Source organism: Cibotium barometz, chromosome 41, assembly GCF_041138505.1.
Source record: "Cibotium barometz isolate CiBa-2024 chromosome 41, ASM4113850v1, whole genome shotgun sequence".
Classification (NCBI taxonomy): domain Eukaryota; kingdom Viridiplantae; phylum Streptophyta; class Polypodiopsida; order Cyatheales; family Cibotiaceae; genus Cibotium; species Cibotium barometz.
In genome coordinates this window covers 6,587,011-6,659,099 of record NC_141086.1, presented here as the reverse complement: position 1 = coordinate 6,659,099, position 72,089 = coordinate 6,587,011, and the positions used below count along the sequence as shown (strand labels likewise).

General features: G+C 43.4%; 1 protein-coding gene across 1 annotated transcript; it reads left to right on the top strand.

Moving 5' to 3' along the window:
• Nucleotides 1-43,500: 43,500 nt before the first annotated feature.
• Nucleotides 43,501-71,581, top strand: LOC147614639 (putative serine acetyltransferase 2). The gene is made up of 10 exons (XM_086779908.1): nt 43,501-44,029; nt 44,308-44,891; nt 45,025-45,222; nt 45,310-45,369; nt 69,863-69,958; nt 70,118-70,142; nt 70,385-70,479; nt 70,626-70,792; nt 70,929-71,002; nt 71,198-71,581. The coding sequence occupies exons 1-10, from the start codon at nt 43,744-43,746 to the stop codon at nt 71,260-71,262; spliced, it is 1,650 nt and encodes a 549-aa protein (XP_086636034.1). The 5' UTR covers nt 43,501-43,743; the 3' UTR covers nt 71,263-71,581.
• The last annotated feature ends 508 nt before the right edge of the window (nt 71,582-72,089 follow it).

Below are 72,089 nucleotides of genomic sequence, written 5' to 3'. Positions count from 1 at the left end.
ATTGTAGTCAACTACAAGAAGTACTTGGATACTATGGTTGTTGTATGTCTTGTGCAATGTCACGAACATGTACTTTGTGAAGTAATTCTCTTGTACTTTGGTAGTACTGGTATGTTGTAGTATTGGCATGTGCTTAGCTCTAGTATGCTCAATACTATGTGTATTGTCACACAACTATAGGAAGTACTTGGAATACTATGGTTCTATGTCCTATGATATGTCAATACTATGTCCTTTCTGTACTTTAAGCTCTTTGTTCTTTGGCAGTGGCAATGGCACTAGTATGGTGTAGTACTTGCACGTCCTCAGCTCAAGCATTAGGGGAAGGTTGAGGTCTATAGGGACCCTTTAAGTTGCCATATTATGATTTTAATGAGTTTTTGTTAAAACGTTAAGTTTCTTTGACTTTAAATACCTTCTTGTTCTTCAAACGGCTAGAAGTTTGAATTTCAAAGTTTCTCGCCAAAATTGAATTTGAAATCGAGTGAAGAAAACTATATCATGTGACATATCTATGGAAAGAGCTCGATGAGTAGATTCTAGATCTGTAATCTCCGATAAATTTTGAGCTCATATGTAGAAGTTATGGGCGTCTGAAATTTCAAAAACTTTTTCCCCCACTTTTTGGAAATGAAAAGTATAAAAAGGCATCTTTTAGAGAATCTTTTGACCACCTTTAATCACCCAACATTTTTGTATACATGATTGGCTCTTTTCCTTAAAAAACTTTTAATCAAAAGTATAAAAAGGCATCTTTTAGAGAATCTTTTGACCACCTTTAATCACCCAACATTTTTTGTATACATGGCATCACATGATTGGCTCTTTTCCTTAATAACCTTTTAATCACATGGCATCTTAAAGGGCCCCTATAGACCTCAAACTTCCCCTAATGGTATGTTCAGTACTATGTGTAGTGTATGAGTATTGTGTACACTATGTATAGTATTGTGTGAGTATTGTATGACTACTATGTGAGTCACGGGTAAGTATTGTGTGTTGTGTGGGGGGGGGGGTTTGCAAGCAAGGCAGGGTCTCTGAAGGAAATGGAGTAATGACTATTGTATTAGTATTGTTCACATTACTATGTGAATACTGTACACAGTACTATGTGAGTACAATACACAGTACGGTATGAGTACTGTGTCTGATTACTGTGGGGGGGGTAATGGACTAATGTGGGTTGTGTGGCAAGGTCTACAAGCAAGGTATTAACTGAAAGGAGAGATAGCTGTCAAGAAGCATTGAAGGTGGGGATGTCCATTGATGGCATAGTTGTTGTAAGGCAATCTGCGAAGAAAATACGGGCTCGCAAGTTGATGACTTTGACAAGGATGCCCTACTACAATAGGTCAAGAAGAAAACCGAGACCTACAAACAAGCACAATAAGGTGAACAAGGTTGAAGGCACCCCTTCAAAAAAGGGTGAAGCTACCCCAACCTGGAGGTCTTGACTGTTGAGTGGGGAATCGGAGGAGTTGCAAACTCTAGGTATGAGTCACCTTTGCTTGAGTGTTTGCTTTACTTAAGCTTATATTTTTTGTTTTTAGTGGTGATGTACATTAGGACCAAACACTAACTTATACTCTCCAAATCTATATATCCTTAAGCATATCACATATTCATTTACTTTTCAACAAGTGTTAAAAATTTGAATGAAATAATGCTACACTTTTGACTTAGCTTTCATATAATTTTCTAGAGAAGGTATCAATATTTTTGAAAGGTATCATGGTAATGACTGTATGAGATAGAAGGGTCGATTATGCCAGTCTCTCCAAATATTAGAATTAATAAGATCAAGGATATGTGCTCTCCTTCTTGCTTGCTTTAAGAATGGTGGCCTTTACTTATTTTTTTTTAATATTAGAGGTTGATTGTGCCAGTCTCTCCAAATATTAGAATGAATAAGATCAAGGATATGTGCTTTCCTTCTTGCTTGCTTCTTTGCTTGCTTCTTTGAGAATGGTAAAACCTTCCATTTCTTTCAACCCGTTTACATTAATAGGACCAATTTTTTGTATCACATTTCTAACTCTAGAATCACATTATCTCCTTGTTTTTGAGACTGCTAATCATGGTCATTCACAACACCTAATGCCTTGTCTTTTTACAAGTTAACACATTGTATATTTCCTTCTCTTATTTCTTTTCCTTTGTGATTACTTCCTTTTCTACCTTTCCTCACAAATGACACTTTATTCTCTTTATCATGAAAGGGAGATGAAATTGATTGAATCCTCATTATGTATAATTATAGAGAATACAATGGAAAAGGGTGTAAGCATGCTAAGGTGGTATGCTTCTTGCACATGCATGCAATGCACACAAAAAGTATATTCAAGGACACTTTTTGAAGCACAAATAAAAAAACATGTAAAAGACACATAACGTTCATGTAATAACTTTATTTTCCTTACTTTGTCATCACTCATGAATTATAAAGGATTGAGAACTATTTTTTGAAAAACCTCATTACATGTACCTATCTAAATGACGTGGTTGACTATTGCAGGCAAGAAGGCGCATCTTCTTGTAGCCAACATCGTCCTCACCTCGATAATAGTAGGCCCATAGCATGCAAGAATCTCAAGTTAGCTCCATGACTGCATTTTAATCTAGATGCCTATTCTTGGAAGTCATCATCTGCATACGATACTTCTGCTTTCACCATTGCACATCTCTCTACACTCACTAATGCAACAGCTTTCTTAATCACCTTATTATTTTTGGGACTGATCAGTGCTAGTTGAACCAGCCATACTTGTGATAGCTTATAATGTGTATCACCTATACCTTGTTGTACCTACTGTGTAACACATGTACTTGCAGATGTACCTACTACCTACTAATAACTGTACTACCCGATGTACCATATCAATACGAAATGTTGATGGCACAACCATGTAAATCATATTGATGGATATCTAGCATATATATATATATATATGATTATCTAGCTATGAGGGAAGACAATAAAGGATTTAGAGTGTCTAATTCTAATAGCCTTTTGTAGTAGTTACTTCAGTGTTTGTTTAATGTTGAATGCAGCATTATTTGATATGTGGTTGTTGATGTTTCAGGTATCTCACGTAAACATGAAAAAGCATTGAAATTCCCCCTACTACATGAGTACTTCTACAAAGTATCTAATTCTAATAGCCTTTTGTAGCACTTCTACAAAGTAGTGTTTGTTTAATGTTACATGCATCATTATCTGATATTGGTTGTTGATGTTTCAAGTATGTTGTGTAAACAAGCAAAAGCACTGGAATTCCCCTTACAGAAGTACTTTTGTCGCCTCACAAAGGAGAAGCTTCATAATCAATATGGTCTCAGTCTAATAGATGAGAACCCCATGATTCCTGACACTAGTATATCTGAGAGAGAGAGAGAGAGAGAGAGAGAGAGAGAGAGAGAGAGAGAGAGAGAGAGAGAGAGAGAGAGAGAGAGAGAGAGAGAGAGAGAGAGAGAGAGAGTGGTTTAATGCTTTTAGCTAGTTGCATAAACCGAAAAACTACAAGGTCAAGTGTAAAACAGTTAGGCCTAATTTCTATGAAGACTTGCTAAGATTATACCACAAAGTGTACCAAGAGCTACCAAGATCTCCCTCCTAATAAGGAAGTTAGCATGGCATTTGCTCAAGGCTTTGCATTTAAGAGTTGCAAGTCATATCCAACCACTAATAAAGAAACACATATAATCGCTTCGGCCAAGTTTGCCCTAAGGGTGTTGTCGCCAATATAACCAAAGAAAACATGCTAGAGAAAAAGTTAGAATAGTGGATGCTTGTGAATGGAGGCCCTATTCTTGCTAAGGTAATAACAACAATGTCATTATTTCATGGGCTGAGGTGTAGGGTGACATCATTGACACCTCTCAAGGAGGTCATTTTGCTAGCCATTACAAGAGGGCAATGCTAGCAGGCAATAGCGAACATGTTGAAATGGTAGTGGCCATGATTGTGATAGCCAAGGAAAGACCTGCTGAGAGAGGACAACAGCTTGAGAAGGTTACATCAGCCTTGGAGAAGGTAAAAGTCAGATTATTACATCAGAGTGAAGGAGTAACAACAACTACTTCTTTTTAGGAGAGAATTACTTTTTCCTTACAAGAATTACAAGTAGGGTAAAAAATAAGATGCCTCCATGAATATGTAAGTGTAGGTGGGTTGGTGATTATTCTTCCTATATAAATCTATAATTATAGGAACTAGGGCGAATGTTTTCAAAAAATGCCCTAAAATGTCCAAAATTGGGTGGCCAAAATTTGGGCGAATGTTTTAAGATGTCAGGCATTTTTTTAAAAAAACCCCAAAAAATAGCTAATTGGTGAAGATTAGCCCTTATTGTTTTCTTTGATTACAGGCCTTAGAGGAGGCACATAGTTTTGATGAAGACCCTGCTCACAAGCTTAGAGGCCCTTATTGTTTTCTTTGATTACAGGCCTTAGAGGAGGCACATAGTTTTGATGAAGACCCTGCTCACAAGCTTGAAGCAGACAACAACATGTTCCTTGGCCTTATTGTTTCTTGGTGTCAATCAACCTAAAAACACTAAACCTACCTTCATGTGTGGCATCCTTACAGGTTAGGTCATGGCCACAGTTGGTGTCATTTTTTCTTTTTTGGAGCCAACTGTATTAGTGGTGAACGATTAGTGTTTTGTGTGGACTTGTGTGTAGGAGGAACGTAATGTATTGTATAAAACTACGAGTTTGTAGAGGCTTTTCTCTCACAATTGAAGATGAATAGTATCCTAACCATCTAACACCACCAAGTACCACCACCAACCAACCCACAACTGTTATGCGTGCAGAGAGGTGTGTTGCATGCAAGTTCAACTTTGAATGTAGAGAAATGTGTTGTTGCATACGGGTTCAACTTTGAGAATGGAGAGGTGTGTTGCATATACATTCATCTTTGAGAACAATGAAGTGTTGGTTTTCTTCTTTCACTCTATTAATCACGTTTTTATCGAAACTAGAAGGTTTAACACTATTAATCAATACACTAGTGTAGTTAGAAATCTAAAACTACTTTTAGGACCCCAATAGCATGTCTTGTTAGTAGTATAACTTCTTTAAACAATAAGCAGTTATAAAACCGATTGCTGCTTGCTACTTTGTGATTGTTTTCAACTCACAAGGTAGCCACAAACACTAGTTGGTTAGTGTGACTGCTTTATGACTTGAAAAGCAATCACAAAGAAGCCACAAGCTCCAGTTGGTTTTTTATTACTGATGTCACTATTTTTTAATTATTTCATAAGCCACAAAGTAGTCAAAAGGCAATTACAAGTAGTAGTAACAAAGCTAATTTGTGCTTGGCTTCTTTAACACTGCTTTATCACTACTTTTCAAGTCATAGAATAGTCACAAAACCAACCCAAGCACCATTTGGCTTTGTACCTAGTGGTGTAACTCCTTTTAACTACTTTGTGGCTCCTTCATGAACTGTTTCTGCGCATCTCACGGCGTGAACCAATTACATCTCATAGCATGAACTAGATATTTCAACTTGAGATTGATGCTGGGACTCTATACATTTACTTTCCAAGACTATTCGACATCTATCCCTAAAGCAATAGGGTCTAAGCATGATAGAGGAGTGGGCATACTTTTGGCAAAAAGAGTACCATACTTTTTCACTTTTATCCATCTTTGATATTGTAACCTTTATCTCTATATACACTTAAATGACATGCCTGTCGTGGTTAAAGAAATGGTGGGAAAGGAATTTAGTGCCTACTGGCCGTTTATAGAAAATTTTCAAATTTCTTTGTGGACTCATGCACCTACCTGCCCGCCAAGGATCAGTCATCCAAGGATCAGTGACCTTAGCTCTCAACTGGAGTTTCACTCATAGGTGTTCTCTGTTGCATGTTTGCTTAGCCTCTCCCCAACACCTCCCAAGTACGCACAAAGTTACCTCAGGTATGGTGCACCATCGCCCACATAGTGCAATACCTATTACTAGAGCTTCTCTATGCTTTGTTTATGCCCCTTTGCCGGGCTTGACTCTCTCTTTCTCTCAGTGAAATTTCCCTTTATATAACCCTGCTAAGTTGTACTTTTGCAAGTTCAATGGCGCCCAAGCAGGGGAAGGAAACTAACTTGAGCAAAGTGGCAAAGGACTTTGCATACTAGCTAAAGGAGAAGCTAGAATTGAATCCAAAACTCAGCAAGTGGATGGTCGAAACCTGGGGGGCTAGGTCTGTTGGAATTAGGGTTGCAGGAATGCACACACAACTTCAAGAAGATGAGGAAGCTTGAGCACAACACAGTAGTGTATTATGAGTGCCAAAAATGAAAGATAACAAGCCCTAGAAGATAATGGGCGTATATACAATGCACGGGGGAAAAAACCTCCTAGTGAGGGAAAAAGTGCCCCGGCGGTCCTAAGTGTGTTCACACACATCACTACTATAATATGGTAACAAATCCCCCCTGGAGTGATGCGGTGAACAAGAGCTAGCACTCATGTATAGGGAAGTGTCTAGCTATGTGGACGAATCCACAAAAGGGAGTAAGCCCAAAGCTTTGCGAAAAGCTTCGAACTTCTCACGAGGCAGAGCCTTTGTGAAAAGGTCTGCAAGGTTATCCTGTGTTGGCACATAAGCCAAACTGATCTCTCCTGCAGAGAGTCTCTCCCTGACATAATGGTAGTGCACCTCAATGTGCTTCGTACGAGCATGGAACACTGGGTTCCGCGCAACTGCCAATGCGCTCTGACTGTCAGTGAAGATGGTGGTGGCAGATGGCTGCCCAACACCCAAATCAGCCATAAGGCGTCTGAGCCACACACACTCAACCGTAGCTGTGAAAGCTGCCCTGTACTCAGCTTCACAACTAGAAGTGGCCACAGTAGGCTGCTTCTTGCTCAACCATGATATGCATGAGCTTCCAAGCATGAAGCAAAAACCACTCGTGGACACGCGTGTGTCATAACAACCAGCCCAGTCAGAATCTGAAAAAACATGTAAATCTGGCGGCAATGATCCCCCCTTGGGATAAAACAACCCAAGATGCCGAGTACCACTCAAATAGCGAAAGATACGCTTCACTGCCTGCCAATGCTTAATGCCTGGGCTATGCATAAATCTGCTCACCTGTGAGACTGCAAACTGAATGTCTGGCCTCGTAATGCATACATAAATGAGGCAACCAACAGCTGTCTGATAGAGTGTGACATCAAAGTGATCTCCAGCATCATGAAGACTCAACTTCAAACCTGTCTCCATTGGAGTAGCAATAGGCTTGCAGTCTTCAAGGCCAAATCTCCGCAACAATGTTTCAATATACTTTGTCTGACACAAAGCAATACCTCCATCACACTGCTTAAATTGTATCCCCAAATAATGATGCAAATGCCCCAAATCTGACATCTCAAAAGAGGCATTCAAATCAGCCTTAAAATCAGCAATATGACTCTCATTTGGTCCTGTGAGCAGCATGTCATCGACATAGAGAGCAATGATTAGATGTACACCATCCACACGTTTAACATACAAAGTGCTTTCTGTTGGACTATTCTGAAACCCATGTGCAGTCAAATATGCATGTATTTTTTCATACCAAGCTCGTGGAGCTTGCTTTAAACCATATAAAGCCTTTTTTAACCTGCACACTTTGTTTTCCTGCCCTCTTTGAACAAAACCACGAGGCTGCGATACATACACCTCCTCATGCAAATCTCCATTTAAGAACGCAGTCTTTATGTCCAGCTGATGTACATTCCAACCATTATGAGCTGCTAATGCACAGATGCTACGAACAGTGGTCATACGACATGTGGGAGCAAAAGTCTCATCAAAATCAATGCCCTTCTCTTGAGCATAACCTTTTGCAACAAGCCTAGCCTTATGGCGATCCACTGTGCCATCAGGCTTACGCTTCAATTTGTATACCCACTTAGTGCCAATGGCCTTCTTGCCAGGGGGCAAGTCACATAAAGACCATGTACTATTCTTCATAATAGCATCGTATTCTGCTTGCATAGCAGCCATCCAATTTTCTGAACTTTGTGCCTCATCAAATGAAACAGGCTCACTTTCATCGCACATACTAGAAACAGCCAATGCATAACAATCTGACGCATAAGAGGCACCATGAGAGCCAGAACGAGTGCGACTAGACAAAGGGGCATCCAACTTGCTGTCACGCAAAGTCTGCACCAGCCATCTAGGCATGTTCCTAGAGCCCTCAATCTCTTGTCTCTCATCCTCAAGTGCATCATGCACATCTGCATCAGATATAGGCTGATCTGTGCCATCATTTAAAACTTGCATAGGCTGAAAAACTGCCTCATGAGGTATTGCACTTGACTGTGCACCACTGAAAAGAGGCAACAATGTATCATAGACATCACGTGAGCTGATATCTGTCTCCTTAGTACATGAAACCAAGGGCTGAACTGCATCTTCCACAAATACAACATCACGGCTAACCAAAATGCGCTTTGTCTGTGGATGATACAAACGATAGCCTTTGCTCTCAGCACTATATCCAACAAAAATACATTTGACAGCTTTGTCATCCAATTTTCTGCGATGTTGCACAGGCACTAATGCATATGCCAGGCAACCAAAAACACGTAAATGGCCAACAGATGGCTTGCGGCTATGCCAAGCCTCATATGGAGTGACAACCTGTAATGCTTTGGTGGGACACCTGTTTAGTACATAAGTGGCACACATGACAGCCTCAAGCCAAAAACCATGTGGTAGACTTTGATTCTTAACCATACATCTTGCCATTTCCATGAGAGACCTGTTTTTTCTCTCAGCCACACCATTTTGCTGTGGTGTATACGGCACTGTACATTGGTGTTTTATCCCACGCTCAGCCAGAAATGCATTAAATTCTGAAGACATATACTCCCCCCCTCGATCTGAACGGAGGGTGCCCATCTTACTTTCTGACACATTTTCAGCCATAACCAAAAACTGTTTGAAGCACAAAAACACTTCGGACTTTGCCTTCAAAGGATATACCCATGCATGCCTGGTAAAATCATCAATGAAAGTCACGAAGTAAAGGTAGTTTCCAAATGATGGAGTTTGCATGGGACCACAAACATCACTGTGAACAAGCTGCAATCTGCGTTCAGCTCTCACTGATCCATCTTTGGGAAAGGAAGCACGCTGCATTTTACCCAATATGCAGCCCTCACAAACATGCTTGACAGGTGCCTCAAGCTTAGGCAAAGAAGACACCATTTCAGATTTCTGCAGGCGCAGCAAACTTGCAAAATTCAGATGACCAAAACGTGCATGCCACAGTTTTGCATTTGAAATAGCCTGCGTATCTATAATAGCACATGCTGAATCCTCTACACATTTGCCATCCATATTGAGCTTATACAGCCCTCGACATAGTGAACCAGATGCTACAATGATGTCACCACAAGAGAGATCATGAACAGTACATCTGTCATCCACAAATTTTACAACCAAACCTGTTTTGGCAAATGCGGAGACTGACAGCAGATTCTTTTTGATCCCTGGCACATACAATGCATCAAAAAGTGTAAAGGTGTTGCAATTTGCAACATTCAGCACAATCTGTCCAACTCCTTTAACGGGATAAGAGGAGTTATTGGCACAAGTGACAGTATTCCCTGTGGGAGCAGACTCAAGGAAAGTGAATAAACTGCGCTGCGAGGTGATATGCTTAGTGGCACCACTGTCAAAGTACCATACATCTGAATCTACTGCAGACATACATGTGTCATGCAAAGATGGGTCATAACTGCACTGCGCATTGAATGCCCATTCTGTATCTTGAACAACATTAGCAGATTCATTGTTAGAAGGAGAGGCATCTGCAACAGCCATACCAGCCTCTTTCTTCTTAGCCTCTTTCGCAGCCAGCTTAGGACACGCTTTGATGACATGATCATTTCCCTTACAGTACTTGCAAAATGTCTTCTGTTTGTCACCCTTCTTCTCATCTTTGTCTTCCTTCTTTGGTTGCGCAGCATTTGCAGATTTCTGCTTACTAGAAGAAAAGCCAGCTTTACCTTTCCCGCTTCTCTGACTAGCAACGAAAGCTTGATCTGCGACACGCATAATATTCCTGTTTTGCCTTGACTGGTCTTCTTGCAGCAAAACAGAAACTAACTCCTCAAATGATAAGGCATTGGGATTGCCTTTCATCATCAAGCGAAGAGTGGAAGCAAAACCCTGATAAGAATCTGGTAGACCATTCAAAACAGTCTGCACAAGTGAACTGTCTGACAGGATTTCATCTGCAGAAATGAGCTGCTCTTTGAAATCCTTGATCTTTGTCAAAAAGCTATCCATAGAATCACCTTCGTTCATATGCTCACTCTCCAACTGTTTTCGGAGGTAAGCAACACGAGCCTCATTTCTTGCCTGATACAATGTGGCAAGTACATCCCAAGCATCCTTAGAAGTCCTGCAGGAGCGAATATGTGGGATAATGGTACGTTTGACAGACAGCGCAATCAAGGCATGAGCCTGCGCATCTCTACCATCCCAACGAATCTGCTCTGCTGAAAGTGGTGGTTCTCGAACAGCTGCTACAGTACTTGTGCCTGCACCATCATCAACAGTACCTGTTTCTGATGTGTTTGCAGCATTCCCAGCCACAATAGGACGTGCATCAATACCCTGCACAATGTTCCATAACCCCTTTGCTACCAATACGTGTCGCATCATATATGCCCACAATGGATAGTTGGTGCCATCCAACTTATCCTCAGCAGCCAACATGCGGAATACATCATTGTTGTCAGCCATGGCCAATGACTGTACTACTAGATGTAAATGCTGTCTGTAAGAGGTAAACCTGTATAAAATCGACCTGTGCTATGTAGCACAGCCCAAAACAGACGAATGGGCACCTGTCCTGCAGATTTTAATCTTGACAGAAAATCTGCACAGTAGGACGATTTTGCCTGCGCAGTACTTGGAATGCAAAAACGGAGGGCGAAATGACTTTAGATCAAAATTCTGAAACGAACGAGCCCTACGGGCTCACCCACGGCATATACTAACCTGCAGACGCTCGTGAAACCTCGTCGCAATCGGAGGAGATGAAGCGGCAGGTGCCGGTGATGCTGCCCGGGAGGAGGAAGCCTGCTCTGATACCAATTGTTGGAATTAGGGTTGCAGGAATGCACACACAACTTCAAGAAGATGAGGAAGCTTGAGCACAACACAGTAGTGTATTATGAGTGCCAAAAATGAAAGATAACAAGCCCTAGAAGATAATGGGCGTATATACAATGCACGGGGGAAAAAACCTCCTAGTGAGGGAAAAAGTGCCCCGGCGGTCCTAAGTGTGTTCACACACATCACTACTATAATATGGTAACAAGGTCTAAAAACACAGTAGGAGGGGCTATAGTGTAGAGTCTTTGCGGCCTGAGTGGAGAGAAGAGCTTTTGGAAATTTGCTTTGACATCTACCACACACATTCCATCATGAACAAGGAGGTAAGGGCCGCCTTGGTGCATGCATTTGTAGGGCATAAGCACAAGGTTCGAATCGATTGGTCATCCTTTTCTAACCACCCACAGGGAAAGTCGGGCCCATACGTCAAGGAGTGAGGAGGCAAGCACACTCATGGAGGATGTGAAGCCTCACATGGTGCAAGGATCCAAGTCTTGGAAGGGCATTGAAGTCATCCCTTGCAATTCAGAAGACATGGCCACGGTTGCAACAAGGATAGTTGCATTGGAGGAGGGCATACCAAGAGCTAAGGGTGAGCTAGTTTCTGCTTTTGAGGAGGAGAAAGAGGCCGAGAAGGGTCTTGGCACACTAGAGGGCAGTCAAGCTTACATTCTTGGGAAGATTTCTCAATTGGAAGCAAAGCAACATGATATTTTGAGAGCTCATGAAGTGTTTGGAAAACCCAACCCCACGAAGCGAAGCAACATGATATTTTTGAGAGCTCATGAAGTGTTTTGGAAGCGAAGCAACATGATATTTTTGAGAGCTCATGAAGTGTTTGGAAAACCCAACCCCACGAAGGTCTCCATCATCCTTTCATGGGATGATTCTTTGCGGTGAAGTTTGGCGGCCGAAGATCTGTTGGAAATCGAGGGTTGACTTGCTGAGATCTCTACAAGGTGCCACGAATGCATCACTGCAATGAAACACAAGGAAGAGGCATTGTTAAAGCTCAATTCATGCATGGCCAATCTTCAGCAAGTACAACAACGCATATCTTCATCATCTGGCGCATGGCGTGCTTTAACCCCACTCCTGTCAAGCATCCTAACATAGTGGAGCTCATCACTTTGATCGTGGAGAGGTATGTGCAACAACATCCTTATCCTAGAATTATGTTTGGTTTTTTTTATATCCAAGTTGTTTATTCCTCTAACACCGGTGTGTTGCCTTTGCCTATGTAGATGCGCTTATTGTGGACTGGGTATAAAGAAGAATCTGCTAGATTTTGTGACCACTCCATGCTGTCACACTTGCCACATGTTTTGCACATGTATGTGCTTCAGCAAAAGCAAAGCTTGCCATGGTTGCTCGGGTGGAGACAATGAGGTGTTAGAGGCATGGTTGGCAGCCATGGGCTTTGGTAAACCATGCAGTCGTCCTCCCTTTACCCTCCACTATATGTTAGTTATGTCCTCAGTACTTTATGTTATTTGACTTTGGAACTACTAGTTTGCTTCTGTTTTTGGTTTGGCATTAGTAGTAGCATGTCCTCCCCCCCTAAGCTATGTTCAGAACTATGTTGCCGTATCAGTCTACTTGGATACTATGGTTCTATGTCCTACTCTATGTCAATAGCATGTAGTTTGTGTACTTTGCACTCTTGACCAGTACTTTTGCAATATTGGGATGATTCTTGGATACTATGGTTCTATGTCCTACTCTATGTCAATAGCATGTAGTTTGTGTACTTTGCACTTCTGTGGTATTGGGATGCTTCTTGGATACTATGGTTCTATGTCCTACTCTATGTCAATAGCATGTAGTTTGTGTACTTTGAACTCTTGGTACTTATGTAGTATCGGTCAATCATAGGAAGTACTTGGATACTATGGTTCTATGCCGTAATCTATGTCAATAGCATGCAGTTTGTGTACTTTGCACTCTTAGTGCTTTTACAGTATTGAGTACTATGCGTCTTGAAGTCAAGTACTTGGACATTCTTTGATCTACTATATTCTACTATAGGAAGTACTTGGATACTATGGTTGCATGTCGTGCTATGTCACTAACATGTACTTTGTGAAGTAATTCTCTTGTACTTTGGTAGTACTGGTATGTTGTAGTATTGGCATGTGCTTAGCTCTAGTATGTTCAGTACTGTGTGTACTATCACACAACTACACAAAGTACTTGGAATAATCTGGTTCTATGTCCTATGATATGTCAATACTATATCCTTTCTTTACTTTAAGCTCTTTGTTCTTTGGAAGTACTGGTATGCCAATGGCACTAGTATGGTGTAGTACTTGCATGTCCTTGGCTCAAGTATGTTCAGTACTATGTGTACTATGTGAGTATTGTGTACATTGTGTATAGTACAGTGTGAGTACTATTATACAACTACTGTGTGAGGACTATGTAAGTACTGTGTGTTGTATGGGGGGGTCTGCAAGCAAAAGGCAGGGACTCTGAAGGAAATGGAGTAATGAATATTGTATTAGTACTATTCATAGTACTATGTGAGTACTATATGCAGTACTGTGTGAGTACTATTTGACTACTGTGTGGGGGGGGTCTGCAAGTGAGGCCTATGCGTCTTGAAGTCAAGTACAGGAAGTACTTAGACATTCTTTGATCTATTGTAGTCAACTACAAGAAGTACTTGGATACTATGGTTGTATGTCTTGTGCTATGTCACTAACATGTACTTTGTGAAGTGATTCTCTTGTACTTTGGCAGTACTAGTATGTTGTAGTATTGGCATGTGCTTAGCTCTAGTATGTTCAATACTATGTGTATTATCACACAAATATAGGAAGTACTTGGAATACTATGGTTCTATGTCCTATGATATGTCAATACTATGTCCTTTCTGTACTTTAAGCTCTTTGTTCTTTGGCAGTGGCAATGGCACTAGTATGGTGTAGTACTTGCACGTCCTTAGCTCAAGTATGTTTAGTACTATGTGTAGTGTATGAGTATTGTGTACACTATGTATAGTATTGTGTGAGTATTGTATGACTACTATGAGTCACGGGTAAGTATTGTGTGTTGTGTGGGGGGGGGAGGGGGTTTGCAAGCAAGGTAGGGTCTCTGAAGGAAATGGAGTAATGACTATTGTATTAGTACTATTCACATTACTATGTGAGTACTGTGTATAGTACTATGTGAGTACTATACACAGTACGGTATGAGTACTATCTGATTACTATGTGGGGGGTAATGGACTAATGTGGGTTGTGTGGCAAGGTCTACAAGCAAGGTATTGACTAAAAGGAGAGATAGCTGTCAAGAAGCATTGAAGGTGGGGATGGTGGGGAGGATGTGTCCGTTTTGATGGCATAGCTGTTGTAAGGTAGTCTGCGAAGAAAATACAGGCTTCGCAAGTTGATGACTTTGACGAGCATGCCCTACTACAATAGGTCAAGAAGAAAATCGAGACCTGCAAACAAGCACAATAAGGTGAACAAGGTTGAAGGCACCCCTTCAAAAAAGGGTGAAGCTACCCCGACTTGGAGGTCTTGACTATTGAGTGGGGAATCGAAGGAGTTGCAAACTCTAGGTATGAGTCACCTTTGCTTGAGTGTTTGCTTTACTATGAGTCACCTTTACTTGAGTGTTTGGCCTCTGATTTCCACATGTGTTTTCTTTGATTGTGCTCAAAAGACATGAGTACTCCGAGGTCTAAGCACCAGTTGGTAGCGCTTAAAGAGGCACATGCTGAGAAGGTTGCTTTTGCAAATAATGAGGAGCCTAGTAAAGGTATGGCTGTGTTATTCAGATGGACATGTTTGTGTTTGGTAGTCTAGGTTGCAAGGGTGAAACCAATATGTGCATTGCAGGTCATGTAGGAGAGGAAGGTAAAGTGTTTAACATTGCTAGCAGCCAACCTGTTGTAGATGAGGATCTTGGCGAGGGCGTTGTGGCTCTTGTCTGTGACATTATGAATCTTGGGGGGGGGTGTTGCTGACAAGGACATGGAGGGCCCTGCTATACAAATAATGCTGACAAGTACATGGAGGGCCCTACTGCAAACAAGGACATGGAGGGCCCTGCTGTGGATGTTGTTGACAAGGACATGGAGGGCCCTGCGTGTAGGGGAGCATGCGGTTGATGGTATGTATCTCTTGTGTGCAGTGATCCACAGACTTGGGAATGGGTAATAGGGGATAGGAATTGCGATGTAACTCTATCTTAGTTAATCATAGGAAGTGGGGTCCTTGATACCATACTACGGTTTAGGGAATGTGCACTATCATTTTCCATGTGTGTGTTATGTGGTTTTGGTAGAAGAGAACGGTGATGCCCCGCTACAAGATTTTTTGGCAGCATCGAAGAGGAGAGGGAAAAGAGCCCAATCCAATAAGCCCCCAATGAAAAACCAAAGCTTTAATGCTTTTTGTAACCGTTTACTAACTAACGATGTACTTGGTCTTTTGTTGTAATCCAATTTTCTGAATGAATTTTAATTCTTTTCATGCACTTGGGAGTATTTCTATCCAATTGTCTTTTTGTCTATGAGTAGAGCTGTGTCCCTGCTTGACATCTATCATGGTTGCACTTAACCAAACAATAACATCATTGGCGTTCTGCAACTTTGCTCCATTGATTTTGAGCTACTCTCTGCAGTGAGGGCTCTCTTAATCGCGGCGCCCGCACCATCATGTTCGCCTTTACCATGTCTGGATGCAAAGAAGTTCCAAATCATGCAGATCTTAGTCAATGAAAAGTACCTGCATCATTAGATATGAAATACTACTTTAGGGTTAAGGGTTTTGTAGCTAACAGAGAACACTATGGTATAACATCAGAGCATAAAAGAGTAGTGTTCTACTATATGAGTACTACCATTACAGTACTATATAAGTACTATAGGAAAACTATGTGAGTACTGTGGGAGTACTGGATGATTATTCAGTACCTGTAAGCAAACTGTATGAGAACTATAGGAGTACTCGAGGATAAGTGTAAGACTACTATAAAAGTAGTGAATGTATTATATGACTAAGTACTCTATGGGTACTATGCACCTATGGATATGTATACATGGAGCACCATTACAGTACTATATGAGTACTATAGGAGAACTGTGTGAGTACTAAATGATTATTCAATACTATAAGCAAACTGTATGAGTACTATAGGAGTTCTCTAGGATAAGTGCATGAGTACAAGAGTACTGAATGTATTATATAACGAAGTAATCTATGGGTACTATACACCTATGGATACAATTTATATGGAGCACCATTACAGTACTATATGAGTACTGTAGAGAACTGTGTGAGTATTGAATGATTATTCAGTACTGTAAGCAAATTGTATGAGTACTATAGGAGTTCTCTAGGATAAGTGCATAAGTACTATAAGAGTACTAAATGTATTGTATGACTAAGTACTCTATGGGTACTATGCACCTATGGATACAGTATACATGGAGAACCATTACAGTATTATATGAGTACTGTAGGAATACTGAATGATTATTCAGTACTGTAAGCAAATTGTATGAGTACTATAGGAGTTCTCTAGGATAAGTGCATGAGTACTATAAGATTATTGAATGTATTAAATGACTAAGTAATATATGGGTACTATGCACCTATGGATACAGTATACATGGAGCACCATTACAGTACTAAATGAGTACTGTAGAAGAACTGTGTGAGTACTGTGGGAGTATTGAATGATTATTCAGTAGTACTGTAAGCAAATTGTATAAGTACTATAGGAGTTCTCTAGGATAATTGCATGAGTACTATAAGACTATTGAATGTACTACATGACTAGTTACTCTATGGGTACAATGCACCTATGGATATAGTATACATGGAGCACCATTAGAGTACTATATGAGTAGTGTAGGAGGAGAACTGTGTGAGTACTGTAGGAGTACTAAAGAGTACTACATGACTAGTTACTCTATGGGTACAATGCACCTATGGATATAGTATACATGGAGCACCATTAGAGTACTATATGAGTAGTGTAGGAGGAGAACTGTGTGAGTACTGTAGGAGTAGTGTAGGAGGAGAACTGTGTGAGTACTGTAGGAGTACTAAAGAGTACTGTATGAGTACTATGGAACTATGGATACAATTTAGGATAAGTGTATGAGTACTATAAGAGTACTAAATGTATTGTATGACTAACTATGCACCTATGGATACAATTTATATGGAGCACCATTAAAGTACTATATGATTACTATAGGAGAATTGTGTGGGTACTGTAGGAGTACTGAATGATTATTTAGTATTGTACGAGAACTGTATGAGAACTATAGGACAAGTGTAGCAGTACTGTAAGAGTATTGAATAAGTATTGTAAGAGTAAGTACTGTGTGAGAACTGTAAGAGTATTGAATAAGTACTATATGAGTAAGTATTGTGTGAGTATTATGGATACATAATTGGCACTATGGATATAGTTTATATGCAACAACCTTACAGTACCTTCACCCAATACCTTGAATGCAACAACCTCATCTTATATATTATGGTGAGCAAGAATTTAACAAACCTGGCAAAAAGTAGAAAGGTCGTGCGGCTTTGAATTGGGACGTGGCACCGTCGAACCAAATCCAATGACGCTCGACATTCGATCCCATCTCTGCAATCCATCTATGATGTAGGAGAAAGCAATGCTGCACAAACACAGTATCATGTTTCTTGTCATCAAATATGTAGAACACTGACTGCTTTTTTGTTTCACCTTTTGTGCCAATACCAAATGTGGACAAATATTGTACATTACTCGCTATGCCAATGCATGGAGGATTGAATTTCATTATGGACCTTGAAGGTGTAATTCTTGGCAAAATCTATGACCGAGACCACTACATCATCTGGGATGTCTGCCACCATGCATTCTTTGTACTGGTTATGCTGTCACTGAGCTCTAAAGTTATGTGTAATAAAGATCTTCAGATGATGTTGAAACTATTGTAGTAGTGCGGAGGATGGACTTGTTTCTGTGTACACCATGTTGATTCTCTTCTTATCACCTCCTTTCTTCTTCAATGGAAGAGAAAAATACTCATAAGTCCTCCATTTGAAAAGTGCTTCATTGGAATCTGATTGCCCCACTAGGACAAAGAGGCACTAGGGATGGACCACACTGTTTGCACTTACCCAACAAGCATGGCAACCGATACCATTGACATTCACCTTCCTTTGGACATACTGCCGAAGTCCATAACTCTTTCACACCGATTTAAACATACTGGTCTTTGCAGCACAATATGTTTCTTAATTGGGTCGGCACAATTGCAATCCTCCGTATGCAAAGTTAGATTATCACACCACAATTGATTTACGCTAGCCAACAACAAATCCATGTGTACATGATAGACACAACAACATGTATTTCTCTCCTTAAGCTTCCTCACAAAGAATGGCGTCAACTTTTGAAAAGCACTTGTATTTCTCTTCTTAAGCTTCCTTTGGACATACTGCAGAAGTCCATAACTCTTTCAGTGATTCAAACATACTACTCTTTTTAGCACAATATGTTTCTTGATTGGGTCGATAAACCCTATATGCACAATTGCAATCCTTCATCTACAAAGTTAGATTATCACACCGCATCTGATTTACGCTAGCCAACAACAAATCAATGCGTACATGATAGACACAACAACATGTATTTCTCTCCTTAAGCTTCCTCACAACAAAGAATGGCTTCAACTTTTGAAAAGCACGAATCTCAATTTCACATTCAGGATGCTCCTCCTTGAAATGTCCAAAAAACTCTTTCTGCATAAAATCGACAACCATATGTTAAAGTATAGCTACACAACATAGAACCGTACATAACATGTTCATCAGCCATACATAAGGTAGAGAAAATTTCAGAATGTATAGAAGAATGAAGTAAATGGACAACAATCCTTGGGATTGTACTATGTAAAGGGAACATTTTGCACTACAATATAGTACTATAATACTATACAGTACATTACTATAGTACTGTAGTACTATATTTATAGTACTACAATATAGTACTATAATACTATACATTACATTACTATAGTACTGTAGTACTATATTTATAGTACTGTGCATATAAGGTACACTACAAGGTAGAGAACATAGCATAATATAGTACATGGACATGGACACTTGAGATAGTATTGTGCAGTGGGGGAACATATTAAAGTATAGTATAGTACGGTGCAAAGGTGAGTCTAAAATATAGTATAGTACTATAGTACTATCAAATAAAGTGCAATGTAAGAGAAACATTAAAAAAAACCCAGCACAACATAGTTCTTGGAGTACAAAGTATACATAACTTGGATATAACAAAGCACACTATAGTGCTTGGACTACATTTCTTGGGATAGAATTAAGCATAGGGGAGTATTATAGCCTGCAATACAATACTGTAGTACTATACTATTATAGTCCTATAAAGAAGGTACAATTTAGTACTTTTGTTATTTCATTGTCTAATAACACTAATGCATAGACCTAATACTAGATGCACAATACCAAAACTTGAAAATAAATCATCTCTAGCAAATGTAAATGGTGGGTTTTGTATTTTTGCACTCGGACTCTCCTTCGGCATATATCCTTCTTGTTGGGCGACATGCGAGTGTTGAACTTCCAAAACTGAAGGACACACTCCACAACTTCTAGGCTCAAAAAAACACTTCTAGGTTTTCTCACTCCTTTAGCCCATCGAAATCCCGTCATGGATGTGCACTCTATGCTTCTTCATATTGTGTGGATGAACGCCAAGAGCATCTACAATTTTACTATCACTGTGCCTCTTATTGCCTGTGTTTTCCAAGTTTGCAATCATATGAAGTGTTGCTCTTCTAGCAACCAATTTGTCTTTTCTTTGTCCTCCTTTGATATGTGTCACAAAGATTGCCCACCACAGTTTTCGACGATGACCATAGACACACCCTCATTAATGGAAGATGTAGTCGTCACTTCTCTCAAGTGTGGGTGCTGTAAAAACCTTGAAAGGATGTCACTCCTTGCTTCTAAATCTAGACCACAAGTTCTGTGTTGGAAATATTGAACCAATTGCAAGGCTATGTGTCGTAGATTCTACTCAGAGACTCCGGATCTTACACTTGCATTGCCCACCGGCATCTGAAGGGTCTCATATGTGCTGACACTGGCAACTATTCCTTCATCACTATTGTTGCAGCCCATCAACTAGCTGTTCAATATCTTCATGACTGTTGCTTGCGATCCAATTGATAATCGATGATGAATCCATATCCATAACCAAAATATCTATGTTATTGTTGCAAGTGGTCAGATTGAAAGGGGAAGATGAATCCATTATAGGCATAGCCACAGTGACTAGAAGAGAGAGAGCAAGAGAGGGAGGGAGGGAAAAGAGCGAGGGAGGGAGGGAGGGAGGGAGATGGAGCGAGGAAGAGAGAGAGAGAAAGAGAGAGAGAGAGAGAGAGAGAGAGAGAGAGAGAGAGAGAGAGAGAGAGAGAGAGAGAGAGAGAGAGAGAGAGAGCACTGTGGCTATGGAAGTGTGGCAATGGTGTCCTAGGGTTCAGGCATAGAGAGGGAGAGAGGGAAACCAGAAAGCATTGGCTATGGCACGCGCACTGGGAGACGGCTAATTAAAAGCTATCTTCTAAAATTTTGAATGTGGTCACATAATGAGCGCCTATACCTAATTAAAAACACATACCAAAAAAGATCCATTCGCTTACACCTAATTAAAAACTCATACCAAAAAAAGTTATGGAGTATATAACTCATACCCTCTTGACCCACGTTCAAAAACCCTAGGAGACATGAGAGTAAGCCATGGGAAAACCATAGGGACATTCTTCAAAACATTGAAGGGTTAGTGTAAGAATACACAATAGTGGAATCTAGATCAACATAACACAAATCATTGAATTGTAGAAAGAATTGGAGAGTAAAAAATATTACTGCTTGCAAAAACTTGATTACAATCTGATGGCGTCCACCCACTCGTGTGCTTGAGGTAAGGAGCATTTATGGTGATCTAGATAAACTCTGGATGGAGGATGTCTTGCTTACAAGAGTTCTTGAACATAATGAACTCGATGATAAACTAAGGCTATTAAACTAGTCTATATATAGTACCCAAGGTCGCAGGTCGGCCATGTCACAGCCAACCCACGTGTGCTTGAGGTAAGGAGCATTTATGGTGATCTAGATAAACTCTGGATGGAGGATGTCTTGCTTACAAGAGTTCTTGAACATAATGAACTCGATGATAAACTAAGGCTATTAAACTAGTCTATATATAGTACCCAAGGTCGCAGGTCGGCCATGTCACAGCCAACCCACGACGGTCCAAAATGACCAGCTAACCACATCATCTGACTAGGACCATATCAGACTATCAGGAGCACAAAACCCACGACCATTTAAGACCATTTGGACCCTCAAACGGGCCCCGCAATCAGAGAACAATGTGTCTTCGGTTTGTCCAACACTCACTAATACGGTCACATAGCTCGCACAAGAATGCATCCTACTTGGCAGAGTACCAAGTCTACATAAGCTATCTCCTAACCATTTGGCCATAGTTGGCTACCATCCAGAGAACTTGGGTGCTCACAATGGTTGCTCCTTATAAAGAGGGCCTTACAAAATAGAGCACATCCGTCATCCGTCATCCTCATAAACAACATGAGGGTGGAGCATTGAGAAAATGCTTTCCAATAGTTAGATTGTATGAAGGCTATTGGTTTCTACTTATGCATGGGATTGACGCCTATCATGTGATACTGTGGACATGACCTTCCAATGGGACTTGATGTGTTTATGCCTGAAATGTCATGTTTTGGATTAGATGTTCCTTCGGGATTTTCTCAGAATATCTGGTGGACTTGGCAACCCTAGTAATTTTTCATTAAAAATTTATATTATCTGAATAGGGTACCCAAAAATGACTAAGACTTAGTTAAATGACTAGGGAAGGAGAGGATTAAAATAGAACTAAATAAAAGAGGATATTATTTTGTCATATATGTTTGAAATGGTAGGGCCAAGTCCCAGGAGGTCACCCATCCTAGTTATGTTCACACTAATGTGCGCTTAACTAGAGATTTTCAAAAATTGGTCTAGCCATCCAGACCCCAAAACCTTTTGGTGATGGGGGACCTCCAAGCTATTCATTTTGTGGAAATCTCCTAGTGCTATGTTTGGCATAATTTTTCTTAACAACTCCCCTTGGTACATCATAAAAAGTAGTCAAACCGATAGTTAGAAAGCTAATTGGTTCTTGTGGATACTTTGTGATTGCTTTTCAAGACACAAAGCAGTCACAAAGCACTAACATGCACTCTTGGCTTTGTAATTGACTACTAGTGTGACTTCTTTTTGACTGCTTTATTGCTTGAAAATCAGTCACACAGTAATCACATTAGTAGTTACAAAGCCAAGAAATTATTATAATTTTCAACAATGTTGATAAAACAAAGAATATTTGTATAATATGAAGCATTTATTTTAATAGATAAATCTTGCTAAATATGTTAACAATATTGTTGAAAATATTAGCATTCATTTTAATAGATAAATCATGCTAAATATTTTAACATTCGTTGATGTCAAGGACATGAAATCTAGCCGTTTGTTTTACTATTGAGGTGCTAGGGGTATAAGTCAGAAACAAAAATGAGAGGATTTCATCTCTCGTGCATTTATTTAGAGTAGTCAATGCAGTTAACTAGATACAATGTCATATCATTTTACAGAGCGGACCTACTTTGTGGCATCAAATTAGATCATCTCATTAAGTTGAAGATTGCCTAATTTTGGACTTGACAATCTTCCTCACTTTCAAAAGGATGGTCACAAGACATCTCAAAATGGATGCATACCATACGTTACAAAAACGACAACGCTCAAGTAATGTTTTTTGGAGGAGAAACACACACACTCTTTCGCCCCATTTTGTGGAGTGAAGGGGAGGGGTGGGCTAGAGTGGGCGAACTTCCATCCTAGGGTGTTGCCTTGTGTGTGTGTGTGTGTGTGTGTGTGAGAGAGAGTGTGTGTGTGTGAGAGAGAGAGAGAGAGAGAGAGAGAGAGAGAGAGATGAAATGACTCCAAATGAGCAAAGGTTTTACTATGGTGAGGTCGAGTGAGGATGTTCTTGGCACTCGTGTAGGGCATGTCGGTACATAATAGAATCGACGCATTTGAATTCTTTAGAAACCTGGAACACAAGGGCGCCTTACCTTTAGAAACCCTCTCCACGTAAAGGCCCATGCAACACAAGGTGACAAAAACTGCAGTCAAGCGCAGCGCCGTCTCCTCTCTCCTCCATAGCCAACACATAGAGAAGAGCAAGTGTTCTGCTCGTTTTGATACTATCAAATCATATGATGACTGATAGCATACTGCTAGTTGGCTTGCTCTTGTGATTCTCAGCCCACCAGTAGCCATGGCTCAATGCCGCCAAGCTCGCGACGTCCACAGTCAGCTCGCGAGCAACGAGCAAGCTCAAAGCGCAGCCTGGCCCCCGCTCCCTTCTTGCACTCGGCAGCGTCCTGACCACGGGTACGGTGATTACCCTCATCCCGGTTTTCTTCTTCTTCAGCCCCATCCTTGTGCTTGCAGACTTTGTGCTCGTCTTGTGCACAGCCGGCTTGCTGCTGCAGGCAGCGTGGGTCTCGCTGCTGTCTCTGCAATCTCTTGGATCAACAAGCTGTACTTCAACCCACCTGGCTCCGAGCAGGTGGCGTACGCCATGTCGAGGATGGCGGACCAGGTGAAGCACAAAAAAGGTTAAGGTTAGAAGCAAAGCCTATTCTAATCACACAAATCTACTCTTAATCACACCATTAAGGGAATGCTGAATCACACAGATCTACTCTGAACCACACCAATAACTCCCAGAGGATTAGGAGCGTCAACCGAAGGCATGAACGCAGAGCGCTTATCTTAAAATGTCCGAATCGTCTGAGGAAGAACAGTTACTTGATTTATCCCCCCGCTTGAGGATGATGATTATGGAGTAGCCACTGGAAATTTATTAATATAGGAATGGAGGATTAGAGAAAGAGAAGTTATAATGGTTAGAGCTTTTGAGCATTCTATGGGAGCAAGTCGATTTTCGAAGCATTCATCCTCTACAATATTTTTCTATCCTAGCTTCTCTTATTCCATTCATTGGGCATAATGATGCAAATTGTGCCTTGATGGGTTCCACTATGCAACATCAAGCGGTTCCACTCTTTAAGCCTGAAAGATGCATTGTACGGACGAGGTTAGAAGGTTAAGTAACCTCGGTTAGAAGGTTAAGTAAAACCTCGGATTCTAGAGGTGCAACTCTATCTGAACGAGAAGGATAGATCCAATATATTGATGGTAACAGAATTGGGTGGTTGCAAGATGAGGTTATCTAGTTTCATGTAGTAGGCGCCCTTGGCTTTAGCTGAAAAACAGGCATTTTTTCAAGAAGAATAGCCAATCTCTCATAGTTAGCCAAGGAGTTTCACTTCAAGGTCTTCTAACGAAACATCATATGCAAAGTTGGGCACCTAAAACTATAATCTGATCGAATATCCAATAATTACAAATCCCCTTTTCTTTGGGAACCAAGTTTGTATACAGGCCCTGTCCTAGGTTTAGACAAGTACAGTGAATGTGAGTAAATTGCCTTAACTTTTACATTATTACTCATATGATGTTCCCACTTTGCATATCACAAATACAAATAACATAGAGCTTAACTTGATTTATCGAGTAATTTTTGATGTGTTCTACTATTTTTTATATTATTTAAAAGGTATTAGAATTGTTAAAAAACATACTATTTTATCTTCCCACCACATCTACCATTTAAAATGCTCAAATTGTATGGATCTAGTGATGATTAGATTGGAAAAGATTAGTATAATGTGGGTATAAGGTAAAATTATAAATCTAACGGTTGGATTTTTGTAGATTTACTTTGAAAAATTTATTATGACTGTCAGAGGCCCATTAAATCAATAGTAATTTAATTCTAGAAAATTAAATATTGAATCTTTCAATCTAAAAACTCAAGGGATCAATACTCTTGTTGCCATGAATTTATTAAAAAAAATTTGGCTTGAATTGAGTATGGGAAGGTCCATTTTCAATCCTCCCAAGTGAAAATTCCCATGTTGTGTCCACTCTCCCCTTTTCAAGTCTAAAACCAATCCTAGTTAGGTTTGAAAATCTAGGCTTGGTAAACTTCACAGCTTAGGTTTCATTCCATGTGTGAGGCTTGGGTAGGCACAAATCTTATATATGCATGCCACTTTATGTTCACATGAGCATCGAGAGGATCCACATAAGCAGCTTGCCACCTCAGCTTGCCACCTCCACCCTCCATGTCAACATGGTCAACCTAGTTGACTCCCCACCTCATCATCCTAGTCATCATTAATGCCACATCATCTTGCTACCTTTGCATGCCACCTTGCACATGGTGCATTGGCATGCCACATCATGGAATTGCCACATCAACCATAATAGTGCCACATGTCAAGAGAATGCCACGTGTCATGCACGCTTGTGACACGTGGCATCTCCTTCCCACCTCCCCTCTTTTTTCAAAAATATATTTTTGGAAAAGTTAATTTAGTAATTTAGAGAAATAGAATATAGAAATTTAAATAATAAAATATATGTAACTTATTAAATAAAAGAATTTAAAATCACTAATTTTAAAGGATTATATTTTGGGATTAGATCAATAAAAATATTATTAAAGATCATATTATTAATTTAAAAAAATAATTTTTTTAATTTAATATTTCTTAAAAAAAATTTATGTAGAATAAACCTTTGAATAAAATTTGAAAAAAATACTTTATTTAAAAAAAGCAGTTATATAATTATAAAATAAAAGATATCTTTAAAGATATATTTATATATCTAGTAATGATAAATATTTAGATTTGTTAATAAATATTATAAATAATATTAATTTTTAAGTGGATAATAGTTTATCTTTAATTATCTTTATGTTTATCTTAGTTATCCAATCAATCTTAGATAGGAAATCCAATGAGATTTGAAGTGGATAACCTATTTTTCCTATATAATCACACATCTCTAGTACTATCCCACACTTATCTCTAGTAGTATCCCATCATTGAGTCTTTATAATATTTTCTCTCTTAGCTTCCTTGAGAATGGGCTCTCAAAGTCGTAGGAGTCGAAAACGTGATAGGACTAGACTCCCCCCCATCCACCAAGTTCAAGAGGAGGAGAGGAGAAGGGTAGCTCGTGAGAGAAAGAGAGAGTGGAGAGCACGTCAACGAGCAACACCTTCCGTTGGCGATGATCCAAGCCTTGCTCCTCCTCTTCCACTTCCTCTCCCTTTGCCCTCTTCCCCTCCACTACCCCTTAGTTTAGATAATCCACATGAACCCGCCCTTCTTGAGTCCTCTCTTCTACAAGAACCCACCCCCCTCCTTTGGGCGCCCTTCGTGTGGATAGGAAAGAACTATCAAAGTCAGGGGCATATCGTCGTGCCCATGCAATCTTCCATTCCTATTTCAAAGACCTCACGCCTTCATCTCACAGGCATGTGTGCTTGATGCTTTGATTAATCTGCCCAACATGGCCAACTGCAGGGCGCTTTCCGACATTGGAGGTCGAAGAGAGAGGAGAGCTGGCATGGCGGTGCTACAAAGTGTTCGTCATTCCTATATAGTTAATAAGAAGAGGAACTCTGCGGATGCTTTGGCTGCTCGACGGGCTATTGTGGCAGCCATAAGTAGCTCCCAAATGAAGGGTAAGGTTAGTGCCACATCTCACATCCTTTCCATAGCACCACACGCACTTAGAGTTGGGTCTATTAGGCGACAAAGTTTAGATGCCAATGAGGTTGGTGCTATGTGGGCGAGTAGTGGTCGTGTAGCTAGGCATGATCGCCTACTAGATGAAACCACTAGAACCTTGATAGAAAGTTTTTGGGAGGAGAATTTTCGTGCATCGCCAGTTTTCAAGAAAGCTTTGCGTAAGAGAGTGACAAGAGGAGTGTTCATTGAGCACGGTGCTTGCTTTCTTGAAATGACCCAAACTGAGTTGTATTCTCAGTTTGTGGCTTCGTATCCAGAGCTTCAAATTGGGCAAAGGTCATTTGAGGGGTGTAAGCCTTGGTTTGTGAGGTACTCACGTCAGCGTGACACATGTTGTTGTCGCTACCATGTTGAGTTCAAACTTTTTTATGATGTGTTCCGTTCTCTTAGTGGGCATAGAGAGTTGCCTCGTAGTCCACGTGATTTCATCCACTCTCTTTTGTGTGCACGCACGGAGGATGCCCAGTTCCATAGGATGCCTTGTGTGGAGAGCAATTGCACATCATGTGGTTCACTTGCACATCTACAGATGGTAGATCTTGATGCAAGTGACCAAGAGATAGTGGCATGGCAACGTTATGAGTATGTGACACACCAGCTCCAGAGTGGTGGACAGTCCAGGAAGTTGCAGCTCGTGGACAAACATACACCACGTTGTCACTTCACAGCCACATTTAGGGAGCAGATCTACCCCTACATATGGCACAGTCATTGTGCCAAGTGGCAGGATCGTCAATTTCGAGCATGCCTAGCAGAGTTTCCTATTGGTGTGGTCATCTCTGTGATTGATTTTGCAGAGAACTACACTTTCACACCTTTTCAGGAGATACAATCTGAGTATTACTTCTCAGAGCAGGTAATGGTTATATTTTGTAATATTTGTTTTATGTTTGAGCTACATTACTTATTTGATTTTTTGTGTCCTAAACGTATGTATTGCTTACCTCACCAGGTTGCTATTATGGTCCACATTAGCTATCGACATGCAGAGCCTCATGTAGATGGGATAGCGAGTACCCCCGAGACCCGTGTCATTATTCGAGAGTATCATTTCTATATCAGTGATGATCGTTCACATGATGCACATTTTGTGCAACACTGTTTTCGTCTCCATGACGATTTTTTAGGAGATTGTGGGATCAGACATGTCCAGCGATGGGTTTGGTCGGATGGTTGTGGCGCACAGTTCAAGTCATCACATCAATTCTATTGGCTCTACAGGTAGTACTTATGGCTTTCTTACATTTACAATTAAACTAAATTCACTAGAACATCTTAAAGAAAACAATAACTAAGACTATCTTTTATGGATTTATAGGTGGCATGTGCAGTCTAGTATCCCAGTGATTTGGTCATTCTTTGAGACTGGTCACGGGAAGGGAGAGCATGATGGTGCGGGCGCGTGTGTGAAACGTGCCTTGAGGCGTCATCAGCTGCGACAGGATGCTCAGCGGTTCAGAGATGCGGGCCACGTAGTCGAGTGGTGCTCCCAACATTTGTGTGGGAGTGCAGCATCATCGTACCCTAAACGTGATGCTCGGATTGTCAGGAGATTTTTTTGGCATGTGGATGGTGGCATGATTGACCGTAGAGTCTCCCATGATTGTGACACAGTACCTGGCACCTTGGGCTTACATTCCATCAGGAGCACGTGCATGGCAGCCCCCACGATTTACACACGACGGTTTGCATGCTTCTGTGGAGCATGTATGGATGGCGATTGGTCACATTGTGCCTCGAGAGGATGGGCAGATGCATGGATACAGACATTCCTCTCCCCCGAGCATCCTTCATATCCAGTGGTGTCTGATGAGCACACAGGTCCTGCGTTCATGGTCAGTTATGATGACCTGACAAATTTGCTACAGGAGGGTGATGTATTTGCTGTTATTGCCAGTGAGGGAAATAGCGAGGGAGTAGACTACTATCTGATGAGTTGCACTAGGCCAAAGTGCATGCTTGACCAGGATACAGTGGATGATCATGGGTTTTCTTATGACGCCTATAGCATGATTGTGGCAGGCCGGTTCTACCAGCAGATTCGACTTCATCGGGGGAGTCTTGAGTTCCAGCAGTGGAAGTGGGAGTTAGAGGCATTTCAGTTCTCTCATCTAGTGGTTGCTACCAGGCTCACTCTTGTTCGAGTACAGAGCCGAAAACACAGTTCTCACCCTCGTTTTCGGCTTCGAGTGGATGACCATGAGAGCATTCTAGAGCAGTTGAGAGCTAGAGAGGGTGCTGCTGACTAGATCTCTATCTTGATAGTGACTAAACTCAGACTAGCTGGGTTAGCTCACTTACATTGTACTTAGATATTTGGGCAGTGACTTACCTCAGACTAGCTGGGGTAGCTCATTTTCATTCTGATGTACTTATTTGATGTTTATATCATTATGAGTTTTCTCATTATTGAGTATCATTACATTTTAGTTGATGTTCTTGATTTTATTATATTTTTTAACACTTTGGCTATCATATTGTTTGTTGAAAATCTCCATGCCATCGTACCCAAACATGCTCCGATAGGGACCAAACTTTGCAAGCATGTGGGGGTGGGTCTCCCCCACATGCTTGCAAAGTTTGGTCACAATCAGAGCATGTTTGGATTGGTAATTAGTACCCAGGGCGGGTTTTTGAAGTCTCTTGGTGCTTAAGAGGCCATGGAAAATCCGGGCCTTCCCCATACCATCGTACCCAAACATGCTCCGATGGGGACCAAACTTTGCAAGCATGGGGGGGGACCCACCCCCACATGCTTGCAAAGTTTGGTCACAATCAGAGCATGTTTGGATTGGTAATTAGCGCCCAGTCCGGATTTTTGAAGTCTCTTGGTGCTTAAGAGGCCATGGAAAATCCGGGCCTTCCCCATACCATCGTACCCAAACATGCTCCGATAGGGACCAAACTCTGCAAGCATGTGGGGGGGACCACCCCCCCACATGCTTGCAGAGTTTGGTCCCTATCGGAGCATGTTTGGGTACGATGGTATGGGGAAGGCCCGGATTTTCCATGGCCTCTTAAGCACACCACCCCCCCACATGCTTGCAGAGTTTGGTCCCTATCGGAGCATGTTTGGGTACGATGGTATGGGGAAGGCCCGGATTTTCCATGGCCTCTTAAGCACCAAGAGACTTCAAAAATCCGGACTGGGCGCTAATTACCAATCCAAACATGCTCTGATTGTGACCAAACTTTGCAAGCATGTGGGGGGGACCCACCCCCACATGATTGCAAAGTTTGGTCCCTATCGGAGCATGTTTGGGTACGATGGTATGGGGAAGGCCCGGATTTTCCATGGCCTCTTAAGCACCAAGAGACTTGAAAAATCTGGACTGGGCACTAATTACCAATCCAAACATGCTCCGATGGGGACCAAACTTTGCAAGCATGTGGGGGGGACCCACCCCCACATGACCCACCCCCACATGCTTGCAAAGTTTGGTCCCTATCGGAGCATGTTTGGGTACGATGGTATGGGGAAGGCCCGGATTTTCCATGGCCTCTTAAGCACCAAGATACTTCAAAAATCCGGACTGGGTGCTAATTACCAATCCAAACATGCTCTGATTGTGACCAAACTTTGCAAGCATGTGGGGAGGACCCACCCCCACATGCTTGCAAAGTTTGCTCCCCATCGGAGCATGTTTGGGTACGATGGTATGGGGAAGGCCCGGACTTTCCATGGCCTCTTAAGCACCAAGAGACTTGAAAAATCTGGACTGGGCGCTAATTACCAATCCAAACATGCTCTAATTGTGACCAAACTTTGCAAGCATGTGGGGGGAACCCACCCCCACATGCTTGCAAAGTTTGGTCCCCATCGGAGCATGTTTGGGTACGATGGTATGGGGAAGGCCCGGATTTTCCATGGCCTCTTAAGCACCAAGAGACTTCAAAAATCCGGACTGGGCGCTAATTACCAATCCAAACATGCTCTGATTGTGACCAAACTTTGCAAGCATGTGGGGGTGGGTCCCCCCCCCCATGCTTGCAAAGTTTAGTCCCCATCGGAGCATGTTTGGGTACGATGGTATGGGGAAGGCCCGGATTTTCCATGGCCTCTTAAGCACCAAGAGACTTCAAAAACCCACACTGGGTGCTAATTACCAATCCAAACATGCTCTGATTGTGACCAAACTTTGCAAGCATGTGGGGGGAACCCACCCCCACATGCTTGCAAAGTTTGGTCCCTATCGGAGCATGTTTGGGTACGATGGTATGGGGAAGGCCCGGATTTTCCATGGCCTCTTAAGCACCAAGAGACTTCAAAAACCCGCACTGGGCGCTAATTACCAATCCAAACATGCTCTGATTGTGACCAAACTTTGCAAGCATGTGGGGGGGACCCACCCCCACATGCTTGCAAAGTTTGGTCCCCATCGGAGCATGTTTGGGTACGATGGTATGGGGAAGGCCCGGATTTTCCATGGCCTCTTAAGCACCAAGAGACTTCAAAAACCTGCACTGGGCGCTAATTACCAATCCAAACATGCTCTGATTGTGACCAAACTTTGCAAGCATGTGGGGGTGGGTCCCCCCCATGCTTGCAAAGTTTGGTCCCCATCAGAGCATGTTTGGGTACGATGGCATGGAGATTTTCAACAAACAATATGATAGCCAAAGTGTTAAAAAATATAATAAAATCAAGAACATCAACTAAAATGTAATGATACTCAATAATGAAAAAACTCATAATGATATAAACATCAAACAAGTACATCAAAATGAAAATGAGCTACCCCAGCTAGTCTGAGGTTAGTCACTGCCCAAAAATCTAAGTACAATGTAAGTGAGCTAACCCAGCTAGTCTGAGTTTAGTCACTATCAACGGCAACCCAATCAAAATTGTCATCTCTAACTGCCGGTCGACGTGCGCGTCGAGGCTGCTGTGCACGTCGAGGAGGTTGTGCCGGCTGCGGGGGTCGTCGAATGTCTGCGGGGAGGTCTGCCTCAAAGGCAGGATCGTGAGCTGGTGCCGGTGTACTCGGGAGCTCACGAGTCCCAAAAGCTGCTATGGCCCTCTCTCTCTCTCTACGTCGTGCTAATGCAAGACGCCTCTGTCTGTAAACCCAAAATCTATAATCTGCAATGGTATGTGTGCCACTCTGCGCGTGTAAGCTCCTTTGCTGTAAGGACACGCTGCTCATGAGAAGCAGCATTGCTGCTAGCACCATCACCCGAGGTGCCACTAGGACCAGCACCACCCACGCGCTCATATGCTGTGATCTGGCTCTCATGTAGGACTCTCTGGTAAGCATCAAACTCATGTGAGCTCCACTCAATCTCTGGAGGCACCTCAGGCTCCTGGGCTCTATCGTCGAAGGCGTCGAGTCCCAAGTCAATAGTTGATGTAAAATCAATAGGCCTGCCAGTCCTAGCATCTACTCGAACGAGGCCTGGGTGAAGATCATCGATGCCCAAAACTCTGTACGTCGCTAGGTTGACGCGTGCACGGCAGGAGGGGCATGCTGAGAACCGTACTAGCTCCTGGGTGATGCAAGACAAGTGGAAAAAATGTCCACATCCTAGGGCATATCCACCTGTACTATCAATGTCCTCGATACATAAAGCGCAGCACGCATCACGCATCACGTAGGAAGGGCGAAAAACCTCTGTGAGTGACAGGCCGTGGATATAAAGGTAGGTAAGGCACTGTCACGTCCGAGGATCTGCGAAACTCTCGAACATGCAGCATCAACTGCTCTGCCCTATGCTGGGCAATCTGCTCCATAATCTGATGATGCTGTGCCTCAGCTCTAGAGCTCTCTACCTCGGTCCGAGCCTACGCAAAAAAGTAAAGTATTAAAATAATTGATTAGTCTCTCATTAGGTATTACTTAAAGAAATTTATAACTTAGGACCTTAATTATAACTCTTTTACGTGCAAGAGAAACCTACCTGCTGGATGTCGGACTCTCTCAGATGTTGTGCCTCTGCAGTACCTGCCTCTGCCATCTGTAATGCAGCTCTGAGGCGGTCAATCTCCGCTCGCCTCTACCAACTCCTGAGTGAGTCTCTCTACGTGACACAATCAACCATGCTGCTCATGTAAAATTATAGAAAAGTATATATAAACATGTAGATAAATGACCAAAAAAACTTAAGACGTAATATATATGTAAATACCTCGACATCTGTCGTCGGTATAGATCGTGAGAACAGGCGCACCACGTGCTGGATGCTCTCCGTGGTACTTCGTACGTCAATGCCGACCTGGGTGCCAAGAGCCTCTACTGTCGATAATGGCACAAATGAAGGATCTGTAGTAGGTGCTACACGAAGGGCTGGTGGAGGCCGCCTACCCTGGTCCTGGAGACGGCCTCGGCCAGCACCACCACCCGGACGATGGCTGGTGTAATCCACCTCCTCCCCTAAGACAAACTCCGCATATAACTGCTTTGCGAAGTATATGGGAATCTGGCGGTTGTTGGCATCCTCCCATATGTGGCAACATATCGACTATAGATATGTGCCGCCATACGAGCATGCGAACACCGCGAAATAGTAAGGGGCTTGCCTGTCCCAGGCCTCATCCCACGACTATCGAGGAAAAGATCTAGGTAGGCTCCATCCCTAATAGGAGCAAGATCACAGACCTGACGATATGTCAGGCCATGTGACACAGGAGCAGTGCGATGGTGGGCTATCCACTCATCTACATAAACAATATCGTGAAGGCTACGAAGGGACGAAAGCATCGCCTCCAAGTCTGCCACGATATGTAATGTAGACGGTGTGTCTCTAGCACTCCTACGGATAGCCGCTAACTCGCGGTCTATCTCCGCGATGAGGTCCGCAATAGATGAGCGGCCCTCCTCGTGGCCCTCCTCGTGTGACTCCATGCTAAAACCTAAGCCAAACACAAAGGTCCAATGTGAAGGGTCTAATGTGAAGGGTCTAAAGCTTAGTGCTAAGTAGCACTAATGAAGCTATAAAACAATGCTAATGGGCTCACTAATGCTAATCCAAATCAAGAGAGCAAGGAGAGTGAAAACGACTTGTGACAATGAGGCAAAAAAAAAAGTTTTTCGGTTTTATAACCTCAATCGAGGTTCGGTAACATCATGCAATTTAGGGTTTGCAAGATTAACGCTCTGGATATTAGGGTTAGTGCAACATACGGCCAAGATACACACTTAATTTTAGGGTTGGGGAAGGATCGACGGCTGAGATTTGATATTACTATCTCGTTCGAGGTACATGGACGGCCACAATTTAAAGTCATTACCACGACAAGGTATGTCGACGGTCAAGATTCATTATATACCTCGATCGAGATATTTAAACGGCTGAGATCGCATCTTCCAACGTACGTGAATGGACAATATAGATTGCGTTTACGTATCTCGATCGAGATATTTGGACGGTGGATATTGCATCTACGTATCTCGATCGAGATATTTGGACGGTGCAGATTGTATCTCTGTATCTCGATCGAGATATTTGGACGGTTGAGATTTGATCTTAGTATCTCGATCCAGATACGGGGACGGTGGAGATTGTATCCCATTACCTCGAACAATGAATGGTCGCGATTTGATGTTAATTTCTCGTTCGAGATTCGTGGACGATGGAGATGTGCTAGTCAAATATGCCTAGGGGGATACAGCGTGGCCCTGATGTGGATCCGAGTGGCATAGATATCTCGATCGAGATAATGTGGTGGTGGTGACATGTATTGGTGACATGGATGACGCCTGGAAACCCGGACCTGCTAGCGTGGCATTAGTTGGCATCTCGATCGAGATATGTCGATTTAGGCTTGGGAGGCACGTGTCGTGTTTTAATTTGCGGCACTATCACGATCGAGGTACTCCGCCCGAGATGCATGGATGTCCCAATTTTAGAGAGAGTGAACGAAAGTGAGTACCCTCATCTTGCAACCACCCAATTACACTATCTCTACGACCGATGAAGAGAGTGATGAAGAAAGTTTAAACACTACAGATACCAAATTAAGAATTTATGAACGTTCTAACAACAATACCTGTATACACCAAAAGTCTACGGTTATGCCAGGAGAACTCTTGAAAGGTGGAGAAGGAGAACTCTTGAAAGGTGGAGAAGTTGTAGCGAATGGAGCAGCAAACCATTGGGGGAGAATCAGCTTTAGGCAGAAATATCTTAGAAGCCTATATGCCGTGGGAGGGATACAATTCTAAAGATGCAGTATTGATTAGTGAAGATATATATGAAGATATTTCTACGTTCGATATATATGAAGATATTTCTACATCTTTTCACATTGAGAGACATGAAGTTGAAGTATGTGCAGCAAATCAGGGTCTTGAAAGAGTTACTAAGGAAAGATAGTTATGCACTAATGGGCTTGTAGAATTGGGATCTTGGGTAGAAGCCGAGGATGTTTCGGTGGGTAAACTGACGCAACAAGAGGGGGCAGATTCATTATGTGCTCCAGAAGGAAAATTGTCACAAGCCATTTCTAGTATCCAATTAGTTAACGCAAGAGAGAGTTGTCTAAAAGTTCCTATTGGTGGAAGAGGTCGAGTCACTGACGTTAGGAGGATTTATCTCGAAGACGATACTATGAATGATTTAGAGGTTGTTCATACTAATATATCTTATAGAAAAGTAAGATACAAGTAGATGATAAGATAGCTGGCACGCATGGAAATAAAGGTATTGTGTCAAAGATCTTACCCAGACAGGATATGCCTTATTTACAAGATGGTACACCAATTGATATAATATTAAGTCCCTTAGGAGTACCTTCATGAATGAATGTAGGATAGATATTTGAGTGTTTGCTCTCAAGCTAGCTAGGGAGTTTCTGAAAACCCATTATCGGATAGAACCTTTTGATGAAAGATATGAGAGGGAGGCTTCTAGAAAACTAGTATTTTAAGAGCTTTGTGGTGCGAGTACAAGGACTCGTAATCCATGGTTCTTGAGCCTGAACATCCCGAAAGAAAGAGTCGATTGATCGACGAACGAACAAGTTATCCTTTCGAGCAACCAATTACGATAAAAAAGGCCTATATACTTAAATCGATTCTCATGCATGCTCCAATGGGCCCTATGCACTTGTTGCACAACAACCCCTCAAGGGGAGATCTAGACAGGAGACAATGAGTTGAAGAAATGGAAGTTTGGGCTTCGGAGGGTCTTGGCGTATCTCACACATTGCAAGAGATGCTTACAATTAAATCAGATCATATTCAAGATCGTTACGAAGTACCTAGTGCTATTACGATCGAGAAACCCGTTCATAAACCCAATATGGTTCCAGAATCTTTCCGATTGCTAGTTCGAGTTACGATGCATGGGTCCAAATCTGGAGCACAATTTTATATTTGAAGAAGATTCGAGGAGAGGGGATGAAGATATTTGATATTTAATCGAACTTTTCTTTTAGTTACAAAAAACTTGAAAATTTTTATCTTACGATTCATTGGACTAATTATCATCAACTTCGGATTGGATTGGCTCCCCTGAACAAATTTGTAGTTGGGTTGAAAGAGAGTTACCTAATGGAGACATTGCTGGGAAAGTTGATTAACCTTATACGTTGCATTATAAGACTCATAAACCAGAGAGAGATGGTTCATTGTGTGAAAGAATATTTGAGCCCATAAAGAGTGGAGTTTGTGCTTGCGGAAACTACCGATCTATCGATAATGAAGAGGAATATTCAATTCTCGTAAGCATTGTGGAGTCGAGTTTACCGATTCTCGCGTTCAAAGATACCGAATGGGATACATCAAACTAGCATGTCCAGTAACCCACGTATGGTTCCCGAAACAAATCCCCAATTACATTGCAAACCTCATCCAAAGGATTAACTCGGAATACTTGCTTGCCTGCCATGCTTAGTTTTGGGAATGTGCACAAACCTGCTCCAGTGGGAGACCCCAAACTCAATTTCTAGCATCATATTTTTTTTTCTCAGGAAAAATATCCTTCTATTAGTTAATGAAAAAATAGCCACTAAGGGCTAGATATAAACTTGCCTCCATGTATGAGGCGGGGATCAAATAATCAAAAGGTGGAGAAAGATGCACTTCCCTTCCGGCTGGCCGCTCTATGAGGAGAAGACTCTCTCATACAAGGGGAGGGGGGGTAACCACATAGGTGGTCTGTAATGCCAAGTGGGATCACCACCTCTATTGGTGAGAAATGGGCCAAGCCACGAGAGCCTCAAGAAAGCTTCCCACTTCTTTCGCATGTGATCGGAGCCTCCTTGCAACTTCCCCCACTAAACCATGGAGGGTATGGATGATGTTGAGCCAAATTCTCTTGATGGACTCCGTAAGCGGAGTGTTGGTATCCTTAATGGATTCGCTACATCTAGCTCTCCATATGTGCCAAGCTACAATGCTACTGCAAATTTCCCATCTCTAGCATGAGCCTGGTCTCCAGTGATGAGTGGATGGGGCTAGTACTGGTACCGCCTAAATACGAAGGTGAGAGACCTGAAGGGCTAGCCCCCACCTTCCTCCTCACATAAGCCCTGGCAACCTTAGCCTCTGTGGGCCCAAGCGATAGAAACGACGACTTTTAAATTGAATCCTCCACAAAGACAATGAATATGTTTGCAATGTAAGTACAACTTAAAACAAATTTGCATAATGCAATGTAAATGACCTAATGTTTTGCTAACTTGGAGTTCTTGTAGTTTGATAGAGAACAAGCTAAACAAGCTACCACAAGATGTTCTCAAAAAAACTTGGTTTGTGGGTGGATAGCTTGAGGTCTGCATATGTGCCCTCCAGGGTTCACAATCATGCTGTGATGGATAACTTTTTTGGGCCCATCGACCTAGCAGAGCAGGTTCTTACTTTCTTTCCCATCTTGCACATGTAACACTATGAAGATAATCCCTTTACATAATACTTTGTCTTGTAAGTGTATGTGTGATTGAAACAAGTTCCTTTTGTAGAAACCATCGGGTTCTTGTGGCAACTTTCAATGGCCACAAGGTTCGTCTTCCAGGTTTTACCAAGAGGGAAAAGTGCTGTATGTGCATGTTATCAGATTATCTGCACAATGTGTATCAGTGAGTTTCTCAATGAGATCTTTTCTTCCCTTATGTACAATATTTTATACTAATATACGTATAATGACATGTTTCATGGAAGAGTGTTACGGCATTTAGTCGGCATTTCTCTAGCCTTACTATGAAGTATGAGTTGGAGAACCCGGAATTGCACTGTGTAAGGCAGGAGGTGAAGGTATATATACTTATTGTCTTGTGGAAGTATTTATATGTAGTATTGCATATTTAATCATATAAGGTAATTCCTTTTACATTGTGGGTACCTTGTCAACCTAATGAGGTTGATTGTGGCTTTTATGTGTAATGGCCACAATGTGGTTTTTGATAGAAGGAGCAATAATTGTTAGGTGAAAGGAACATTGGGTACGTTGCATTTATGTTTTGAATGTACTTTGGCTTGGGAGAAATGCTTATCCTAATTGTCCTTTTCTTTTTTATTTTTAATAGTTGAAATTAAATTGGTATACTCATGAAGATGTTGAAAAGATCAAGAACCACCTATTATCTTGGTGTCACGTCACGTTATGCAAAGGACTATCTTCTTGATGTATTATTGCTTGTTGATATTTGTCCATTTTTGGTTGTAGTCTCATTTTGGAAGATAATATCTTGTGTCATGCGACAACATAGAAAATCCCATTTTGTATCAATGATATGTATCTTGGAGCGATTTTGTATCTCAATTTACATTTTATATTGATGATATGTATCTTGTCACATTTTGTATCTCAATTTTCATTTTATATCGATAATATGTATCTTGTCACATTTTGTACCTCAGTTTATAATATTGTCACATTTTGTATCTCAATTTACATTTTGTATTGATGATATATATATTGTCACATTTTGTATTGATGATATATATCTTGTCACATTTGTATCTCAAGTTACATTTTGTATTGATGATATGTATCTTGTCACATTTTGTATCTCAATTTAAGTTTTGTATTGATTATATGTATCTGTCACATTTGTATCTCAATTTACATGTCTGTGCATGTATGTACATGGAAACACATAATATACACATAGTTATTTACATGTTTGTTTGTAAAAACAGATAATACATAAAATATCACGAATGGACAAGTTTACGGGATAATACACAAAATATCACGGATGGACAAGTTCACGGGATAATACACAAAATATCACGGATGGACAAGTTCATATGTATATAGATAAAATGAGAGAGATTCTGCCAAAGGTGGCATGTGCTAGGATGGTAACGTCATGCTCGTAAAGGCCATGTGATCCTTTCACTTTGATTAAGGGACCTGAAGATGCGGTAACATCCAGTGAGGCATCCCTAACATGATACCTGGTCTCAATTCCCAATCAATTACCTCCAATCCTTCCTCTACACACTGCCACTATATAAGCTTTTAGAACTTGTGTGGTTGACCTTATTTGGCTGCGCCCGCTTTGAGATTTTTTGGGGCTTATTTTGGGATGATTTGTTCTTGGCATGGGGCCTAGAGAAGGACTTATTGAAGATTCAAGAGAGTCTCATAAGCAACAACTTGTTTACAGAAGAGAGTCTCATAAGCAACAACTTGTTTACAGAAGAGAGATCCAATATGGTTCATTTTGTGCTCCAATGACCTAGGTAGCAATCAAGAAGTAACTACCTTATCATTGACACTTCACATTGTTTTTAAAAGGATGGATAATGTTCGGCCCACTTCTATTGTGATTGACAAGTCACAACAAGAGCTTGATGCAGGTCGTGTATAAAGATACACATTGTTGGATTGTTGATGATGGAGGCTATCACTAACAAATAGCATGCCATGTTTTACTATGTTGGTTTCATACGAATGAGGCATGGGTGGAGAATCTTCTTCCACAGGTTCTCCATGGGTTACCATATCATGTCACACTTATCATTCATTGTTGCCTTTAACCATGAGGCATGCGTTGAGGCGACTCCGCACCTCATCATTACAAGATCATGGCAATTGAGTATGGAAACTCCCAAGATGATAAGCGATGCATTTTTTTCTCTTCAATGACACTAGATACTATGAAAGTATTGGCATCTCAAACGAGAATGATGCCACTTATGTACTTCTTGTAATTTCATAATTCATGCATTCATATCATTTCTAAAGCTATTTATGCCACTTATGTACTTCTTATAATTTCATAAGTCATGTTGATATCATTTTAAAAGCTATTTTTAATGCCATTTTAAAAATCTATTAATATCATTTCTAAAGCTATTTTTGATCGGTCCGAGTTTAGTTTCATAGTCCGAGTTTACTTTCCCAAGCAGAGCTGCAATGTTTTAGCAAGAGGACTGGGAAAGTAAACTCGGACCAGTCCAAGTTTACTTCCCATTCCGAGTTTACTTTGCCCGATAGAAAGATGCAAAGTTTCGGCAAGAGGACTGGAAAAGTAAACTCGAACTGATATGAGTTTACTTTCCTAGTTCGAGTTTACTTTACACCCACACCCGATAGAAAGATGGACTGCTCTGAGTTTACTGAAGTGTTCATTTATGTTTTATTTGACTCATTTCAGTCCAACTATACTTCTCACATCATGAAGACATTACTTTAAGCGTAATGCATGTATAACATAACATGTAGACGTCATTCTAAGAATAATGCATGTACGTATACGTCATTCTAAGAATAATGCATGCAGGCAAAACTCAGCTTAAGCATACTACATGTATAATCTGATAGTAAGCATAATATATCTATAACGTAACAGGCAAACCTATAACAAGCAAAAATTAAACAAGTAACAACACAATTAAGGGATTGTACAAGCAGACTTGGTTTAAGCACAGTTGTTAGTTGCCCTTCTCCTCCAAGCATCCTTCCCTATATCTATGGTCCAAGAATTATTACACCAAAAGGATGTGGCCATTTGGAACATCCATTTATCTTGTATAATAAGAATATGGCTTAACCTTATCTTCCATTGCATTAAGACAATATGGTTGACAATATAGCACCTACATGAGAGTGTCGAATGTTAAACAAGTGAAGCACAACACCTTAGTGACATGATGGATGTTATAAACAAATGACATATTATGGTAACTTATTTTGTTCACGTAGCTTTAAACACTTGTTGTACATCACGATACAATCATCTTTTGAGATTTTTCTTACAAAGAGAGATGGATGTTGTTATATTAAATAGAATTAGTATTTAAGTTTACAAATGTCATTGATATATTACCTGCATTGCATACTCTATATGACATCAAAGCAACTTCCTTCAGGATTATAAAGAACCAATAGATAGTACAGTCAAGTAGAGAGGATTGTTTCAAATGAATTCTCTCCTTTGCCATTGACATCTTTGCCACATGTCGAGATGTGTCGATGCCAAATAGATCTTCCATGCAACATTCAATGACCTTTGGATGAACGGGTAGGTGATATAAATCACTATGACTTCGCGGCACATGTCCTTCATAAGTAGAGTGTATATGAATCAAAGCATCTAAATTGCCACTTGGATACTCCACTTGAACCTTGAATGGATAACCATATTTCTTGGTTGATCTTAATCTCCTAATGGTTTCCTTTCGGCTAGCTCTACCACCTCTATGGCACAACCTTGGATGCACCGTTCTTTTTGGTTGATCGAACCATTACTAGTCTAACCTTGTGCTCAATCATTTTCTCTTTTTCCACATTTGCCTTATTTATAGTTAATACCCTTTTTTTGGCTTAGCATTCAAGTTCTCCTCCATGGTTTGATCTCTTACAACCACATGCTTTGATGAAGTCCCTAATAAAGAAGTGGGTATCCCGTGCTTTCTAATATCAATACACCATCTAGATTTGATTGTTTCTATTGTCTCATTCACTCCTCGGTGAGATAATCATCCTCCACAATACAATGAGACAAATACAATGAGACAGTGCTTCCCCACTCTTCTAAGCATGTCACAATGCTTCCCCACTCTTCTAAGCATGTAATCCTTAGCTTTGGTGTGCTATTCAAGCAAAGGCAATGCATACCATCTTCTTTCATCTCTAAGCAAAGGTCATCCATCATTCTTTCTATTTCTTTAAATCAAGATTACCTCTAGATGATAACATACATAAATGAAGAATATACTTACAAATTTGAGAGGAACAAAGAAGAAACCTCAATATCGTAATGTCAACACTAATTGCTTGAAACTATCTCTTACAAATGTGGATGGAGAAGTGATGGAGAAAATATAAAGAAAAGTGCATTCTATGGAATGTGCAAAAATTTGATAGAAGATAATCATTCGAGTTTACTTTCCGAGTCCGATAATGGTCCAAGTTTACTTTCAAACCTAGTTTACTTTTTAAAATTATCTCTAGTACTCTGACACCTTTCGAAGTTGGGTTATTGTTATAAGCTTAAAAAACGTCCCAAAGAATATTTATTGTACATACAATATATCATCCCCCATTAAACACCATAACTTTTTGCTCGCATGCCGTCACGACAATTATGTTGGTCTGAGTTTATTTTTGGTCCGAGTTTATTGTTGGTCCAATTTTACTTCTGGTCCAAGTTTACTGTTGGTCCGAGTTAACTTTAGTTCTCGGCGAGATTGCGTTCCCACTGTCCACTCTCCAATGGACTAGTGTCCATGGTCCAAGTTTACTTCTGGTTCGAGTACTGTTGGTCCGAGTTAACTTTAGTTCTCGGCGAGATTGCGTTCCCACTGTCCACTCTCCAATGGACTAGTGTCCCTGGTCCAAGTTTACTTCTGGTTCGAGTTTACTTTAATGGCGGTCGTGGAGATTCGATGATGCACGATGCTAGATGTGATTGCCCAACATCATCAACCATTGATCCCAACACTACAACCCCGTGTGACTTAGTCCTGAGGGTTTCCCATGGCCAATTTAACTTGGCCATGGGACCCACATATGTTCACTTTTTGCATTGAATGTCCTTTTACTTTTCATATTCTCATAGAGAGTTATTTAGGAGAGTTATTTGCATTGAATGCCCTTCTACTTTTCATATTCTCATGGAGAATTATTTACATTATAAGGACATAAAGATATACTTAATTGTCACATCATCACTTCCTAATCGATCTACTCTTTTAAACAAATGATATCTCTTAACTAAAAAAGACAAACATAAAACTAAAAACCATATATATATATTTTATTATTGATGACAAAAAATACCATGGATTCAATTTGAAAAATTACGAGTAGCTCTATCCCTCTTTCACTTTGCACCCAACGTCTTCGTCATCTAGACATTCCTTCACCAGAGTCTCCTCGCCCTCTCCCACTACCGGCCTTGTCCAAATAGCTACTTGCTTATAGACACATCTTTGTTTTTTTCTTGTCGTGGTCAATTTATGGCGGCCTTGCCCGCACAACGGTAGAAAGCGGGACATCTATAGAAAGAAAGAGGTGGTAGGAGGGCACTAAAATAGTCAATGATTGTGATTGTGCAATAACTCTTGAAATGAGAGAGGGAGGAGAGCGCACGCATTCTCCCAAAAACAGACATGCGAAAGGGAGAGATTTGCTTTAAAAAAAAATGGGCACAATTTGCTTTAGATTGCATTTAAAACTCCCATGGCCAAGTTTACTTGTCCGTTGACCGATAGACCATGGACCTCCATAGAATGTATGTAATTTAAAGATTCTCGACGTGACAAGCTACTGACGCAAACCTGTCGTGCTCCAAAAGATATTTGCAAGGCAGCAGAGAGGATATGATAATAATGTGGCGAACCTGCACACAAGAAGAAGCAGGAGCAGCAGCAGGAGTGTGAGTCTTCATAGAGCAAGAGAGACATGACGCATACTGTACAAGGGAGCTTGGCAGGCGCCATTTCTTGGGTTTCACCTAAACAGGATATGGGAGCTCCCCACACCTGCCCACCATCATACCCTAACCCTAATCCTAACTCTTACGGCGCCAAATTGTACCCAGCAGCCCAACTGATGATGGTGGGCAGATGCCAGCGCTCAAGAATGGGCGGCCACTTCATCAGCGCCCTCAACAGCAGCAGCAATGGCTCCGTTTTCTCGCCCAGACCAGATCCTGACAGCAATGAGCACAATTCACATCCCAATCCAGGTGAGTTTTCCCATACTTTTCAAAACCCTAATTGTACATTCCCCCTGTAAATTACGAATTGCATATTTCCCTTGTAAAACCGTTATTTCACATACCCTTGACAATACCTAATTGCACATAATTGCAAATACCCCTTGCATAACTCCCATACCTTACTAATTGCATATTCCCCTTGTAAAACCCTTATTGCACATACCTTTGACAAAACCTAACTGCACATACCCCTTGCGTAACCCTAATTGCACATATCCCTAACACGGACACCTTGCAAACCCCAGGGACTTCTGATGCAGCTTCTCAGAGCAACCGAAATCCATGGCAGACGCCTGGCCCAGTTTCTAAACAGATTACAGAGAGCTCTGTGGACAAAAGCTGCAGGAGTTTGGAGGGCTTGGAGCAGCAGCAGCCCACTGAGCAGGACCAGGACAAGAGCTTGATCAGCTATGAAGGGCAACTTCAAGAAGATGACGGTGCAAAATCCAGGAGGGCCAACAATGAAGAAGTAGCCTCGTCATCAACTTCAGATACAGACAGCCTTTGGAGGAGTGTTTTCCCAGCATACATGCGCAGCAAAGACGAGGAGGATCATCCCATTGCCGATGGAGATGCTTTTCTGAATGGCAGTGTCAAAGGTCTTGGAGTGCATGGGGCGGCTGCAGCAAGGGCGGCGGCAGCCGCAGCTGCTTCAGCCAAGGAGCTGGAGTCCCACGTGAATTCCTCCACAAACCCCTCACTTTCACCCTCTGTGTCGGCCCCACCCTGTTCTAGTGCTCAGAGTCCAGTTGAAGGAGGAAAGAAACTGAAGGATCTTATATCTGATGACCCAATCTGGGCTGCTATCCGGGCAGAAGCTCGTTTAGAGGTGTGTGTGTTTCTGTAATGTGGAGTAGAAACATGCCTTAATGAGCACATGAAGGACTGTGCATTAAATGCATTCAATGTATGCTTTTGCATTGAAAATGTTCATGTTATTACACTGGTACTTGTTTTCGCAGGCTGAACGTGAGCCACTGCTAAGTAGCTTCTTATATGCTAGTATCTTGGCACATCCGTGCTTTGAGCGCTCTTTGGGGTTTGTTCTTGCTAATCGACTAAAAAATGCCACTTTACTAGCAACGCAGCTAATGGATGTTTTTGATGATGTTTTTATGAATGATGGAAATATTCGGCAAGCGGTACGCTTGGATGTTCAGGTAATATGATATGTTTATGAAGTCTCAAAGTCTTTATAAGCATTCTTGTGTCGGCTCAGTCATTGGATTTGGTCTAACATGGCACAGGCGGTGAAAGATCGCGATCCATCTTGCAGATCTTATAGCAGTGCTCTGCTGTACTTGAAGGTTTTTGTTCTCACTGGTCTATTTGTTAGCATTCTCATGTTTGATTTATTTTTGCATACAATTGCAACATGTGATCAAAATGACCTCGTAAGATATAATATAGAGAAAAATGAGGTTGTTGGGGAAATACTTTTTTTAATGAAAATTGTCCCAAGATTTTGCAGAGTTTGTAGTGCTAATGACTTGTGGAAGTGACTATTTTGTAGTTGCTATTACTTTCCTTTGCGATCCTTGATCTTGCTTGTTTTTAAAATTACTAGTTGTAGCCTTGGTTCCACAATCTGGCTCCCACGACCTTGGCTGTTGTACAGAAGGATCATGGAGGTGATTGGGCACATTTTTGTTGCAGTGCACGGTACTCTTGGAGGTGTATTCTTTGAGCATCCTCTTATAGAGTTTACAGCTTTATGCTTGGGTCTCAGTGGGGCTCCATGGTCTGTGGTAGTTTTTGTGACTCGAAATGAGTCCAAGTCATGGGGAGTATAAGTCTTAACTACCAACAAGATCGATTCACCGAGGTGATTCGACACATTGATGTGGTTTCTCTATGGTCACATGAGATAGCTTTACAGTTATCAACATGTGGAGGATGGGCCTTCTGGCTAGTTGATTTTCTTTTTAAAAAACTTATTTATTTATTTAAGATCCTTCTATTAGTTACCAAGAAAAACAACTATGATGGTAAACGTGCGGGTGAGCCCGAAGCATGTGACCGCTAGGCAGATGGACCACGGGGTTCCAGATTAGAGGTTGCCGGAGATGCTTTTCGGAGGCTACTAGAGCTGACTGCTGAAGAGCTGGCCTGAGATGATCCCAACCACCAAGAGACTGGCTGCAATTGTCCTCAAATGTTGGGCTAAAGCCATGAGCCTGCATCTTTGTGAAAATCCATCTCGTGCTCTAAGGCCAAGGGCCTCCTAGAATCGGGTGTGGGCGGAGATCCTAGCCAGGAGGAAGTCCTTCCAGGGCTCACCACTAGGGCTCACCACTCGTAAAAAGGCCTTGAACAATCAACTTGCCCAAAAGGGCACGGCTTTGAATGGAGGGTTGATGATGCTCAGGTCCTCTGTGCGTCACACGGCTTAATGATCACTCACTAGGCCACCTTGGCCCGGGCAGGCGTCCCGTCTCGTTGCTAGCCCACAGAAAGTTGCAGATCAACCATTAAATCTGACCAATACAAGCCTAGGAGAAAGCCTAGTAGGAGGTGATGTACCACATGGTGGCGAGAAGAACATGGTTTGCACAACCTGGCCAGCTAAAGAAAGCCTGGCTGAACCCCAGTATAGCAGCTTCTTCTGAATGCTCAGAAGAAGAGAGGCTAGTTGTTGCTCAAGGGAGATATCAATGCCCACTTGGCAACCAAGATAACATTGAAAAGCCTCATCCTGGCCGAAGCGATTGCCTCCTAGAAAGTGAAGATGATGTCCATAATGCTCCGATCCTGAACGAAACCTGTCTGTGTTTTGTAGGCAGTCCCTAGGAGGGGAATGGGTCTCCAGTGCCGAATCTCCAATGTGTCCCCACCCTTCTTGGGAATCAAGTGGATCAATCCCTTTGACAACTTCTCTGGCATGGCTCCCATAAACCATTATCTCATTGAAGGTAGCTTTGAGGCTGCCTTCCATGAGATCCCGGTGTTGGAGAAATAATGAGACTAGAAGCCTGTCCTCTCCCGGGCATTTGCCCCTAGGTAATGCTGTTGTAGCATCCGCTAGCTCCTTGGTTGGCTGTGGAGAGGGTGTGAGGGCAAAAGGACGAAAGGACAAGATGTACCATAGATCAGAGCAAAACCACATAGCATGAAATGGGTGAGTGGGTGTATATATGATCGTGAGTGAAAATATGTTCAAGAGGCCCTCTGAAGTGAGGAGACTTTGTGTAGAAGACCGGTGTAGAGGCAAAGACAATGTCGGGGCTGAAGCACGGTCGATGATGAAGGCTTGCGTCGATGTGAGGCAAAGGCACTCTGAGAGGTGGTTGGTGTCGAAGGCTCGTGTCGTCGGTGGGTGCAGAGGCACTCCAAGGTGGTAGTGGGCAGCGGAAGGTGAAGTGATGCAGACTCTGGTGACAATGGTGCTACGATACCTGAGGGGTGATGAAGAGCAGAGAGGGCTGCCATCCCAAGTGGTGTAGTGGTGCAAGCTATGGTGACGAGGGTGCTGCAATACCTGAGGGGTGGTGAGGAGTAGAGATGGCTACCGTCCCGAGTGGTGTCGATGGTGAAGATAAGTTGAGAGGGCTGCTGTCCTGATGATGTGAGATGGTGAGCAGAGAGGGCTGCTGTCCCAAGGTAAACTGTAGAAGAAAAACGATGATGTACTGTAGTAGAGAGTGGGCTGGTGTCCCAAGATGTGTATTGATGATAAAATGACAATGTGCTGTACTGTAGCAGAGAATGGGCTGCTGTCCCAAGGCATGAGCTGAGGAAAAACGCTGAAGTGCTCTATGTAGCAGAGAGGGCTGCTGTCCCATGAGCTGAGGTAAAAACGCTGGTGTGCTCTATGTAGCAGAGAGGGCTGCTGTCCCATAAGCTGAGGTAAAAACGCTGATGATATACTGATGTAAAATGCTGATGATATGCTGATGTAAACGCAGATGATATGTAGCAGAGAGGGCTGCTGTCCCATTCCCTGTGTGGTCCAGATTAGAGTTTGGAGAATCAACTTCTGGGGAGAAAAATTGGTCCTCCTGGAGTGCGGGTAGACGATCCATGCTGTGTGCTCTCGAGGTCTTCGATCCCTTTGCTCACGATAGCTCTGATACCATGTGAGGGCAAAAGGACGAAAGGATCAGATGTACGAGAGATCTGAGCGAAACAACACAGTATGAAATGGGTGAGTGGGTGTATATATGATGGTGAGTGAAATATGTACAAGAGCCCTCTGAAGTGAGGAGACTTTGAGTAGAGGACCGGTGCAGAGGCAAAGACGATGTTGGAGCTGAAGCACGGTTGATGACGAAGGTCCGCGTCGATGTGAGGCAAAGGCACTTCGTGAGGTGGTCGGTGTCGAAGGCCCTTGTTAGTGGATGCAGAGGCACTCCGAGGTGGTAGTGGGCAGCGGAAGGTGAAGTGATGCAGACTCTGGTGACAAGGGTGCTGTGATACCTGAGGGGTGATGAAGAGCAGAGAGGGCTGCCATCCCGAGTGGTGTAGTAGTGCAAGCTTTGGTGACAAGGGTGCTGCAATACCTGAGGGCTGGTGAGGAGCAGAGAGGGCTACTGTCCCGAGTGGTGTTGATGGTGAAGATGAGCAGAGAGGGCTGCCGTCCTGAGTGGCGTCGATGGTGAAGATGAGCAGAGAGGGCTGCCGTCCCGAGTGGCATCGATGGTGAAGATAAGCAGAGAGTGCTGCCGTCCCAATGGTGAGCAGAGAGGGCTACTATCCCGAGGTAAACTGTAGAAGAAAAACGATGATGCTGTCCCAAGATGTGTATTGATGATAAAACGACGATATGCTGTTCTGAAGCAGAGAGTGGGCTACTGTCCCAAGGCATGAGCTGAGGAAAAACGCTGAAGTGCTCTATGTAGCAGAGAGGGCTGCTGTCCCATGAGCTGAGGTAAAAATGCTGGTGTGCTCTACGTAGCAGAGAGGGCTGCTGTCCCATAAGCTGAGGTAAAAACGCTGATGATATACTGATGTAAAATGCTGATGTAAACGCAGATGATATGTAGCAGAGAGGGCTGCTGTCCCAATGATGTACTGATGTAAAACGCTGGTGTGCTGGAGTTGACAGGTGAAGATGATGAAGCAGATGTAATGTATGGTGCCAGCAGCGGCAGCAACAGCAGCAGATGATGATGTGGTACTGGATGTGTGCAATGATGTGGTACAACTGCTGAATGGTCAAGCTATGGTATATATAGTAAGGGGGGCTGCTGGTCAGCCCAGCAAAAGGGCAGTCAGCCAGCAGCAAGGCCAAAAAAAAAACCTTAAAAATCTAGAATAATCCCCTTTTTAGGGCTGGACAAAATGCCATTTTCACACAGAGGGTCAGCAGGAAGGTCGGGAGAGTGTGAGGGACCACCTCTCTCATATGTTGCCAAACCCACTCACATGCATCCAGCACCTCTGAGGATATGGGGGCACCCATGAGAAGAGTGTTGAAGAAATCTGAGGCAATGGCTCTCACATGGGGGGTGGGGGGTTAGTAACAATGGATCCATCCTGGCCTCGCAACCTATGGATACCATCTCTTCGCCTGTGTGGGCTTGCAACCTCAAAGAAATTCCCAGTGACCCTATCTCCCACTTGCGCTCAAAAGGAGGCTCTAGCCTGGTATTTGTACTCCACCCTCCACTCCTCTTTGGATCTAAGCTCTGCACGGGCGGCAACCAACCGATCTCAATCCGTGGACTATCTATTGCACTCTCTTGAAGCCACTGTAGGGAAGCTCTGGCAAATGCTCCTCTCTTGCTCTCGGAAGCCAGCTAATCTGCTCTGCCTCTTGTAATAAACTGCAACAAATCCCAGAGTCCTGGTTGAGGCTATCAGGGATTTGGGTACTCAAATGTTTGTCCTGCCTCGAGGGGTCCTCCAGGGAAAGAATAGCCAGTGCATGATTGGAGAAGGTAGTGTTTGCCAAAATACCAATCATGCCACCATGACCACAAGCCCACTCATCTACATAGAACCGTTCTAATCTGGATAGGTTAGGGCCGGTACTCCTATCGATTTTGAAAACACAGACTCTTGGGGTTGTGTCCAAAATCTGGGAGATGCTAGGCGTCTTGTCCCCTAAGAGCCAAAATCAACTCCCCCATGCCGAGTACTCTGTACCAAAAACTGTAGCCATTCCACCTTCGAGTCTGTCCTTTGCCGACTCTAGCATGTTAAAATCCCCACCCATACACCAGAAATCCGCTTGCAGTCCGGGCCCCGACGACAGGGACTGTCGAACTATACTCCAAAAGGTGGCCCTCCGTGCTGTGTGGCGCTTGGCGCATATACATTCATAAAGTCCACACAGTCCTCTCTAATCCTGATGGTCACCCACTGAGCTCATCCAGTGACAATGGTGCTTGAGTCAACCATTGCCGGCAATAGCTGCTCATTGACAGAAATGCATACTCTACTCTGTGTGACATGTGAGGTCTTTGACCGTAGTAATCACAACCTTAGTCTAATTAAACTGCACTTAATGATGTTTAAGAGATAGACAAATATGTGTCAATGCAATGCAGCTATATTAGATGAATGCAATGCAATGCAGCTATATTAGATGAATGGGTTACAATGAGATTTGAATAGATCTATGATGCTGAATATGCTGCCTATATGCTGAATATACTGTTATGCTGAATGAACTAACAGATTTGTCACCTGCTTTAAATTCCTTGAGCTTTCTGGCATGAGGCTCATGGTCTTCTCTTTTTCTTTTCCCCTTATCCAACGGGGCAGCCCTATCTGCATGGGCTCCATGGGCCGTCATAGAAGTTTCATGAGGCACGGTGGCATGTGCTCCACGAACTTGAAACTCAAATGCATGTGACTTTTCTGCATATGGCACTGTCTCTCCATGAGACAACTCAGAAGGCAAAATTTTTCTAGCAGCAGACCTGTTACCCTTACCATGGGATACATGTGACTTTCATGCCCTCCATGAGCACTAGCATACATATACTTGTCAGGCTTTGTGTCTTGTGGAGACGATGCATGTCGAGAGGTGACTGTCACCTCTTCCTTTTGCATAAAAGATTTCAGCCTTTGAGATGCGGGATCTCCATGCTTCAAGTGAGGTGGATTTTTGAATTTCAGCTCTCCGTCATCCCCCTCTTTGATATCACCTTTGCGGAGGAGGTAGGCAAGTGCCAACTCCCTTGGTTTCTTGCCCACTTCCCGTGCCATAGACTCAAAAGTTACATCTACCATTGCATCAGCCTTTCTAGCTTCAATGGCACTTTGCACATGGGGATTTTCATGCAAAAATTTTAACTCTTTCTCTTGTGCCTGCAAAAGTTTTCTCATATGTTCCATTTCAGCCCTCATTGCATCAGGCTCTTGTTCAAGCATGACTGTCTTTCCTGGAGACAGTTGACCCTTTGATTCACTGTCATTAACCCTTTGAAGGGGCTTGTGCCTTACTCGCAGAGCATCGGAGCCACGAGAGGCACTAGATGGACCCCTCGAATTAGGTACTTCCAAAGGGTTGCCTTGGCTGTCCATTATGTTTTAAGTGTGCTAAAAGCGGGGTGTCTAGTACACATGTTCGTTTCCCCACTAGGAAGAGGGAAACAACCGTGCTCTGATACCAATGAAACCGATCCCGTCAAGTGGGAATGACTCCGTTGGACACTGACACGCTTAATAGCACAACTTAATACCACAATTTGAAATGGACAACATAATTACAACTTGAAATTGAAATGAAATGAAATGGATAGATGGACACCAGCACTGGGGCCAAAACGGGCCGACCCCCCCCTCAATATATGATATATTTATTGGGAGTATTTAACAATTACAATGCTCCATGGGTTCCAAGAACCAGATGATGTCCATGTACATATGAAAACAGTACCAAACAATAGGTTCGAAGTAGATGCTCGAAGTAGAATGACCACTTGAGTGGTCCAATCTCTTCGGTCCTGTGCTTTCACTGGACTCCGCGGTGAGCGCCCAACTGGTGTTCCAAGACCACACATAAACAGGCGCTCTCGTACTAATGCCTGGCTCTCCCGATCTCAGCACCTTTGGACCGAGGTTCTCCAATAACTTGGACTACCCGGCACCGAACGGGTGTTGCCGTGGAGAGAGTCCTTTATCAGATTTACCACAAAATACTTTACTTAAATCTGAAAATTCACTTACTTGTAGCTTGCAGATGGAAGACCAATACCCGGATGTGTCTGTCTGTGTGCAGCTACTATTGGGGAACACCAAGACACAGCAGCTTGTCGAGAGAGGAGGAGGAGGAGCTGCCTGTGTTTAAGATGCAGCCACTTGAAGAGGGAAAACGCCGTCTATGGTAGGAGGTACAACCACCTGTAAAGTAAAACAACCACCTACTGTGAAAGACACAGCCGCCTTCTTGGGGAGGAGGAGGCGTAGGAGGAGTCGCCTGGCTGTAGGAGTACAGCTACCAACTGTGGAATAGTAGTCACACATGGAGGGTACAGTCGCCTGAGGGAGAAGAAGTAGGAGCTGTTTGTATACAGGGTGCAGCCATCGCCTGCAGGATAGGAGAAGTCCACTATGGACAGCCGCCTGCAGGAACACAGCCACGTAGCCTGCACACTCTATATGGAGGACGGAACACAGCCTAAGGGGAAAGGCCGCCTGTTGTTAGTGTACACTTGACCGGCTGCAGCGGTCGGTTAGGGCACAGCCACTGCCAATATGCAGATACGCAGATGACTGGAGAACAGGCGCACAACTACCTGCATAGTAAGCAGCGAAACTTGATAAGGGTGGCAGCATGCGCAGCCTGCTAGAGTGGCAGCCAGTCGCCTGCAGAGGAGCACGCCTGGTTGCAGCCGGTTTTGGCCGCCTGCAGAGGATCACCCAACTTGCTGGGAAAACGCGCAGCTTGAAGAAACGATCGCCGGTTCCCTTTGATGGAGGCGCACAAAATCATATGTTTCAAGGGTGGTCGCCAGCTCTTTTTTATTAAGTTTGGAGAGGGTGTAAACAATAAGTGCTGGCTGGCTCCCCACGTTTGCATGTGGGTGGCCAGCCCAAGGGGTGTGTGGGTAGGTGACCATGCACACACCCCCACACACACACAACTAAAGTGTGGCTCCCCACCTTGGCCCCTAAGTGGGTGCCCACTTTTAAGTGAGTGTGAATATAAAACCTTATAAACCAAAGGGTTTGAAAAATAAAATATTAAAACAACATGTGCAATATACTTACCACCTGTTCACATGCACCAAAACTCGTTAGAAGACAGAGTAGACTTCACGACTCACTGGCAGGCGTCCCCGCTCAGTAAGTGACATGTCAAGCAGGCTAACACAAAAATACATGCCATGCGAAAACAGTTTCAAACATGCAAAACATGTGTGCATGTGCAAATAGTAGCATGGACATATCTCCCGTTCATGGAACAAGTACAAAATATCTGTCGGCACAAAAATGGCACGACGTAAAACATAAAAACCTGGTCTTCCTATGGAGTGACAGTCCCATAGGTAAGACACAGTTCCAGGCACGAGTCTCCCTATGGAGTGACAGTCCCATAGGCAAAACACGGCACGAATACTGGCTCTTCCATGGCATGACAATCCCATGGGTCGAACACTGTCCAGGTCATACACGGGTGGCACTTGTCTGGCTCCCGTCCATACAACACCATCCTGCTAACACGGGTGGCACCAGTCTGCCTCCCGTCCATGTCAGCAAAATACTGGCCTCTTCACATGAGACACCGGCCTGGCCTCAAGTGAACAAGACGCAAAAACTGGAGATGGACCAAATGGTCGGCCAATTGGTGACATCTGGAGTGATATAATGCCACACATACACGAATGGGAGTCACTGTCTCCTCAAAGATTCCATCTTCTTTGACGGGGAGGCATCGGAAGAAGCTATAGTCAACTGGCTACTGCAGCACCCTAGGGGGGCCGCGTGACGACTCTGGAGGAGAGCCCTCACCGGAGAGGTAGTGATGGTCATCTCTGTAAAATGATGGATCAAACGGCGGATTGAGCTAGCTAGCTGCCTCCCCCTTGGGTCAAGCGTGGCTGAAGGGTGGCGGGAATGCTCCAGAGGGGCAAAAAGGAGGGAAGGGGGGGGGGGGGGGCAGAGGGACCGGAAGAGCCAAAGAGCCTCCTAGGAAACTTAGTAGCTACGCCCTAAGGGATGAATATCAGTGATCTTTCTAGGCGCACCAAGAAGGCTTGCCTATAACAGATCCGTGAGCTGTCCATGCACCGGGCGGCTACCCACAATCTTCCACACCAAGGTGGAGGCCTCCAAAGATGCGATTGTCGAAGAAGGAGCTGGAGATCCGCTTAAGAAAAAGAGAGGCAAGGGAGGAGTCTCGGTCGGGAATGGTGGAGCGGTTGCCATGGAGTCCTCCTGAAGGGGTGAAGACCAGAAAGCACCGATAATTACCGAAGTAGACAAACTGTCCAAAAGTTGACAAAAAACCTAGCAAAGGAGAGGCTGAAGAGGATTGGGCACAGGTGAAGGCGAAGAGGAACAGGCACACAAGATGATGGAGGGTGCTGGAGGCAGGTGGCAAGGACTAGCGAGCACAAGAGGGCAAGAAGGTGCTAAGCTACAAGGGAGCACCAGCTACATGAGCTCCAAACCTTATGCTTGAACGGCCAATTGATTTTCCCTGAGGTGCACTAGTTTTACTGGTACTTTAGTGCTAATTCCAAAGTGTGCAAGTTATGGTTCTACAGAATAGATATGCCTTTTTGCAATCGGTGGACCGTGGATGAACCATGTGATGCGTTAGTCTAATGAGTATACTAGGTGTCGTTCAGCCGAGGAGAATGACTCCTACCTTATTTCCAGGATACCTTTGACTCGCATACATGTTTTAGCTTACTGTAAATGCTGGTTGATCTTTCACATGAATGATCATTATATTTGTTGTAAACTTGTATGCCTTCTCATAGGACATTATTTACTTGGTTTCATCTCAATGTTTCTGGATGAGAAACAGTGAGACTCACATTCATGTAGGAGTCTTGTTGTATCAAGAGCGGGTCTATGTTGGAATTGATCTCTGGCTTATATGTCTAAAGGAGGTCTTATATGGAGTATATCTTGGTGGTATGTGTAGCATGCAAGAGGTTGATCGTCGTAACACACAACAAAGCCTTCTTTATACTTGTGAGTTTGTGAAATTCCACTTAGAGAGAAAGTAGAAGAGAGAGAGATAGCAGATAAGAGTTGACATAGTATTGGGCCCCAATTTACACAACAACCACCCCCCCCCCCCCCCGCGGGCGGGCCGAAAGAATGGGTACTATGCAATGATACCCACAAAGAACTGCTGCAAAAATTGAAACACTGTGTATGGACAGCAAGCATAAAAAGAGAAAAGAAGATCACTGTTGAATATCACCAGAAAAGGTTGTACATGACGTGGAACAGCACGAGGGAGGTCCCGTAGGTTCTGCCTCTCACTGCAGAAGCTGAAACAAGATCTAAGAATGAGGCTAAGCCTAGCCACCTTTATATAGGTGGGAGAGGTGCTGGTCGGCCCATAGAAAATCAGAGGACTAGCTGACAATGCATAAAAATGTTGAAATCATGCCTAAAAATAGGCAAAAAATATGTAGTGCCTAGATGCATATGCATGGCTTCATATGGAGCGAGATACAAGCATGAATGTGCATGGGAAAGTCCATTTGGGGAAGAAATAATTTCCAACACCTCCTCTTCAGTGCTAGATGGGTGGACCAACTCTGGTACACTGAAAAAATCCTCTAGAGAGTCTGAAGAAGGAACACCCTCCTCATAAAAGGCACAAAGCTTGCAAAGATATGGTACATTTGAATATTGAGGTGGTCTCCGGAAGAAGCCACTAGAAGATATCGAAGATAGAAACACCAGGATCAATCTGGAGAGAGAAGCCCTTAGGAGATGGAACCATAGATGGCTTAAAAATTTGGTACCTCCTCTGCATTTGCAACAAGTATTGGGACCGAAGTAGAATCCTCCTCTGAAGAAGGAGGAAATGAAACAACCACTGGAACAAAAGGATCATCAGTGATGGTTGAATTTGCCAAGGTCAAAGTAGGAATAGGCTCCAAGATAGTGGAAGATGCCTCCTGAATATGTGAGGATATCTCATCCATCTGCTCTGTAGAAGAACCACTATCCTCCTCTAAAAGAGAGGAGAGAAAATCTGCAATAATAGCATCAGCATGTAACAGCACAAGAGGATACTCATCCAAAGGGATGAGAGGGGAAGAGGAGAATCCCCGAGAGGGGAGAATGGTGATCTCGAGAAGCCATCACCTCCAAGAGCCCAAACCTCCTTTAGAAAGACTAGAAGAGAGGGTGTGTGGGAGGGAACCAGAAAGAGAAGAGAATAGAATGACTCTCCAGTGGTAAAGGCTATAAAGCAGCTTTGTAGGAAGAAAAACGCAGCACTTGAGGCGGTCCCGAGTGAAAACACAGCTCCACAGGAGAAAACGCAGGTTATTGATGAAAAACGCAGCAAGTGAACAGCTCCTATATGCTGTAAACAGTCAACAGCAGCATGGGAAAAAGAACGCAGGTCCCTGTAGATGTTTCCCGCTCTGATACAATGAAAGAATGGGTACTTTGCAATGATACCCACAAAGAACTTCTACAAAAACTTAAAACACTGTGTATGGACAGCAAGCATGAAAAGAGAAAAGAAGATCACTGCTGAATATCACCAGAAAAGGTTGTACATGACGTGGAGCAGCAGGAGGGAGGTCTCGTAGGTGCTGCCTATCGCTGCAGAAGCTGAAACAAGATCCAAGAATGAGGCTAAGCCTAGCCACCTTTATATAGGTAGGAGAGGACCTGGTCGCGGCGAGTAGAAAATCAGAGGATTGGCCGACAATGCATAAAAATGCTGAAATGATGCCTATAAATAGGCAAAAAGTATGTAGTGCCTAGATGCATATGCAGGGCTTCATATGGAACCAAATACAAGCATGAATGTGCATGGGAAAGTCCATATGAGGATGAAATAATTCCTTCCCCCCACAACCCAACACAACCCCCCCTCCCCCCCCTTCAGGCAGGAGTATTTGCTTATTCTTTGGAGAACTTACAATGAGTACGAATGATGATGGAGGATTGCCAGACGCAAGGATAATGTAGACCAAACGCAAGTTGATGCAGATGCTGTCCAAGCTCCATTGAATGGCTCTTCAATGACCACTATGCAACCCCAAAACTGAGGGATGCACATATGCTGGCTGAATGCTGAAGATGCCTTTCATGGAGATCCTAAGAATGCTAGAATCTGCTTGGGACTGATGCTGAATTTCACTGATGATGATATGATTTATTGGGGACTGAAGTGCTGCATTTATATGCTCCTAGGTTGCTGGTCGGCCAGCAGATGCTATCGGCCAGTAGCTTTAGCCTTTTGGACGAGCATAGTGTGCTCTAATACTGTCGGCTGGCCTTCTATGCTATCTAGAGCAATGAAGAGCCCTTGGACAGGCTCGTGAGGCCATGGGCTGGCCCATTGGCTTGCCCATGGGCAATGAGATGATTACTCATGCATACCTAATACTAAGGCTAACACTACATGCACTATCTAATAAATTCTCCAAGTGGATTAAGAGGACTGACACATGCAAACTCTCTATGGCTTTTGGAGACTGACCTACGTAGCTCATGCCTGACGTGTCCCAGATTGGGGCTCGCAATGGGGTGACTGCATACGACAAAATATTCCTCAAAAGGTAAATCCTATTGATGAATGATGCACTGATGTAGAGCCAGTGTGTCACATAGCGCGCCAGTGCAAGGTGCATGTGACATTTCTCCTGCTTAGCTTGGCGGCAGGTTCATCGCTTTTCCTAGTAGTTCGCTAGGAGCTGGGGATACTTGGGGAAGAACTCTTCGTCGAGCCATGCTGCTTCATGGGTACCTCGGTCTCGAACTTCGTGTAGAATTGTCTTTGTCTTCGACCGGATCCATACTTCCACCTTTGGAGGAGAATTTGTTCAGGCTCAATTACTTTGGCTTCGTCTACCACGTCCGGTTGTTACTCATCTGTAATATCTTGCAAAGATGGACAAATGTAGGGCTTCAATCAAGAAACATGGAAAACTAGCCCAACTATCGGGAAGCTTAAGCTTCATAGAGACATCATTTATCTTTTTAATGATAGGAAAGGGTCCGAAGCTGCGAAAGGATAATTTTGGACAATGTTTTCCCACTTGCTTCAGTCTTTGCTTCATAATCTGAAGATATGCTCAATCCCTTTCTTTAAAGTTGACATCTCGTCTTCATTTGTTGGCTTGCGTGGTGTATTCTTCCTATGCTTTGGCAAGGCGACCAAACACTGTCTCATATGGAGCTCGACCAATGCTAGATGAATGAGTGTCATTGAGGATGGCTTGTACCAAAGGAAGATAATGCTCCCACTTTGATTGCATGTCATGGCTGCGTCCCAATGAGTCTTCAATGGCGTCTGCATAAAAGAGCTCAACAGCCCCACGGAGAAGCTCAACTCCAATCTGGTGTTCAGCAACCAGATCAATGAACCAACCAACTTCCGGTACTGCGAGGCATCAACTGGCTCACTAGGATCTGTAACGGTTAACTTTGTGTTCGGGTCCATCGGCGAAGTAATAGGCTTGCAGTTCTCCATCCCAAAGGCCTCAAGCAACTCATGAACATACCGCTGCTGAGAGACGAAAAACCCCCTCTGGGTCTGCCAGATCTCCAATCCCAAGAAGAAGTGGAGTAAGCCTAAGTCGGTCATCTCAAACTCCTTGGACAAGGCAGCCTTCGTCGCTCCAATGTGCTCCACATGACCGCCGGTGAGAATGAGATCATCCACATAAAGGATGATAAGTGTGACCATGCCGCATTCCCGAAAGAGATACAGGTTCGGATCTGCAACCGATCTCTGAAATCCAGTCCGAATAAAGAAGGAATCAATCTTCTGATTCCAAGCCCCGGGAGCCTGCTTAAGACCATACAAGGCCTTACGTAACCTGTAAACCATCCCTTCCGATCCTGGAACAATAAAGCCTGGAGGCTGCTCAACGTACACCTCCTCCTGCAGGTCACCATTAAGGAACGCAGATTTTACATCCATCTGGTACACGGGCCACCTCTGAGAAGAAGCAAGGGCAAGAACGGTCCGAATCGTGGTCATCCGCGCTGTCGGTGCAAAGGTATCCTCGTAGTCGATGCCTGGCCGCTGAGCATAACCTTTAGCCACAAGCCTGGCTTTGTGTTTGTCCACCGACCCATCAGACGCGTACTTGGTCTTAAAGACCCATTTGACACCAATGACTGACCGCTTCGACGGCCTCGGTACCAACTCCCAAGTGTTGTTCTTCTCGATGGCATCAAGTTCCATCTGCATGGCTTTCCTCCAAGTATCATGTGAAAGGGCTTCCTTTACGGAAGTGGGCTCCTTATCCCGCATGATACGAGACATCAGAGCATAGTTCACCTGAAGAAGCTCCGCCGTGTTGCTTTTATCTCGGACTCCATGTGATCTTCGAGGGCCGTCCTCTGTGGTCCACTCGGAGGGTAGCTCCGTGACACCTGACTCCCGAAGGGTGTCTAACAACCACCTAGGTACTCGAACAAATCGTGGAGCCTCCTGTGATCGCGGGGGCTCAACTCCAGCTGCGGGCTCAACCTCCTGTGAGATGACTGAGGTGGATCAACTGGAGTAGTATATTGGGAATCATCATCAAACTCCTTTGGATCTCCAAGAAGTGGCGGCTCCTCGACAGTGGATGCTGGAACATGCTCGTCAAAGACCACATCCCGGCTGACAACAATCTCGTTTCTCTCTGGATCAAACAACCTGTATCTCTTGGAAAGAGAGTTATACCCCACAAATACCAGCTTGCGGGACTTGGAGTCAAGCTTCCCCCTCTGCTTCTTCGGAACATGTACATACGCGTCACTCCCAAAGACACGGAAGTGCGAGACATCGGGTTTCCTGCCAAAATATGCCTCAAATGGAGTCATATGGGGTACAGAAGTCGTCGGAGAGCGGTTAATGGTATGGACAGCCGTTGCCACAGCCTCACCCCAAAGTGGACGAGGAAGATCACGATGCTCCAGCATGGTCCTCGCCATCTCTACCACAGTCCTGTTCTTACGTTCAACAACTCCATTCTCCGAAGGCGATCCTGTATTGGCCAATTCCCTCTTGATGCCATGATCTGCACAAAACCGGAAAAATACAGTCGAGGAGAATTCACCTCCTTTGTCAGCCCTGAGAGTCTTGACCTGAAATCCAGACTCTTTCTCCACCATCACGTGCCAATCCTTGAACCGAGCAAAAGCCTGGTCCTTCTGGGAAAGAAAGTAGACCCAGGTGAATCTAGTACAATCATCAACAAGCAGCATGAAGTAGAGAGATCCTCCCAAGGATGGTATCTGCTGTGGTCCACACAAGTCAGTGTGAATCAACTCCAAAGGTTTCGAAGCCTGCCTGGAAGCCTGCTTCGGAAAGGATTCCCTGTGCTGCTTACCACGTATGCAAGAACTGCAGCGTCCTTGCCTATTACCAACATCTGGCAAGCCAACCACCATCTGGTCCCGGAAGGCGCGCCGCAAAGCATCCACATTTAAGTGGCCAAAACGAAAGTGCCACAAATCTCCGACCTGAGAGCCTGTCAATGAGGAGAGTGCAGAGAGCTTGTAGATGCCATTCTCCACACTGCCTTCCCAAACAACTTTGCCTATCTCACGGTCCCTTAGAGCAACTGAATGCTCCTCAAATTCCACCCGAAAGCCAGTCTTGCACACCTCATGCACTGACAGAAGATGAAAACCCAGAGCAGGGACATAAAGAACACGGGAAGCATGCTTGCCCCCCTAGCCGTCGGGAATAATCTCCATCCGGCCCTCACTATGTATCAGAATAGTGGAGTTATCGCCAATAAAGATACGACCAGACTGCCGTTTCAGATCCAGAAAGAAGTCACGGGATGGAGTCATGTGCCTGGAAGCACCACTGTCGAGAATCCATTCCCGGGTATCCTTCGCGGTGAAGCCAACTGCCTCCTCGCTCGAAGATGATGAATCATCGGAGTCCACCATCTCTAAGTGCACAAATGCCGGAGTCTTCGCAGCTGAGGCTGAGGAATAAGCACTCTTCCCTGTCCGCTTAGGGCACTTCCTCCAGTAGTGGCCTTTCTCGCCACAATCATTACACGATCTTTCGGCCTTCAGCTTCTCTCGTTCTGGATCAAGCTTCTTCTCAGAAGACTTCTCTGGTGAAGCCTTCCCTTTGCCCTTGTTGGTATTATGGCCTTTCGACCGTTGGCCAGTTAAGGCCTCTGAACCTCCGCCGTGAGGAGGGTTCATAAAACGTTCCTCCTGGTCCAAGACCATTGGCACAAGCTCCTCCCAAGTAATGGTGCTGAGCCTGCCACTCGTGATCAACGAGGAATAGAAAGCAGAATACTGACCAGGCAAGTGGGAAAGTAACGTGATGGCCATATCTTCGGATGATATCTCTTTCCCAGCTTGAAGGACTTCCTGCTGAAGGGCCTGCAGCTTGTTAATGTGTTCCCGCATCGTCGAAGACTTTGCAGGATTCATAACCCGCATCTGCACTTCCAAGGATATCCGCTTCATGGGTGACACCCTGAAGCCAAGTGCTCCCATATGCCTCTCGCCAGCGTCATGTGCTTCACATGGTTGATCACCTGTGGTGTGCAATTGAGGAATATAAACGATCAGACCCTGGCGGTGACACGGTCCCACATGTGTGCCTGTGCCTCTCGGTCCTTCCTCGTCGATAATAACTCCCCTTCCTCAGCTTCCGGCCGTGGCACCCCTATGATAATAAAATCAGCAAGGTCATATGACTCCAGAACTGACTCCATCATGACCTTCCAGATGCCATAATTGGACCCGTCCAATTGACGATCCACTGGGAACGTGGGGAGAGTCGGAATCTTCACGTGCTTCTCAGCCATCTCTAGTAAATCTGCCATCGCGGAGAGTAACCTGAAAGGGTGGGTGGGTGGGGAAAAAAAATCTGAAAATCTGCAAGTGGCTGTCCAGCACCTTTGCCCGCCTTCCTCTTGCACCTCCTCTTCCCGTTCAGCCCGAAACAGTCCACCAATCAGCAACCTGTTGCTCCCCCTCTTGCTCAGAAGAAACGCCCAAGATCTGCTAGAGCCTAGGGCTCCGATACCATGTCAGAATATGCAGCGGAAATGATAACCAAACTTGGGTAGACAAGAGCAAGTAGACTGCAGAAAATAATCAGCACAAGAAACACAGAGAGATAGGTGTGTAAACTCTTCTCTATACACAAGATCCCGAAAAACTGAATGAGAAAGTGGTGGGGGCTGAGGGGCAATATATACAACTCCATGAGGGCAGTTGGCCAGCTACAGATAGTGCCCACGACTGAGAAAAAACCCCACGACTGATAAAACAGCAGTAGGCCAGCAACCTGATGCCCACGACTGGTGCAAGAGCAGTCGGCCAGCAGCCCAGATGCCCACGACTGGTGCAAGAGCAGTCGGCCAGCAGCCCAGATGCCCACGCCTGAAGAAAGTCCAGTCGGCCAGCATTGGGGTGCTCCTGGCAGCCCTCCTACCACTAGGAAAAAATGAGAAAAATAGGGAAAAAATACGGGGAGTGTGGAAAAATGATATACGGGCGGGCACACCCACAACAGAGGCCCTGGTGTATACAAATAGACAGGAGATGACTTCTAACAGAAGTAACCCTGCTTGTTTCGTATGAGGTACCTTCACTTTCCGACATATTTGGCATGCTTGGACATATTGATAGACATCTCATCTCATCCTTGGCCAATAGAATGATCGCTCAAGTTTCTCAAGCGTACGGTTGATACCACGATGCTCTCCAACGAGAGAATCATGGAGAAGTGTCCGTCACTTTTCCCTGAGAATGCACAGCCGGTTGTTGTAAAATAACCACCCATCATGAATGGTATAGGACCGGGTTTTGATTGTAGGGCCAATCTGAATTGAGTCTCGAATTCCAACGAATCGTCGTATTATGCCTTCATATTGTCAAGATCTTTTCCATGTATTTCAAGCACAGTGGACTCCTACACATTTTGAATTGTGCCTTTTCGACTGTGCCTTTTCGACTGAGAGCATTGGCAACGGGGTTATTTGTGCCAGGGATGTATTCAATCATACCTCCAAACTGTTGCAAGATCTGACTCCATTTGGCTTGTCTGTCACTCTGTTGGGCACTAGGCATGGTCTGTAACCATTTCAGTGCCTGGTGATTTGTCTTAACGGTAAAGTCTCTCCCGTAAAGGAAGTGTTTCCAATGTTTAAGTGTTGTCATCACCCCCAATAACTCCTTGTCATACACAGAATAATTCTTTTCTGCATCATTTAATTTCCAGCTATAATAAGCCATTGGGTACTCTTTCGGCTAGAGGACAGCTCCTATGGCTAGATTGTTGGCATCGATGATTACCTCGAAAAGATTATCCCATGAAGCCAATTTGAGAATCAAAGACTCAGAGGCCACTTTTTTCGTTGCATGAAATGTCTCGACTGCTTTGCCCATGACAGACACCTTTTGACGACGCGTCTTTACGCCCTTGAACACATTGGTGAGAGGTGTTGCAAGGTCGGAAAATTTGTCCATATGGGTATTGTATGCTTGACAGAGACCTACACTCAACTTGTCATTCTGATCCAATGGCACAGAGATAGGCTTACAGCCTATCATACCATACTTGGACAACATGTCCAAGCCATACTATCTCTGCAGTAATCCAATATCACCTCAATGCCCAAGAAATATCTGAGCTCCCCCAGATCCTTCATCTCAGCGGATCTCTTGCGCATTCTTGGGAACATCCCATTTGAGAATTGCCCATATCTTTTTAAAACTGATAACATATCCCAGATAATGGATTTCTTCTACTCCAAATTCTCTCTTCTTTGCATTGATGTAGAGTGCATTGGCTCGCAAAAGTTGCAAAACCTTTTCAACATCCTGCACATGCTGCTTTGCAGTTGCAGAAAAAATGAGTATATCATCTAAAAAGATGAACACACACTTTCCTATGAGCTCCACAAATACTCAAGACATCATCTTGTTAAACGTCGCAGCTGCATTGGTGAAACCGAATGGCATCACCACAAACTCGTAATGGCCATGTTCAGTCCTGAAGGCTGTTCTTGGAATGTCAGCTGTAAAGATATGAACTTGATGATAGCCACTTTGAGATCTATCTTTGAAAAGAACTTTGCACCATTGAGTCGCTCAAGGATATACTTAATCCTGGGCATTGGGAGAACCTATTCTTCACTGTGATCTTTGTTAAGAGCCATGTAGTCCACGCATAATCGTGCGGACTTGTCTTTCTTTTGCATGAACAAGATAGGTGCAGCAAAGGGCGAGGATGACGGTCAGATAAATCCAGTGCACAGTAGCTGGGAAAGCTGGTGCTCCAGTTCGCTCTCCAGTGCCTTAGAAAGGCGATAGGGGAACTTATTGGGTGGTTCTGTCCCAGGGACCAACTCAATGCGATGATTCTCAGAACGACTGGGTGGGAGCTGTGGTGGAAGATCATCCTTGAGAATAATGTCTTGAAACTGTGGTAGGAGACCATCCAACTTTAGCGTTAATGGGTTGCCGATTGAACAACAAATTGCTGGCTACGAACATAAATCAATGCACACTCGGTCCTTTTCTGATAGCTCGTTGGGCATGGATGTGTGAGATTAGGGGAGTACCTGGAATGCTCCTATCCCCGCAAATTAGGACAAGCTCAGGAACACCATCGACAATCATGGAACTGTCCTGCCTCCAATCAGGGTGCACTCTCCCTAAACCATTGAATGCCTTGAATCATATCACACCCCAAAAGAGGTGAGACAATGAAGTTTTGCTGAAATGTGGTCCTTTGAACCATGAATGAGAATCGGTGAGCCTTATGAGAGATGTGTGCGAAGATCGGGTGTGAACCCGTCTATGTCGAGATGATGGGGTACAAGAGTACAACTCATCTTTTTAGCCAACTGAGGAGAAATGGCATCCTCAGTGTTGCCCATATCAAAGAGAGCAATGAACTGTTGTCCCTTTACTGTGCCATAAGCATGAATAAAGGCTTTCTTTTTCTCCTCAACCTCGCCCTCTTGCTTATCGTCAAATACCACTGTGGGTACGGCGTTTAAGGCGGGCAAGAGTTGGATTGCATTGGTGGCCGATGCGGGAGGTGTAGCTGTAGCTGTTGCAATGGCTACTGCGGAGGCAGAGGCTTTGGCGGCTTGCGTAGCTTGCCACTTGGTAGAGTCTTTCTTACCATGCCCCATGGTGTGGCAGAAGAAACATCTGTTCTCCCCCTTATACCGCGTTTGCTCATGTGGTTGGAGATATCCACCAGTGATGCCCTCCTTGGCCTTTTCCTTAGGTGTTTTCTTAGGCGCGAAGGTTTTATCCTTCTTGCCCCTTGATGTGCTATTTATTATCTTTGCTATTTTGAGCCCCCTTCCCCCCCCCCCCCCCCCCCCCCCCCCCCCCCCCCCCGCCCCCGTTCAGCATCATTTCTTGATTGTTGTGGATGATTGTTGTTGGGGTTTGGTGCTAATCTGGTGTACCTCCGTTCAACATCATTTCTTGATTCTCTGAGCAAGAGTGAGAGCCTTGTCATAAGACTGTGGCTCAAACTACGTACAATAAACCTAATGTTAGTATCCAGACCTCTAATGAATTGTTTCAATTTATCCTCCTTGGATATACCTAATTGTTGTGTTGACGTGATTACTTTATTAGAGTAAGTTAGCACTGGTGACCCATTTTGGGAGAGTTTGTAAAATTCATCCTCAAGGTTGGTCATGTACTGTGGAGGGAGAAACCTTTTCTTTAGGTTGGACACAAAGGTGTCCCATACATACTGTGGAGCCCTTGTGAACGGGTCTACATGTAGACTCGACCAATGTTGCCACCAAGTGACCACTTCGCCTAAAAGTTGAGGTGCCGCCAGGTGGACTCGATCTTGTGGATCTGAAAGCTTAGCCAAAGTAAAATATGCGACAAATTGATGAATGAATTGTAATTCTGTAGCATGATCACACTTACCATCATACTTATTGAATTTTGGTTGAGCTCGTATGACGGTGGTAGTTGGGGTGGTGGAGGAACTTGCTCCTTGGCTTGATAGTGTAGGGAGAAGAGACAAAACATACGCCTGCATAGCGGCTATCAACTACTGATTTTGGAGTTGCATAGCCTCACGATTAAGCCTCTCTTGGGTAGCTTGGTCTACCCGCGTTCGGTCTTCTTCATCCCTGCGTGTAGTGTCCTCGACCCTTCGTTCATCCTCACAGCGAGCTTCTTTGGCTAGCCGTTCTTTGTGCCGTGCTGCTCCATGAGAAGGAATAATTTTTCCAATTCTGAGAGCTCTTTGGGCTTTTCTGCTTCTTCTTTTCAGCTGCTGCTTTGGCTTTTTCAGCCTCTTCTTTAGGCTTTTTTTCTTGTGCCGCTTCTTATTCTTTAGCTTCAATTTGCTGCCTTAGCAACCTATTTTTCTCCAAGAGCAATCTGACGAAATCTTCATTGCTTGGCGGAAGCGTTTCTGTAGGAGTTGTCTTTTCCCTGTAGAACTCTTCTTCAATATCCTCCTTGTAACTTGATGACGATGTCATGTAGACCAAATGCAGGCTGATCCAGATGCTGGCCAAGCTTCGTTGAATGGCTCTTCAATGACCACTATGCAACCCCAAAACTAAGGATGCACATATGCTGGCTGAATGCTGAAGATGCCCTTCGTAGAGATCCTGGGAATGCTGGAATCTGCTTGGGACTGATGCTGAATTTCATGATATGATTTAGTGGGGACTGAAGCGCTGGATTTATATGCTCCTAGGCTGCTGGTCAGCCAGGAGCTTTTGGACAAAATTAGCATTAAATGCTAATTAAAATGTTTGAGCATGAGATAAAATGCTATTTTTTATGCTGCACGATTGCATTACTGCAACCTGACTGCATGTTGAGCACTGCCTTGCTTGCCAACCATTGTTTGTGAGCAATGGTGTTGGCCGACTGATGCTCATGGGCCTTCAATGCTAGCTGACTGGAGCATAGTGCCTCCTAATGCTGTCGGCTGGCCTGGTATGATGAAACTATTACAATTCACTAGTTCTGAGTGGTGCTAGGGAGAATCGATAGGCACATTGTTTCGGTTACCCAGTGGATTTGCACGTGTTTGCATATTATTTATTCTAGAGATCCGTACTCAGAACATGTAGCACTGATGTTGATATCAAATTTCTTGGGTTGATTTATCCTTTCGAGGCTACATTGTTTGTGTGTAAAATGTGTTGGCCCTTGGGGAATCGCATGCTACTTTATTATACCTTGACGGAACATTCGAGAGTTCGTAAATTGGTGTGTGATGGATTTGTAGAAAATATATGGGCCATATCTTGGTGGTATGGGATGCCAGGATCTATTACATGTCCGGTTTTACTGGCACTTGATGAGGCAGATGTTTTAGCGCCTAATGTGTTTGAGGGGAACTTGACAGTATTGACTTGAGCTCGTGCTCATGATGATTGTCATCGGCCTGTCGGGCCAGCAGAGCAGACATCAGAGAGGAAATACCATATTTTGGTGGAACTATATACATTCAACACAAGGATTTTGGTGGAATGTTGTGGCAACAACTAGGTTATGTTTAATATGGGTTTTGGTAGCCTTGGTTTTCCTAAGACTTTCAAACTTGACGGTATGACTCTAGGAGCAGTCAGCCCAGGGAAAGGGTTGACGACTTGTTGTAAAGTCGTTGCATGAATGTGGAGTGACATATATTGGCTCACACTAGAGGTTTTTATTAGTGGTGTTCTGGTTTGAACACAGGCCCGATATGTTTTATTAGCGGTGTCCTGTTTTGAACATGATCCTGATGTGTGCATTTCTCTGATATTACTCGTTATGATTCTCGGATAGGGAGGTATTTATAGATCATTCCCAGTCTGATGGGCAAATAGAGTGGGTGCAACAAGTTTTGGAGGATACGCTTCGTGCATGTCTCGAGCCTACCATATACTTGGAACATCCCAATGGTCGAGTTTGCCTACATGAGTAGTAAGTATTCAATGACCGGTTACAGTTTGTTTATGTTATGTACGAATGATAGATCCCTGGTAACGACCGGACTTCATTATATTCAGTTTTATGCCGTTAGGAGATTTCCTGATGGATATGCAGGAGATATTGATCACTGCAGGATTCTATCAGTAGTGCTCAGGATCGGGCACAATTTTACTTTAATAGGAAGCGTTCACCGAGGAAGTTTTCCAAGGGAATGCTTGTGTATTTGAGAGTACAAAAAAGTATTAAGGCATTGCGGGCAAGGATGGATCTCCTAGGTACGAAGAATTATCCGATCCTCGGTATGGATAGGTGATGTGAGCTACGACAATTCTTTCCGTGATTTCAGGTTATCTGACTCCGTGTGAGTTGGAGATTGAGAGGAGTTGTGGACTTCTCATGACCTTGATTTCGGTTTGATTTAGTCTTTTGTTCCATAAGAGATAGTGAGAGTCCTGTAGGAACGGTGGCTTGTGATTAAGCTAGTTCTTACATAGGTAACCATGTGGAAACATTAGACATATGTGAACTTGGTATTGGAGTCAGTTGTCTGATGTGGCTGGACTTTCCCAGATTCATTTCTGAGATAGTGAGAGTCCTGTAGGAACGGTGGCTTGTGATTAAGCTAGTTCTTACATAGGTAACCATGTGGAAACATTAGACATATGTGAACTTGATATTGGAGTCAGTTGTCTGATGTGGCTTGTGATTAAGCTAGTTCTTACATAGGTAACCATGTGGAAACATTAGACATATGTGAACTTGATATTGGAGTCAGTTGTCTGATGTGGCTGGACTTTCCCAGATTCATTTCTGAGAGTGGAAATGTCTCAAGTGGGGAAGTATGTTATGTACTTGGGACTTTTACCACATGGTTAGTGGGGCTTAATTTGGGGTTAGGGGACCCTAAGGATTAGTGCAGCAGGCTGTGATTACTTGGGTGAAGGTTTATAAGTGTTATCCCATAACTTATAGCTATTTATGAATCAGCGGCCATTTATAGGTTGACTGAGGCTATTGAAGTGGGGTGAGCCTATTGTGTGGACGACCATATTGTTTTGTGTCCTACCGGTGTAGTCGGATGGCGGGTGGCCTGTGCCTAGGCTTGGGACATGATCCACAGAAGCCTTAGCCCAAGGGCATGGGGTGGTTATGGATTTTTCCCTGCCCCCTTCCTAGCTTGGATCTCTAGTTTAGTTTGGCATTACAGGCCCTGAGCATAGCTATTTCCGCTCCTCCCCCTCCCCTGATGTAGCCTCCCTCCGAGAGCGGCCACCCATGGAGGGAGCTGCTTCCTTCTTTTATCTCATGTATCATTACCTTATGTGAGGGCTGTAGTCTGAATTTGAGCAGATACCTTTCTTCTACGAATAGTTTTTCTTTTGAAAAGAGGGGGGGGGTGGGGGGGGTTCCCTCCTCCCCCCTTAGAAAAAAAGTATAGAAGGATAGCCTTTATACCCATGAAGCAAGCTTCACCTATGCTGATTGGGAAGCCTCAAAGACTTGTATCATCTTTTTGTATTGCTGTATTGGGGAGGGGAACAAAATCCCCCCCCCCCCCCCCCCCCCCCCCTCAGAAAGAAACGATAGAAAGATTTGCCTTTATACCCATGAAGCAAGCTTCATCTACACTGACTTGGAAGTCTCAAAGACTTGTATCATCTTTTTTTTTATTACTGTAACTTACATCGTTTGAGCTTGCTGGACTAGTTAGATCAATACTTGTACTTTTGCACTGCCAAAGCATTGCTACGTGCCTTCCTGATTTGGATTTTCTATTTCCTTCAGGGATATCATGCTTTGCAGTCATATCGTGTGGCACATGTTCTGTGGAATCGTGGGCAGGTGGTTCTAGCATTGGCTTTACAGAGTCGCATCAGTGAGGTATAGTTGGTCACAATTATCATATTGAGGCGGAGTGATTTGTATTTATGTTAAAAAATGCTAAGGATATGGGAGTGCTTGTGGTTGTTAGTCCCAAAGTGGACATTACAAAAAATATTTAGCTAAGTGGGATATGTTTTGTTGAATTGGTTGGCACAGGTATTTGCTGTGGACATCCATCCGGGTAGGCAAGATCCTTAATCCTTTTTTTGTGAGGTTGTTAGATGTGAGAACTGTGTTATGTTTGGAATTTGGACCTTTGTAGATTGTGCATGTGATCATCAGAGGCTAGACCTTACAACAATTCTCGTGGGCATTTGATGCATCAGGGAAGAAACCTTATGGAGTTTATTTTGGGATGGTAGCATTTTTTGATATGTTGTTTGTGTAGTTAATTGGCACCCTACCATGATTTGGCAATTACAGCTGCTCGAATTGGAAAAGCGATTCTTCTCGATCATGGCACAGGAGTTGTCATTGGAGAAACTGCAGTGGTTGGGGATCGAGTGTCCATGCTACAGGTAAAATTTTGGAGCAATAGGACTATGGTCTTTCTCTTATGGTAGAACACAGTCAAGTGTCCCCATTGGCTTTGAGTTAACCTGTCCTGCGGATCAATTCAAAGCTTCCTAACACTTGGTGTGGGTGTAATGTGCTACTTGTCCAGGGTGTGACCCTTGGAGGGACTGGAAAAGTAGCCGGTGACCGACACCCAAAAATTGGGGAAGGAGTGCTAATTGGGGCTGGTGCCACTATCCTTGGAAACATAAATGTAGGCCGTGGTGCGATGGTTGCTGCAGGGTCTCTGGTTTTAAAAGATGTTCCTCCTCATAGGTGAATAATCTTGTTCAAAGTGCAAGGTGGAAAAGATGAAGGGTGTAGGTGTAGTGCACATATTTTTAAAGTCGCTGGTGCCATGTGCCCTCCATTCTGTATGTGCAATTTGTCAAAACTCTTTGGATTTGTGCAGTATGGTTGCAGGTACACCGGCTAGAGTTGTTGGTGTCTTGGAAGAATCCACTCCCTCGCTTACCATGAAGCATGGTAAAGTTTCTATGCTCAAGTGCTTGACTGCTGTTGTTCCACTGTTTTAGTTCTCACTACTGTTGTTTTTCTGAATGAGTTGTCCCAAATGCTACTATTGTTCCTTTGTTCCATTTGTAGTCTTATAACACCACTGTTTTCGAAATGAGTGTATTGTGCTTCACTTGCACTTGGTTTTCTTGTAACTCTAAACAGATGTCACAAAGGACCTTTGGGAGTCATTGGGAAACGACTCTGTATGTGGAGGCACCGGTATTTGATCACACTAGATCCTACTGAGATTGGAGTGGGGCTGGTGCTGTTCCCACTCTTTTGGGAGAGTCTAATTCTTTCATTACAAGTTGGCTTCTGTACTGCTACAAGCCCTTGTTTCTTCATGGTGTTCCCATAAATCACTTCTGCATGTATAATTCATCAATATTGTATTGGCTCTTTTCTAAATCTTTGTCAGGAAACATTAGTTGTTATAAGCATTTTGTATCAAGTGGCATGAACAGGCCCTTACCACATGCCCATACTAGATCATCATAACATGGGGTTGGTTTTGTAAACCTTTGTCAGGAAAAGATTGTTCCAAATAACACTTTGCATGAAGTGGCAAGAACATGCCCATACAAACATGCCCCTACCACATGACCATACTAAATTAATATTGTAATCACAATTTTCACTCCACATCAGAACTTAAAGAGAATACAGCCTTGCATTCCCATATGTCTACCAAGAGAACATAGCTTTTTTTTTCTTTGTGGATCTGGCACAATACAATGATTGAATATGATTGTAGCTCATGGATTAGGGAGTTGGTAATGCAATTCCCACCGCTCATTTTGAGTGTCCAGAAAAAGTCAATTTCCATCACTCATTGTAAGGGCCTGAAAGCTCAAAATTTGCAACTTTTTGAGGCTTATGCTATGAATGCTTCGTCAGGTTTCCAAGGACAGGTCAATGCTTCTTGGATTTCAAAGAATGTGTCAATGCTTAATGGATAAATCTAAGTGGATCTGTCTGTGCTTTTCCTTGGAAGGTCAAGTTCGTTATTTCCTCAGATTTTCGATCGAATCTCTCAGTGCTCCTAGTGAACCTG

Coding starts and splice junctions, on each gene's coding strand:
- LOC147614639 (XM_086779908.1), top strand. CDS start 43,744: ATGACGCATACTGTACAAGGGAGCTTGGCAGGCGCCATTTCTTGGGTT. Junction 70,480..70,625: donor ATCGAGTGTCCATGCTACAG/GTAAAATTTTGG, acceptor CTACTTGTCCAG/GGTGTGACCCTTGGAGGGAC. Junction 70,793..70,928: donor AAAGATGTTCCTCCTCATAG/GTGAATAATCTT, acceptor GGATTTGTGCAG/TATGGTTGCAGGTACACCGG.